The sequence below is a fragment of the Mustela putorius genome, unplaced genomic scaffold, assembly GCF_011764305.1.
Source record: "Mustela putorius furo isolate JIRA1106 unplaced genomic scaffold, ASM1176430v1.1 tig00000056_pilon_pilon_pilon, whole genome shotgun sequence".
NCBI lineage: Eukaryota > Metazoa > Chordata > Mammalia > Carnivora > Mustelidae > Mustela > Mustela putorius.
The window spans coordinates 4,213,110-4,274,057 of record NW_025421263.1 but is presented as its reverse complement, the minus strand read 5'-3'; the positions used below and the strand labels follow the sequence as shown (position 1 = coordinate 4,274,057).

Here is a 60,948-nt window from a genome sequence, read left to right as displayed (position 1 = left end):
AGGGGTGCCTGGGTAGCTCAGTGGGTTAAGCCTCTGCCTTCTGCTCAGGTCATGATCTCAGGGTCCTGGGATCGAGTCCCATATGGGTACTCTGCTCAGCAGGGAGCCTGCTTCCTCCTCTCTCTCTCTGCCTGCCTCTCTGCCTACTTGTGATCTCTCTCTGTCAAATAAATAAATAAAGTCTTTAAAAAATTTTTTTTAAAAGAGTGTATTTATTTATTTATTTAGAAGGAGAGTGAGCAGGCAGGAGGGAGGGGTAGACAGAGAGGGAGAAGTAGACTCCCTGCTGAGTGGGGAAACACCCACTCCCACCCAGAAGAAGCAGGACTCCATCCCAGGACAAATGGTGGTCTTGAGCAACTTGAGTGGACTTGAGTGGAAATCAAGAGTGCAACACTCAGCCTACTGAGCCACCCAGGTGCCCCCACCACAGTCATTTTTTTAAAAGTCCTGCACTCCAACCATAATTCCTATATGAAGTGCAGTATCATTTGCCAAATCTGTTTGCAGTGAGCTGCTGCCAGCCTGCCTCAGCCTCTCTCCATATTGTCCCAAGTACTCAAGCAGAGGTCTGTCTTCCTATGTTTTGCCTTTTCTAAGGTCGTCCTGTTCCTGAAATGTGAGATCGTCCTGGAATTGCTGCTGCCTTTGCAACAGCTTACCGAAAGCAAACAAGCTTGGGAGAATTGAGCAAGAACTTCTGGGACACCAACCTGAAGAAGAAGCAAGGGTTGGAGAGCACATATTGACTGTCTGAACAGGGCAAAGATAATGATTAATCAAACCTCCTTGCAAATTTAAATAGGCTAGGCACTAGGAGTGGAGGTAGTTGTTCTCTCTTTGAGCTGGAGTTCTCAAGAGCCAGCTCCAGCCTTCGAAAAGATGTTTTCTGTGAAGAACTTTTGCCTGGTCCTGAGTGTGGTGGGCACGGTCTGGGTATGGTTGCCTTTATTTTCTCTTCTTGCTTTATCTCTAGTGTTGAGTGAATCTTATCTATGTCCTCACACACTGTGAGGTTTATAAGCTCCGGGCCCCGGAGGCAAGTTCCTAGATGAGCCTGACACCGCACAAGTAAGAGGGATGCTTAGCTGGACAAAAGTATAGAAATTCACAGGGAAAGCTTAGGCATCGGTGTTTCAGCCTTAGAACATTATTTGTTTTGCAGGAAGAAATCTCTGCCATCTTTGTTCCAATAAAGCCTCAGCATAGTTCATGCTAGTTAACGGAACAAAACATTCTTTTGCTAAGAATTTTTAAAATTTCATTATTAATTTATTGCTAGTTGTCCATAATACACAGAACAGTGGCTTAATAGTTTTTCTGGATGGTTGTTTGTGTGTGTGTGTGTTTTGAAGAAAAGCAAATTAGCTGTCTTTAAAACAAACAGCATAGGATATTTTATTACATATTATATAGTCAGAAGAGATTAATCGGGAAGGCAATATTCTTTTGGGAAGTAATCTTTTTTTAAAGATTTTATTTATTTATTTGAGAGAGAGAGTATGAGAGGGGAGATCAGAGGGAGAAGCAGACTCCCCACGAGATGAAGCTGGGAGCCTAATGAGGGACTGGATTCTAGGACTCCGGGATCATGACCTGAGCTGGGAGAGTTGCTTAACCAACTGAGCCACCCAGGCAACCAGGAAGGAATCTTTTAAAATAATTACTAAATATTGCAACAGTTTCTAAAGTCTGACTCCAGAGGCCTATGGAAAGGAGACGGACTTCATTCAACAGGTCTTTGAAACACTAAGATCTTATAAAACATGACAAATATGTTTAAGAAACTCAGTTACTTTCAGGCTGAATTATTATTCCAATTTCTTTCTTTCCCTTCACCACTCGTAAGCCCTACTACCAGAGCAAAAAAAACAAAAAACAAAAACAAAAAAAACTAAAGAGGGTTTCTCACTTAATTTTCTTCTTTAGAATAAACTAATAAGTAAAAAAAAGTTCTGTGGAAAATAAGACTAAAGTTATTTGCTAACGTGATCTTTTGGATAATGCGTAAGTTTTCAGTAAATATTTAACTTTTATCTGTTTTTATTGTTGTGCCATTTTATTCTGAAATATGTTAGAATTCATAATTTTATTTCTTAAAGAAATAATTGTACTTGTTCTTTTAAATAAACTGCCCTTGATTGCTTGAATAATAACTGCCCTTGAAGATTGTTATTATCATTAGGGTACTTTTTAAAAAAAGAGACAGCAAATATTAGCTAATTATAAGAATAAACTATCCAGGGAAGCACCTGGATGGCTCAGTTCGTAAAGCACACGACTCCTGATCTCGAGGTTGTGAGTTTGAGCCCCATACTGGGCACAGAGATTACCTAAAAAAATAATAATAATAAACTATCTGAGATTAAAATAGTCATAGCAAAATCTCTGTAAGTTAGTAGTACAAAATAAAAATAGCTAAAACTTAAAACCCATCTTGATTTATTAGGATACAAAGTCTTGTTGGGAGACTATTTTTTATGTTCTATTTCACTTCCTAGGTCACAATAGAAATTTTAAAAATAATCTGTATTTCTAATTAGAAAGTGTTCAAAAAAGGTTGTCAGTCATGGATCATTATTTTTGCTCTCTACTCTTTTGCATTGTAAATAAGAGGACATTATTATGTGAGTCAGTAACCTCAAAAACATTTCCCAGTCTGATCGGGCCATATTTGTGCCCTTGATGTACTTGCTCAAATTATGGACCCATCAGATCAAATTAGAAGCTTTAAGGAGGGAGAAATTAAGCTAACATAGTATAGGTTTTTTCCTACTAAAACAGAAATTATAAGAGAAAGAACTCTGACTTTTGTAATTACCTTTCTGTCTCCAGACATTACTGAAAATGAAAAGGTAAATTTTAAAATGTGTATACCTTATCTCCTTTAACTAGTACAACTCCATAAAATACCTATTAGGATTTTCAATCAAAATGTCAGAAAGCAGAAGCTTGCAGAGGCCCCAAAGCTGGGGCTCTTAATCTCTGTGAGAGCTCTCCTTTTCCTTGGGGTTTGCAGGTAGGCCTGTATCTTTTTATCTGCCTAATGTTGTCCTGTTTTTTGTGTTAAAATGAATCATAAAGACCACCAATGTCAAGGAAAGTGAATTTATAGCCGAAGGAGCAGTTGCACGTGGCCCAAGAATTGTGGAAAGACAACAATCTACCTGCAAGGAGACAGACTGGCCCTTCTGTGCTGATGAAGACTGGGTGAGCAGCGGGAGGAGGGGCAGAGGGAATGGGAGAATCCTTCCCCGTGGTGCTAGAATTGTGCAAGGGCTGACCCAGTAGGTCAAGAAAACTCTTCCAATAGGAATAATCTAATAACTCATTACATGTCAAAATCAAGAAGACAAATGGAAAGCAACCTCACCCTGAGAGCACTGTTTAAATTACCTCCCAAACTCTGGGTCATTAGTGAGATTAATAGTTTAGATTTTAGTTGCATGTTCAGATAAATCCCAGAAACCTGAGTGTTATGGCCTCAAGATTTGGTAGGGGCTTAATTTATGGTTAAGTGGACCACGTTACAAAATTTCTCTATGACTTCTAACTGGTCCTCTCAAACTACTCTTAAGTCAATAGATGATCTGAAGATATTGGGGGAGGGAGGGACAGTGGTGACTGTATGGAAACCTTCAAAATTGTACTATATCCAAGATATAGACTTTTAATATACTTTTTCCTCTTCACTTCCAGAACTACAGATGCCCTTCTGGCTGCAGGATGAAAGGGTTAATCGATGAAGTCAATCAAGATTTTACAAACAGAATAAATAAGCTCAAAAATTCACTATTTGATTATCAGAAGAACAATAAGGACTCCAATTCATTGACAGGGAATGTAATGGAACTCGTGAGAGGGGATTTTGCCAGTGCTAACAGTAAGCATTACATATTTGGTACTTTGACTTTATAGCACACAACAACACAGCAATAAAGGCCCTATATAAATATGCTGTCTTCTTATGGCAGCTTCCAATTTTATTCCACAGTACTTAAGATAGAAACACATGCCTTTATGATGTCCCTGAATTTTAAGGAGGGGATTGCTTTTTATAAAAGTAACATTAAAATGTTTGGCTTAGAATTGTTTAATGTCACAAAGTAAGTCAGAATTTTGTATTGAAAACTAGAATTTAAGTGTGTTCTTCTTTTACGAGTGTATACTGAAAAGAAGATGAGCATAAACTTTTGAGGAGGTAGTATTTCTGTCTTACAGAGGAGGGAGGAAACAGAGATCAAGAGACTTACCCAAAGACACAAAGCTATTCATGTGATGGATTAAGATTTCCTTCCAAAGACTCCACCAAGCTGTCTCTGTTTTGTTTTGTTCTGTTTTTCCATTTAAAATATAGAGCTATGTTCTCTATTTCTCATAGGACTATGACTAAGTCTCTAGGACTAGGAAACATCGGATTTACTCTGGGCATGGGAAGCACGTTTAGGGAGGCCCTAGCTCCTGAAGCCTGCTTTGACTCTTTATATCATTAGGAGACACTTAACTAATGTAAAGTCAACAGTACAATAGTAATAGCAAGTGAGTGATCCTGTTTGACAAAAACAAAAAACAAAACAACAACAACAACAACAAAAAAAAAAAAACCCACAAAAAACACCTTAGGAATAATTTCAGAAATATATGTAGGAAAGAAAACTTCACCATATGAAAGTTCAAGAATATGTTTAAGTTTGTTAACACATGGTTTAAATTATGTTTAAGTCCCTTGGTTAAGGAAATGATGAAATAATTGAAATGTGATCGAATTTAATCTCCTAATTATAACTTTAAAATTCCAAAGACATTTCTTCTGCATTTATTTAGATTACTAATAGCTAGTAGAGCATCTTAACTGACAGCTATTGGTGACTAAAAGACATGACATTGTCCAAACATCAAATGCCTAATATATTTGGAACTCATAAATAAAATGTCCAGAGAACAAATTGCTATTAAAAGGAAAAAGATGTTTATAAGTAAATTTCTTTCTTTTGCTGGCTATGGAAGCAAGTCACTTAGCAGCTCCTTCACTCTCGCTTTTTTCAGATAACGATAATACATATAGCCAAGTGACAGAAGATCTGAGAAGCAAAATTGAGATCCTGAGGCGTAGAGTCATAGAACAAGTACAGCAAATCCGCCTTCTACAGAAGAATGTCAGGGATCAGCTGGTAGATATGAAACGACTGGAGGTAAGTGAGTGTTTGACTTTGACTCCAGATTTCCTTGTTTTTGAATAGCAGGGAAAAGGAAGGCAACAGTCATTTACTAAAGACATACTATATGTAGAGCAAAACGTTATATCCATTATCCACCTACAGAGTAGGTATTTTTTACCCCCACTCTACAAATGAAGAAGAAAAGTTCAATGATATTAAGCAAACTTTCCAAGGATACATAGTTAGTAGATTTCAAAAGCAAATATTAAGTTCCTGCTTGTCTTGTTCAAGCTCTGACACCACTGTGCCTCTGGATCTTCAATCTCAGTCTCACTAAGAGTCAATTCATCAGTGTTTCCTTTTGGAGGGAATAGCATCTTACCGATATGTTTTAAGACTAAGATGAATTCAAATAGCTCCTACTTCTTCTCCAGGCTAACCTTACAAACCTCACATCTCTTTCTCTTCCACTGAGGGTACGACATAAATGAAAAATAGAGTACTGGGAGCACCTGGGTGGGGTTAAAGCCTCTGCCTTCGGCTCGGGTCATGGTCTTAGGGTCCTGGTATCGAGCCCGCGTCGGGGGTCTCTGCTCGGCGGGTAGCCTGCTTCCCCCATCTCTCTGCCTGCCTCTCTGCCTGCTTGTGATCTCTGTCTATCCAATAAATAAATAAACACATCTTTTAAAAAATAGAGTATTGGTTGGTAGGTCTCCACCTCAAAGAAATGAATCTAGTTTCCAAAAAATAAATTAACTACTTAGAAATGAACAGTTTCTAATAATTTCTTTTTATCAACCTTTTTTCTTTCTCTTTCTCCCCCTCTTAGGTGGACATTGATATTAAGATCCGATCTTGTCAAGGGTCATGCAGTAGGGCTTTGGAACGTAGGACAGATCTAAAGTACTATGAAGATCAACAGAAGCAACTTGAGCAAGTCATTGCCAAAGACTTACTTCCACCTAAAAACAGACAACAATTACCACAGCTGAAAATGAGCAGAGCTCCAAATACGCTTCCTGGGGACTTCAAGAGCCAACTTAAGAATGTCCCTCCAGAGTGGAGGGCACTCATGGAAACGCAACAGATGAAAATAACATTCGAGGGGTCTGGTAGAGATGGGAATACCCGAGGAGACACTGCATCTCATGGAACAGGATCAGTGCCTGAAAACCCCAGGAACCCTGGGAGCTCCACACCAGGAAGTTCTGGCACTTGGAACCCTGGGAGCACCCGGCCTGACAGTGATGGCAGTTGGAGCTCTGGGAGCACTGGGACGACCAGCAGCAGCTCTTGGAGCTCTGGGAGCTCTGTGAGCACTGGCACTTGGAATGCTGGGAGCACCGGAACTGGCAGTACTGGTCCTTGGAGCCCTGGAAGTTCTGAGTCTGGAAGCTTTAGGCCAGATAGCGTAGGGCATGGGAACTCCAGGCCTATCAACCCAGACTGGGGCAAATTTGAAGAGGTGTCAGGAAGTGTAACTCCAGGGACAAAGAAAGAGTTCCACACAGGTAAACTGGTCACTTCTAAAGGAGATAAAGAACTTGTTATTGGTAATGAGAGGGTCACCTCTGGAAGCGGGACCACCACTCGTCGTTCATGCTCTAAAACTGTTACTAAGACTGTTATAGGTCCTGATGGTCACAAAGAAGTGACCAAAGAAGTGGTAAACTCTGAAGATGGTTCTGACTGTGGTGACTTACCCCATTCTTTTGCTGGTAGCTTAGATGATCTCCATTCTAGGCACCCTGATCTGGAGAGTTTCTTTGGCACTTCCTCAACTAGAAACATATTTCCAGGTGCGCTTTCACCCTCACACAGAGAGTTTGATAGTAGGACCCATGCTTTGGGCTCAGAATCGGACATATTCACACACTTTGGGGCATCTGAGTTCCCTTCCAGTGGTAAAACTTCAAGTCACAGCAAACAATTTTCAAGCAGTAGTACAACGTTCAACAGAGGAGACTCCACATTTGAAAGCAAGAGCTATAAAGTGGCAGGTGAGGCTGGAACTGAAGAGGAACATGAAACCCTCAAGGGAGGATATACCACCAAAAGAGGCCATGCTAAAGTTCGCTCTGCCAGAGGTATCCACACTTCACCTTTGGGGAAGCCTTCCCTAACCCCCTAGACTAAGTTCACTATTCTTGCAATGCTTTCCCTAGCGCCTTGAACTGCTTTCCTAGCCCTCTATTACACTTTCCAGAAATTACACCTTTTGTTTTTTTGTGTTTGGGCACTAGACTGTAAGTTCCATGAGGGCAGGGACTTTGTCTCTCATGTTCATCTCTGTATTCCTAAATGCCTAACAGTGCAGAGAATCATCACTCAATAAACACGTGTTAAATGAATGAATGAATGAATCCCTCTGAAACTCGATTTTCAGTTTGTTTAACCAAATTCTTTCACCACTCAAAATGTGTGCTCTTGGAATTGTCACCCAACTTAGAATCATATTTTTAGTGTGTGTCTCAGTTGACATTTAGATCAGGTTAAAAACAAGTTACATCAGCACTAAGTGATCCTTAGATATCTTTGCGGGTTACTTGCTGTTGTCAGTACACGCAAGTCAAATTTCAGATCCATTGAGGAAAATCCCCTCTGTGATTTGTAGGTATAAATGTCACTCACTTGCATAAGTTTCAACCCAGTGTAAGTGCACCCTTTCCCCATGGAGGGAGGGAAGGAAGGAAGGATGGATGAAAGGAAAAAAGGAAAAGGAAGCCAGTATCTGCCTTCCTTTAACCTGGGCCATGCCTATCTTTGTAAAGTTAAATGAGAATAACTTCTTCCAACCAGCTTAATTTTTTTTTTAGACTGTGATGATGTCCTCCAAATACATCCTTCAGGTGCCCAAAGTGGTATTTTCAATATCAAGCTACCGGGATCCAGTAAGATTTTTTCTGTTTATTGTGATCAAGAGACCAGTTTGGGAGGATGGCTTTTGATCCAGCAAAGAATGGATGGATCACTGAATTTTAACCGGACCTGGCAAGACTACAAGAAAGGTTTCGGCAGCCTGGATGACAAGGGGGAAGGAGAATTCTGGCTAGGCAATGAATACCTCCACTTACTAACTCTGAGGGGCTCTGTCCTTCGGGTTGAATTAGAGGACTGGGCTGGAAACCAGGCTTATGCAGAATATCACTTGAGGGTAGGCTCTGAGGCAGAAGGCTATACCCTGCAGGTCTCTTCCTATGAGGGCACAGCAGGTGATGCTCTGATTGAGGGCTCTGCAGAGGAAGGAACAGAGTATACGTCACATGCGGACATGCAGTTCAGCACCTATGACAGGGACAGAGACCAGTGGGAAGAGAACTGCGCAGAAGTCTACGGAGGAGGCTGGTGGTACAACAGCTGCCAAGCGGCCAATCTCAATGGCATCTACTACCCTGGGGGCTCCTATGATCCAAGGAACAATAGTCCTTATGAGATTGAGAATGGAGTGGTCTGGGTCCCCTTCAGGGGTGCGGATTATTCCCTCAGGGCTGTTCGCATGAAAATCCGGCCCCTGGTGACCCAATAGGACCGGAAGGGAGAGTAATCTGCTTTCTTTGTTTAGTGAAATGGAGGGGGAAATGAGGAAGATAAAGAAGTGAAGATTCTTTACAATCTCCTAAGAAATTCATGGGTGCTATTTTATTATTCTTTGTACTGTATCTTAATGTAACGGAGACATATTACTGCTTTAAAAAATAAAGTTATGTTAGTTTTTTCTGAAAGTAGCTCTCTGGGTTTTCAAATTTCTATAAGGCTACACCGAGGAACATTCAGTACAACCAGGAAGAAGGAGTCCAACTGATGCTCCTCTCTATAATCCTTATGGGTGTTGTTTTGAACACTTCTCTCCCCACACCACTCAAAGTCATAAAGCCATTGTAAAGTAAAAAGTTTTTCATCCATTTTGTTTGAATGGGTTGAAGCCAATTTTTAAAGAGATTTTATTTATTTATTTGACACACAGAGAAAGAGAGAAAGAAGCAGAGAGAGAACACAAACAGGAGAAGTGGAGGAGGGAGAAGCAGGCTTCCCTGAGTAGGGAGCCCGATGCAGGACTCTGGGATCATGACCTGAGCCTAACACAGGTGCTTAATGACTAAGCCACCCAGGTGCCCCTGAAGCAAGTATTTTAAGTTACAGATCACTGAATTGAACAATGGCTAGCCTTCGTAGAGGAACTTAACAAATTACAAGGTACATCCATCTCTTCTGTTAGCAAGCAAATCCAGGAAGGCAGGAGGAGCATTCCTAATAGAAAGAGAAATCTGTTCCTTAAGTTTTTCAGTGAAGACCACAATGCACAATTAATTTTTTCCCCAGTTTGATGAATTTCCTTCAAAAACATATGGCAGGAAAAAATGCATTTAAAATCCTTTAAATATTTTCAAGTATTCAAAAAACACAGCTAGTATGTATTGAATTCATAAATTCTATATATTTACATTGATCAATATTTTATTTGATGTATATTGCATCTCTGACGTTGGCTCCTGCCCCTAATTTTTAACTCATATTTCTGGTTCGTGGGAACTACCTGCTATTTACACTTGAAAACGTATTAAAATAGTCTAACCACACTGGGCTCCTGGTACATTGTTCTCATTTTTGTGATCTTCACTCCAGTTTAACTGCACCCTTTATCCTAGAGAAGAAAAAAAGAAGGAAGCAAGCAGGCAGTCTAGGGATAGAGGCCAGAGCTGGGGGAACAGACAAGAAGATGGACTTGCAAATGAGTCACATAGGAAGCCCCAGCATTCTTGCATTTCCTTATGTGCAACTGAAAATCCTTGATAGGTTTGCCTGGGTGGCTCAATAGATTAAGCCTCTGCCTTTAGCTCAGGTCCTGATCCTGGGGTCCTGGTTGGCAGGGAGCCTGCTTCTCCCTCTCCCTGCTGCTCCCCTTGCTTGTGCTCTCTTTCTCTCACAAATAAATAAATAAATAAAATCTTTTAAAAAAATCAAAATCCTTGAAATAAACACATCTCCAAATCTTTGAATAGCTGGATAAGAACTTCAGAATTAACAGAAGTTTCATTTATTTCAGACCTGGGAATTAATTCCATGTTATCTCTATGCCTGCTCCATTTACTACTCAACATATGCCTCCACAGAATTTGAGTTGGGAGTAGGAATATTTTACTTTCCAGAGTGTCACACCATTAGGGACAGAGTTGGGTCCCCAAATGAAAGTGACTTGGAATGTGAAAGGCCATTCATCTCTCATTTATGTTGAAGACTTTGAGTTTCTTGGCAAAGAATGGGTAACCTCTTTTCATTTAATAAACAGAAGCCAATATTAACAGGATCGTGATCATTGGAGATACAATTTAGTCGCAAGAAGAGACACCAAACATCTCTTTTTTTCCATTTTACCTTTAACCTGTTGATTTATTTCCCTTATTCCTGAAATTAAATATGAATTTAGCTTCTCTGACTCTCATTCCTGATGGAAGCCCACTTTAATTTGAGTTTCATTTGAGACATTTACTACTGTCTTGAAATTTCTCCTTTTAAAGTCAACAAGAACTTCATAGTTCTAAATTTAATGTCCTGCCTTCAGGCCTCCTCCTGCTTGACTGCTTTGGTCCCCACCCTACCTCTTCAATCTGCATTTTTTTCTTGTTTTTTTAGTAGATTATTCTCATTTGTCTCACCTTCTTTGGTCTTTTTAACTGACAGTGCCTTCTTAAACGGCTCCTTAAGTATAGGGGTTTCTCATTATAGTAACATTAGTACTCATTTTTATCAGTTGGGATGAGGTTTGATCCATGTGCCTTAAATAAGATAGAAACTTATTTCTTGTTCACAAGAAGTCTATAGTAATATGTCCTCTTAGTGTCTTCCAGAAACCAGCATCCTAGAAAAAGGCTTTCATCTTCAGATTTACCTCATGTTCTATCAAAGACCACGGCCTGTGGCAATCTGGAAGATGGAGGAAAGACAGAAGGGAAATGCAGTATCTTCTCCCTTTTAAGAAACTTTTTGAAATGTTCCATATAGCATTTTTACTTATGTGTCATCATCCACAGCTTAGTCACATGGATATACCTAGTTTCAGAAGAGGCTATGACACCTTGGCAATACAAAATTAATACAAGTCTCTACTAATTAAATTAGGATTCTATTAATAAGGAGAAGCAGAATGCATGTTGAGGCAGGCAATTAGCAGTCTTAGCCAGACCATCCTTTCTCACTCTATAAGTGAGTATATTTTCTCCTTGGTTGATTTGACAATCACCGTAGCTTCAATGACCATCAATAGGTTGGTGATAGCCTAATCTAAAACTTTGGCCCTGACCTTCATATCAATGTTTTCAATTCATACTGAACACATCCATTTAGGTCTTTCTCATTAGCCTAAGATTGAGCTAATTACCTTCTCATCAAAACCTATTGCATCTTCTATGTTTCTTATCCTAGTCAGAGGTACCATTAGCCTCTAGTTTCCTAATCTAGAAAATTTGGGGTCCTTCTCAGCTTCTACTTTTTTCTTTAATTCTCATGTCCAATCTATCTCTTCTACACTAGAAATGGCCATTCTTGGGGCACCTGGGTGGCTCAATGGGTTAAGCATCTGTCTTCTATTCAGGTCATGATCCCAGAGTCCTGGGATCAAGTCCTGCATCAGGCTCCCTGCTCAGCAGGGGAGACTACTTCTCCTTCTGCCAGCTGTTCTCTTTCTCTCTATTTGTGTCAAATAAATAAAATCTTTTTTTTTTTAATGGCCATTCTGGGGTGCCCAGGTGGCTCAGTGGGTTAAAGCCTCTGCCTTCGGCTCAGGTCATGATCTCAGGGTCCTGGGATTGAGCCCCACATCGGGCTCTCTGCTAGGCAGGGAGCCTGCTTCCTCCTCAGTCTCTGCCTGTCTCTTTGCCTACTTGTGATCTCTGTTTGTCAAATAAATAAATTTAAAAAAATAAAATAAAAATGGTCATTCTTATAGCACTTTTATGTTCTTATGATATCTTGAGTTAATTTTTTCCAATTTCGGCTCTTTAACAGTTTCTTTTTTTTAATTAATTAATTAATTTTTAAAAATAAACATATAACATATTTTTATCCCCAGGGGTACAGGTCTGTGAATCACCAGGTTTAAACATTTCACAGCACTCATCATAGCACATACCCTCCCCAATGTCCATATCCCCACCACCCTCTCCCGTACACCCTCCCCCAGCAACCCTCAGTCTGTTTTTTGAGATTGAGTCTTTTATGGTTTGTCTTTCTCCCAATCCCATCTTCTTTCATTTTTTCTTTTCCTACCCCCAAGCCCCCCACATTGAATCTCCACTTCCTCATATCAGGGAGATCATATGATAGTTGTCATTCTCCAATTGACTTATTTTGCTAAGCATAATACCCTCTAGTTCCATCCACGTCCTCACAAATGGCAAGATTTCATTTCTTTTGATGGCTGCATAGTATTTCATTGTGTATATAGACCATATCTTCTTTATCCATTCATCTATCTTTAACAGTTTCTTAATCTCCCCCCTTTACCACCATTCTTTTGCACATTTATTCTCCAGAAAGTTACCTTTTAAAAGATTAACCAATCATGTCTTTCTCCTACTTAAGGCCTATTTGACATTGAATTAAAACTTCATAGCTTTGCACATAATCTCTTTCACAAATTGGTCCCTTTCCAATATTTACAGTCATTCACTGCCTTTGGATTGCACTGGATTTTCACTAGTATCAGAAAACCAGAGCCTTTAATGAGTTTGTGCCTTTACCTGTACTGACTAGAAGAGTCCCCTTTGTCCTTGAGGATACGACTTCATGGTGTTCCTTCTGTAAACCTTCCCTAATTCCCACCCTAGGACATAGCACCAGGAATTTTTCTCTGGGCTCTCAGAATTCTTGTTTCTTTCCCCAAAATAACAGTGGATCCCTATCTCTAACATAGTTATTTATGTCATTGGGTGTATTCCTGTAGGCCAGAACTCGGTTACATGGTATTTCCTGCCCTACATAAGAATGTCTCACCTACCACAGAATTCTACAGATAAGATTTAAAATTTCTTCAAATATTTTTATTTTTTTCTTTTATTTATTTAACCTATAATTTATTTTAACATGTTACAGAGAAAGCCTACTTTTATTTTCTTGTGGATGCATATCCAGTTAGGATCAGCTATTAAACTATTATTCTTTGTCAGTGTAATCAAAATGCCAATTTTGTTGAATAAAACAGATCTATAAATATGATCTCTCCTGTGCTTATATCATTTTGTTCATCTTTAAAGTATAGCTTTTCAGTGGACTATTCTCCCTTTTACCTTCCATTTTTTTTCTTTTTTTTAAGACACAAAAAAATTTTCCTTTCAGTTTTTACTTCCTTTGTTTGTTCTAGGCGCTTTGGAAAGTTCTTTCTTAATTTTGAATTAGTTAGTTTTGGGGGGGTTTAGGGTGAGTCATCTTTCTTTTTTCTACAACATTGACCTCATGGGGAATTAGTGAGTCATCTTTTAATTAGTAATTTCCAAGTATTTCATTATATAATGTCCTTTCCTTTTTTTAATTTATTTCATGCTTTTGGAAATGAATTTTACCTTGTCAAATATTGATAGTCTCATCACTTCCAATTTCTTTTTCTTTGCGCTTACCTATATATCTTCACATTCACTTTGTTTAGAAGCCTTTCCTGAAATAATAGGTGAATTCTGAAATACATTTTATTTTAAATTTATTTTTTGTTTTATTGTAGTTTCTCCTTTCTTTAACTCTTTTCTTGTAGTTCTTTCACTTTTAAACTATACTTCTTTCTTGATTTAGGAAATGTTCTTATAAATAATAAACTTTTTAAAAACTACTTTATTGTATATTTACCTTTAAATTTTTTTGTTTCTTCTTTCCTTAACTTCTGCTGACATCCTCATGATGCTTTTCTCCATCTAATGCCATGCCCTCTTATTCTTCAAGCTTTAATTGGGTTAGACATCTCAGCATAACCCCTCATTGAATGAATGAATAGGTAAATTAAGTTGTAAAATGGACATGAATCTGAAAGTTTTGCCACAAAAGCACACGGTTCTTAAATATTTCTGCCAGGGAAGCCTGGGTGCCTTAGCCGTGAAGCGTCTGCCTTCAGCTCAGGTTATGATCCCAGGGTGCTGGGATCAAGCCCTGCATTGGGCTCCCTGCTCGGTGGGAAGCCTGCTTCTCCCTCTCCCACTCACCCTATTTTTGTTCCCTCTCTCACATCTCTATCAGACAAATAAATAAAATCTTTAACAAATAAATAAATATTTCTTATTTCTGCCAGAGAGGAAAATGATAAATTTGGGATTTTGATCCTGGGTAAGAAGTAAAATAAATGTCCAACTGCATTTTAATTTGACATCGAGATGGATGGTTCTTCATCATTTGGCCCATAACTGTCCTTGATGCTGTCCTTCAGGGTGCCATGGTACATGAAGAAAACATGAGGAACTTAATTGCTCTTTTCTTAACTGAAATTACTGTATTTTATTTCTACCACTTCATACAGGGTCTAACACAAAGTAATGACCCAATAAGACGTTTGTGAATTAAGGAATGTAAGTGTTTAGTGGAACTTTAAAGGTCATCCAGTTCAACCTCCTCCTACTCAATGCATAAATCTCTTCTATATCTGTTGATATCATGTTCCATTTTTATTAGAAGAGATTATTCACATTTCAATTCATGTACTCTGTTTACATGTTTACTTTCAGTTTCTGGAAACCCTTTAGAATAAAGTATTACATTTCCAGGAAAAATTATTAGAATACTTTTGATCCATGAGTACTAGAGTTTGTTAAATAAAGACGAGAACATTTTACAGGTTGATTTTTCTAGTGAGAAAATAGTTTAGGAAGGTTAAATAATGAGATAATAAAGAGCACATCTGAGGATGAAGCTCACAAATCTTATATTCTTAGAGGCTCAAGCCCTGTGAGTTCCACACATCATTTATTATGAGTTCTAGGATGATGATACCATAGTTTTAGATGAATGGAAGAGTACAGTTGACTCCTGAACAATACTGATTTGGACTAAGCAGGTCCACTTATATGCAGATCTTTTACAGTACTGTAAATGTATTTTCTTTTTTTTTTATTATATTCTTGGTAATATTTTCTTCAGCTTATTTTATTGTAAAAATACAGCATATAACAATATAATATATCAAATATGTGCTAATTGACTGTTTATACTGTCAGTAAGGGTTTTGGTGAGCGGTAGGCTGTTAGTAATTAATTTTTTAGGGAGTCAGAAGTTAAACTAGATTTTTCTATTGTGTGGGGGTCTGAACTACTAACCTCTGCATTGTTCAAGAGTCAACTGTATTACACATAACATTTAATTTTAATTATTTTCCCAGTGTTATTGTTAACCTAATTATACTCTGTCATGGGTTCTCCCTAGAACCAATAAAACACATTTCCAGTTTAGTTAGCAGACACTAGGGGCATACATGGTAACTCAGAACAAGGCCCATCCAGGGAACTTCACTAACCTCAAATAGTATCTGGAAAAGTCTGAAAGAATAAGTACATGCAGAAGGCGAATATCATAAACTAAATATTTTTTATACTTGAGTCAAGTAGTATAACATTTACTGTTTGCTGAAACAGCTTGAGAAGTAGCAAAATCTAGATTTTTGTAGCCATAAATATTATAAAGCTCATCTGTAGGTAACAAAATTTACACAGAAACCCCTTTGGGGATATCATATTTTATCTCTTTGTTCCTATGGGGTTTTTTTGTTCATATGTTTGTTAATCTATATCCTGTTTTTAATTGAATTTCAAGTGCTCTGTAAATCTTGTTTATGGAGAACAATCCTTCATTAACTGGAGATGGGGATGGCAGGGGCCTTAAACATCACAGAAGGGAATAATATGGTGAGGAATTTGCACCTGGGGAAGAGATTCAAATAAATTCTTATACAAAAGCTGGACATTATGTCCTCCATTCTCACATAGAAAAAGCAACTCTTCGTCACCATGGAGGCAATAAACGTTAAGATAACACGCCAGGTTTGAGCTAAGACATACTCTGTTACTAAACGATGGTAAGCCTATTCTTCACCTTTTTGCCGAAGGTGGCTTTGTGCTGGTTGCAACATAGGACTCTGAAAAATATTTGCTAAATTCACCTTTGATTCTGTCTACAATAGGTCTATGACCTCAAGGTCAGAGACCTACATAAGCTCTTACAAAACTGCTTAAAATATCTCCTTTTGAGAGATAAAGCAAAGGTAGCAAACAATTGGTGAATCTAGGTGAAGGACATAGAGGTATTCATTAAACTGTTCTGGCAATTTCTCGGTTAGACTGGAACTTTTCAAACTAAAAAAATTTGAGGGGAAATGACTATAATTCAGTCAAAAAAAAAAAAAAAACGAAAAACTTACTGCCTATTGGCCACAGCTTGGTTGGGAGGAGAGAAAAGGGTATAATGGTTAGTACTGGCTCCAGTATAAGCATATGTATAAATATTTGTATAAGCATATGACTCTTTGAGTCTAATCACTTAGGAAATAAAATATTTGAATAAATAGAGGGTAATATCATGTTCCTGATTGCTATCCTACATATGTAAAGGATGGTTAAGAATTCATATAAAAGATTATTTATGCTAATAGAAAAGTAGCAGTAGGAGAGGACATGAAAAGTAACTCTCAAAAGAAGATAGACAAATGGTCATTAAACATTTTAAAAATCTCTTACTTGCACCAGTAATTAAGATGTGACAGTTAAAGCAGCTGTCAAAATTTTAATTACAATATTTAGCATTAGTGAGGGAGAAGATAAATAAAAACAAACAGCTATAATTCTGTCTGTCAAAGGTAAATCGATACCATTTTTTCTGGAGAGTTACTTGGCAATATACATATTTTTAAAATCTTCAGAATGCCAACCCCTTTGTCTCCTCCAGATATTCTGCTTCTAAAAATTTACTCTAGAAATAGTAGATAACGATATATATTATACATAATTCAGATTATTTATATATACAAAAAAAGGTTATGTAGAAGGATACTAACTTCAGTATGATCTTTATTAGAAAAATACCAGAAAAATCTAAATTTTAAAAAGTGACAGGGACTTGCTCAAAAATTAGAGTACATTCACATGATGGAAAATTATATAGCCGTTAAAAAGAATATTATAGAAAATAATATTAAAGAAAAATATTAAGTAACGTGGAAACATTCCCATGACACCATGTAAAAAATTCAAGTGCTAACACATGTACAGAATCACAAAAAAACCCATAAATGGGGATGGGAGCTGCTCTCCTGTTAGTGTTGAAATTATAAGCTTTTCCATATTTTTCCCAAAATGTCTGCAAATAATGTTTACCACTTTAATTACTTAAAACCACAATTAATGTTGTTAAAATGAACAGATATTATTCCATTTGCTAGTTTGGCTGTAATTATGCACCAACTCATTGTCTCTTAGAGCTGAGTTGAGCAACAGTGGAAGGCCAAGCAGGTAGTATCAAGCCACATGACTCAGTATGGGGAGGGATGAGATACAGAACTCAATTTCAGCTCAATGGAAAAATGGTAGGTAGCCTTTTTAAGGTGTTTCTACATGGAAAAACACTAAAAGTCCAACCTTGAGACTCACATGAGCTCAGACACAACAGAGTAGAAATAATAGTTCCAGCTCTTGGAGACTGTGTTGTTTAAACCCAGGTTAAATTTTAAGCTCAAGAGGTTGGTCCCTATGAAATCACAGTCGTTTCAAAGATGAGCACTTGCCCTCAATCTTGCCTTATGGTCACCAATGGAGTGAAAGAAAGGTTATATGAGAACAAGGGAAGTCTCAGCCAAATGCAAATGTAGCTTGTATTAGTCATTCTAAATCCTAGCTTCTTGGACCTAGTGAATCAGAACAAGACCAATCCGGGGAACCTCACTATCTTCAAATCGGATCAGAATGTTTTGGGAACAGATCAGAGTTTCTTGGGGATATCTATTTAAAAATGCAGATTCTGAGGCTTTTCCCATGTAGAGCCTCTGATGTAATAAATCTGGGTTAATACTGAGATATCTGAATTGGAAATAAACTCTTCAGTTTTATACAGTCAACATGCATGTTGTCTGATGTGCAATGGTTAAACCACAATGTCAGCTAAGCTACTGCAGTTGGTGGTATGTCACATACTCTACATTTCTGTCCCATGTGGAAAATTCTGTGTTCAGTTTAAAAGACAATTCTTTAGTCACATTGGTTAGCTGGTTTCCTTGGTTCCTAAATGCAGAGGAACTGGAAGATTACATCCCAAGTACATATATCCTTTCTAGTTTCTTTTTTTTTTTAACACAGTCTTAATCATATAATAAAATATATTGTGATTTTCATGCCATAGTGTGGGATAAATAGTTTCCAATTAATCTTTTTATTATCTTCATAATAGTCATGAGTTAAGGGTTTTTTTTTTATTGTTTTATGTATTCTAATTCAGGGACACTACCTTTATATTATATTCAAAATTATGGTGCTTGAATGGGCCAAATCAGATATGTAGGATTTCTTACCAAATGATAACTTAAGAAGGTTTGCTTCTTTCTAGACAGACTTAGATTACACACCATCCAGGAATGGTCTCTGTGTTTCTGCAATTTGCACATTAACCATCAGATTGACTACTTTAACATTTTTTTTGTTGTTGTTATCTGTGGCTTTATTTTAAGCTCATTAGATCTTCTATGAGTCCCTAAGGGGTTGAGCAAGGTCTGAGGGATACTGCCCTTGGATTGGGTTCCTGCTCTCTTCCCATTCTTGATTCCATGGGCTTTTGCTATAGTCAGTCTTTTTTCTTTCTCTTTTTAAAAAGATTTTATTTTATTTTAGAAAGAGCAAAAGTAAGAGAAATCACAGAAGGAGAGGAGGAAGCAGACTCACTGCTGAGCGGAAAGCCCCGATATGGGGCTCCATCCCAGGATCCTAAGATTATGACGTGAGCCAAATGCAGAGGCTTAACCATCTGAGCCACCCCAGGTGACTCTGCTATACTCAGTCTTGCTGCATATGTTCTACTTACAGGTATTTTGTGTGTTAAGTTTCCATGTGTGACTTTATTGGAAAATGGGTTCTACACAAAAGAAGGGGGGTGTCTCTAAGATGTTGATAATCACTGGATTTAGTCATCCAATATTTATCAACTTATGAAAAACACATTTACTGACAGACTGATAATTCTGGAATCAAAGATGAGTAAGAGCTCATCAGTACTAAAGGAGAAAGGTATGTAAAACAGAGAAATTGCCTTTAAACTGAGGCTTAAAAATGAACAGTAATTTGTCAAATAGTGTTGGGGGAAAGATGCTATTAACAATGGAAGTATCATATAAAAGGGCCTAACCTTCTCCAGAATGGTGGAAAATTTACTGTGACAAGAATGTAGATATATAGTGAAGGGGGTAGGAGACATTGTTGGGACCAGCTAGCAAATCATTTCACTCCCAGTTAAGGAAGTTGGAGTTTAGGATTTAGGTAACAAAAGTTACCATTAAACAGGAAGCTAACTAACTCGGTCAGAATGTCCGGTTTTTAGGACCATACATGTGATGGCAGATTATCAGAGTATAGGTAAGGGTGAGACAGAAATTATGGCAGGGAAACCAGGTAAAAATTGAAGTTGGATTTAATGAGGAATTAAGAGAGTGACAGCATTTCTATGATAGAAATTAATAACCTCTGCACAGATGCAAGGGTAAGAGAATGAGTTTTGAGACAATAAGTTTCTATGAAAATCAGTGGCAATGATGCTACATTAGGGAGGGAGAGTCTGGGGGTATAGGGTTGCCCAGGGGAGTAGGAGTGAAATGATGGGAGAACAGAAGAGAAAGGAAATATTGAATTGATATACACATTACTTGGGGCAAAGTAGGAAGAACAGAAAACCCACTTTTACTTTAGTAAAAGTACTAAAAGTACTTTAGTTTTGGTGTTATCATGGAAAAGATAAAAATCCAATTGAAGTCAATAGGCTTAACTTCCAGGGGCAATAGGCAACTGCTGTTTTCTACCCCACTCTTCCTCTCAAAAAAACAAATGATGAAGACTGGACCCTCATTGTCCTACTGAGATTTCTGATCCCAAAGTCTAGCTAAATGGCAGAGTAGTGGTTTTCCCATGGTGCAGAGTGAGATTTTGAATCTTCATATGTCCAGTGCTACTTTATTAGTTACTTAAAAGTTGTGATCATTCCTCTTTTCTCACAAGTTCAAAGCTTAACTCGTTGGTCATATGGGTTACAAAATAAGAATACGTTAATTTATTGTAATAGAGACTGGTTTAATTAATAAACTTTTTCGAAAGATTTGTGTGTGTGTGAGAGATCTTACATAAATAAACAACCTTTAAAGCAGACTTTTGAACAAGGACAGAAAATTCCTCTTCCTAATTTGAAACTTTCTAAAATCAACTGAAACTGAAATGATGAAACTGTCTACAATTATTGTTTCAGTTAGTTCTCAATGAGATAATACAAATGAATAATACAAAAGAAACTCATGTGCCATTTTTAATATCGTTTAGCCTAAACTCTTCCCAAAAAGTCACACTCACAACCTTTTGATAGTTTTAGAGGGATATAATGTGTGAAAGAATATTCCAATGACATAATATACAAAAATGTGTTATATATAGAAGAATAAAAATTTATGTTTTGGGGGTTATTGCCGTGGGAAGAAGGGTCTGATCTTCATAGACATCTTCTTCATTGAATACCAGGACCCCTTCCAATTCATCCATACCACTCCATCATCTGTGCCATGTTTCGCCATGTCCCAGCTGTAATGTCCACCCCAGTAGTATCTGCCATTTGGATTGGCTGCATGACATCTATTATACCACCATCCACCACCATCTTCTTTAGAACACTGTTTTCTGGGATCTGCAGTTATCCTGAAAGGAAATGTTTGGGGTTAGAACTGCAGTACTGTTGAGTTTATTCTTTTGCAAAATACCCACAGAAGAGTGCTGGGCGCACAGTATTCTTTCACTCTGGTTTTCTAAGTAAAATCAAATTAAAACACAAAAGGCCTTCTCTGCCCTATAGCAAGAAAGAGAGAGAACTGGGCCTGGTGACGAGTTCATCTGCATTTGTTTCTTTAAACCGTCATGTTGTCATGTTACATTTTAGCTCCCTTAGTGTTAGAGAACCCTGGAAAACAAAATTAAGGTCCCAATATACACATAATGATATAGAGCTAGAGAAACTTATCTAAATGCTCACTACTCAGAAGGTAACCGTGCTCTAGTTCCAGGTCCATCTTTTATCGTTGTTATGACTTTGAGTAAGTTACTTTGTCTCTTTAAACTTCATCTGTCAAGTGAGGATAATAATGACAACCTTATAGAAGAAATGGTTTAGAATAACACATGAGAAGCTTAGTATGGTGGCTAAGGCCCAGGAAGCACCTAAGAAATGATAGTTATCAATAACATGAGCCACCATTAAGGATCCCAATCACAACATTAGTGGTGGCTTTTAAAGCAGGGGAAAAGACATCTTACATACCAGCCATCATTATCCCTGTCGTATGTGCTGAAGTACATGCTGTTGTGAATGGTCATAGTTTGATTCTCTCCAACCAGTTGAGAAGCTCCTTCTATGAGTGCATTGCCAGCTGTTCCCTTATATTTGCTCACGGAGAGTTGGTATTTGTTGGCCTCATTCTGTACAGTGAATCCTCCATAAAGGGCCTTCACCTTGTCGCCTTTCCAGTCTTCCATTTCGATCAAAAGTTCTGTGGGTCCCATGTTGGTAAGCTGGCTAATTTTATCATTTCCAAGCCAATACTCCCCTAAAGGAAAAATAAAATAAAACCTCATCAAAAGTAGCACCTTTGGAAATAAAAAACAGTCTTCCTTCCATTATCTTTCATTTTTACAATCTTTTTATTTTTATTTTTTTTAAAGATTTTATTTATTTATTTGACAGAGAGAAATCACAAGTAGACGGAGAGGCAGGCAGAGAGAGAGAGAGGGAAGCAGGCTCCCCGCTGAGCGGAAAGCCCAATGCAGGACTCGATCCCAGGACTCTGAGATCATGACCTGAGCCGAAGGCAGCGGCTTAACCCACTGAGCTACCCAGGCGCCCCTCATTTTTACAATCTTTTTATAAACTCTTCTTAGCCTCCTAAAAGCACACTCCCAGCACTATGGTTTTTAAAGGGAAATTTAAAAAATTTTTCAACATGATGATTTATTTTGTACTCCCAGTTTTTACCTGGTAGACCACAGTATTTTTTCCCATCAGCATTGGTTGCAATATTTCCAAATCCTTGTTTATACGGATCCCATTTCCTGCCAAAGTCAACACTACCATCTTGACGGTTCTGAATTACTGTCCATCCTTTGGTTGAAAGGAAAAAAAAAAAAGGCACATATAAACAACAAATAATCTAACTTTGGAAAGAATGTATGAATTTCTCACCTATTTAATTTATTTTATGCTCTAAATAATTTATTTGGTGCTTCAAAATGGATACAATAAGGAAATAAATATGAAAGGAAAACTTAAAATCTTTAGAGACCTCAAGTGCTTTATCTTACCCCAAACTGTGAATCACAGATATTTTATAACTTTTTAAATATCAGGTTAAGTTCCAAGTCAAATGGCTCATTGTTGGTATGTTAAAGCTGGGTCTTATTTCTTGGCATTCTATGGTATCAAAATAATTACAGCATAATAGGTGAACAACTATCAAATACTTACCTCCACTCTCTGTGGTCATATCACAGTATACTCTGTATGGTGTGATAGAACTGAGAGGCTGAATGAGATACATTTCAGATGTTTCACCTCCCTTCCTGATAATTTCCTCACATTCTGCAAACATAAGATAACATATATTCAGGGAACTACAATATAACTCTTTGGTCTTTAGTCATCAATTTTATAACACAGGTTACTGAGGAATGTTTTATTCTAGACATTTGAGAATAAATTATAGAAACTGAATCATCTTTTTACTGAAAATCAGACTCAGCTTTGAGTTCTATTTCCCGAGGGGATGAAACAAGCCCTTCTTCACCTTTTATGTCCTAAGATATATATAACCTGCCAGAACACAAGGGATGGAGAAACTCCTATTCCCCCCACCCCCGCCGTGCTTCTGCCACCTATCCAAGCAAATAAGTGCATTAGCTAGGTGGAGCTATCACCATCATTACATTATATCCTATTCATCAAAAACTGGCAAATACATTAGACTAAGTCAGAACACAGCAAGCTAGGGATATCTTCATGATGTGCTCTTTTGGTCATTAGGGTTGGTTGGGGAGGAGCCACTAAGCTTTTTGAAGTTCTCTTATTTTTAGAGACTATTTATTCTGGAACCCTCTAGAAATATGTTTATTAACTACTTACCTTTGCCAGACACCACAGGAATATTGCAACTGACTGTGCATGGGGTGCGGCAGTATTCCATCTGAGCGGACACATCTGATTCTAATTTTTGTATTTTGCTTCTCAAGTTTTCCAGGATTGAACGGAGCACACGAAGGTTAGTTGGGACATTACTATTCACAGTTTCATCTATATATAATTGGTGCTTTTCCAGCTCTGAGGAGTACTCATTTATTGCATTTTCATTATCTGGAAAATTAAATTATGAAGGAATGGTAAGCATTTTCTCCAATTAAAAAACTATAGGTATTCAACCATACAGTTGTGACTTTGATTTTCTGAGAATAAGTTAATAGACACAGAGCTACTGTCAGGCAATCATGATATGTAATTGTACGAGAGAAAATCATTTCACCCTTGACATCTACAAGTTAACATAAAGTCTAGCTACTATACTAGTAATTTACCTTAGGTGTAAGCCAAAATTATGCCTAATAATAAAAACAAAATGTTCTTTATTTCTCTGGTGAGGAAAAGAGGAGAAAGCAGTGTTTAGGCCTTCCATCTCAGAATTTCAACATGTATGGATTGGATACACTTGATTTACTTACTCCTTACTCATCTCATAAGAGTACAGTAGAGCCTTGAAATTTGCAAGAAGAGTGTCATAATACCTTTAAAAATATCCAAATTAGGATAAGCTACTCACTGAGATGTCTATGCCACGCTTACTCACTAGCTGATTCCTAACCACCCAGCCAATAACACTCAACATTCAGATTTCAAGATTCAGAGATCTGGTAGTGGTATTTGCAACACAATTGAGTACATCATAGATTATCCTCTTATATTCAAAACCAGAAGTATTAAATCTATAAATGCTAAATTTGACTCTAAATATTGTCTTCTGATTCACAAATTTCTTATAGAATGAAAACAAGGGCTTATGGTAAATATTTGATCGAAAATGATTCTAGCTGAGAAGTGCTGAATAGTGTTTATATGGCAAACTGCAGGTAAAGGTGGCTAAGTGAGAGCCTTAGGGTAATCAGGCTCATACTGAAAGCAGTAGGATGCTATTAAGGTTAATCTAAAAATGCTGATCCTCCCAGAATTACGCATTCCCATGGCAGTTCAAGACATTCTAATTTTATAGTAGTAGCAAACATAAAACACAGGATATCTACCTCGTATTTGTTTCTGCCTGTTTTTCCACATCTCTTTTAGCAGAGTTATATACTGAAAGGTGCTAGAAGAGGACTGGGACACAGACTCCACATTGTTATTTAACTCTTCTATACTTTTTCTGATTGGCCTTTCCTGTTTTACCAAAGTATCTTGCAACTGACATCCTGTAGGACACAACACTCCCTGCAAACAAAGAAGAGAGCAGGCATTAGATAAAGGATTCAGATTATGGGTATTTGTGAAAATAGTACAACAGTGAAGATTAAAATTAGTCCTTACCATAGAATAAATATAACTGGACTATGAAAATTTTACCACCTGAACAATTGAGGAGGGCAAAATACAAAATTAAGAACAATTTTTACAATCCTAGGCTCAGACTAAAGGAGACTAGGAAGGAACTCTTAACCCAAGCCCCAACAAGTTTTGTAGTTATTTCCAAAAAAAAAAAAAGAAGCAAAATAATGATGATGATGTGATTCAAGGAAACATTAGGAGGCCATGAGGAAGATAGGCATTCTCTGCATGGGAGACCCATCATCACGAGAAACATCAGTGTATACCCACCAGGTCTGGGTCAGCATGAAGACAGCCCCCAGCATCAGGGGCCTTTCTTTCTACTTTCTTTTGGCCTGCTGCTTTTTTGATTGGTCGAGGCTGATAGCCACCTCCACTGATGGGAGGTGGAGCAGGTCTCAGGCTGGGAGCCTCTTCCCTCTTCTTGTCACGTGGCCGGTGACCACGTGCACCCACAGTGGCCTTCAGGGAACCAGGCAGAAATAAAACGTAAAGTGTTAGCAGAGATTTGACATGTAAATATTCCAATACACTCAATTTACAATTTAGGTTATCACACGATTAATGGTTTCCTTAAGGTCCATCAAATGGCTAGTCATTGTTGGTATATCAATAGGCTGCTTAGGTCTCTTCGGTAACAACAGACAGAAAAACTGCATGAAAAGCTATAGTCCCAGAGGGAGTTGTTTTGTTTTGTTGTCTTTGTTTTGTTTTTACAAAAAGCTTTAAAATAAAGCTGCACCAGATTGTGAATAGTAAGGACCTTAGATTCCTGATACCTATTCAATGGAATACATCAAATAGTAAGGCATCTACACTGTCAGGATGAATAAATATTCTCAAGCCACCCAGATTACTAATTTCCTGTAACCACTGGTCCTTATTTTCCCACTTTCAGTTTTTATGAATTGATTATTTTGCCTAACTCCTATATAACAATATTTGAGAGGCAATACAGATTTATTCAAAGTGAAACTTACTTGGGATTTATTTGTAATAAGACAATCTTTGACTCTAGCATGTTTGAAGAGGAATAAGGTACTCTGGAGCCAGGCTGCTTGGATTCAAATCTTGACCCTACCACTTACTAGTTAGTTACAAGATCATGTACAAGTTCTGATATCTGTGCTCCAGTTTCCTTATCTGTAAAATAGGGATAATAACTGTATCTGTTGTATAAAATGATTGTAAGGTAAGGGCTAAACGACTTTGCATGTGATGCCCCCTGAAGAGCAGCTGGTATACAGTAAATACTCACTATTTCTATTACACTAAAACATAATAGATACTACAGTTCAAAAGGCTTCTCTGCTACTAATTCCAATATTATTCTTTTTTAAAATATTTTTATTTATTTATTTGACAGACAGAGATCACAAATAGGCAGAAAGGCAGGCAGAGAGAGAAGGGGAAGCAGGCTCCCTGCTGAGCAGAGAGCCCAATGCGAGGTTCAATGTGGGGCTCAATCCCAGGACCCTGAGATCAAGACCTGAGCAGAAGACAGAGGCTTGACCCACTGAGCCATCCAGGCACCCCTGCAATCTTATTCTTATTTTATACCCACAAAATTATTTTTTAAACCATTCTCCTGAAATTTCCTACATGATTTCCTTATCAAACAGCATAATTTTCTCCTATCTAAAATAATTCTCAAGGTACGTGGTTAAAATTATTTGTTAAATTTAAAAGTACTACATTAAAAGATACTGAAGTAGAAAATATGCGGTGCAATACAAAAATGTTGGCTGGGATTAAATGCATTGTCATTTGGCCTTGGTCAGCAGTCACACTTTTAAAAAATTATACTAGTTACAAATTAACAAATAACTAGATGTGAGGCAGAGGCTAAACTCTCCAGCCATTCTGAGAGCCCAGGAGTCATACAATGACTCTGTTTTGAATTTTAATGTCATGTATTCATTATGTTATAATAATATTTAACATTTAGTGACAATGTTAGTCTTTCAATCAGGCAATTTGGCTCCTGATCTCCCCACTTAAACACTATAGTATTGGGGTATGTGTGAGGATTTGGGGGGAGGGATATATATATATATTTTATGTGGTCCTGGTCTATTCTACCAGAAATTTTATGAAATGTGGCTTTCCTTTTATTGCAAATCAAATTATAATAGAAGAAAATATTTTCTTTCTATTTCATTAGAGTGCCTTTAGAGAGGTGGCATTGATGGTCTAGCTTTACCAGAGAAAGGGAAATTTAAAATATGTAAAGAAATTCTATGGATATTTAGGTTCGTGAAGATCACTTAGGGAAATTAAAAAAAAAAACAAAAACTAGAAAATCTATTTGGGAGCTAAACTAGTAAACTATCTCTGTAAGGATTAGCTGGTAAGTAGAAATGTAAAAGTGCTTAGCCAAGTGTTTACAAAAGTTTACTCTTACACATTCTTTACATTCTTCTTACCTAATGCAATTAGCCAGACAATCATCTTTTTATCTGTATGGTTTGATAATTAAAACAACTTAGGTTCCCTTCAAATTCAACAAATGATCTGAACAAATCACTTCCTTTAAGTATTATTATATACTCTAATTTCTATGTGACAGACTATGTTACAGACAAGAAATTTGATCATGATTCATTTGAGAATAAAATCAAAATCCTCTAAGTATTTATCTCCCTAAATGCAATTCTGTATTTTTGTTATCTTCAAACCAAGACAAATAAATCAGCAAAGATAGTAGTTGAGGTAAAACTGTTCCACAAATGAATAAATTATACTGAGCTATGTGTTTCATAACTATTAATAATAACAATAAATACTACTTATGATTTAGATTTTCTCACTTGAAGAAACCCAATTATTTCATTTTCTATCACTGTACTTGGTCTATTCTGCTTTTAGATTGGTTTAGAATTTTCATTCATAAGTCACCAGTAATTTCAGGAGCTATATATTACTCTTCTTCACCAAAGAGTAATCCATCACAGTTTTTCTCTTAAAATACTGCTTTTTCATTATTTTATAGTCTGCAAAATTCTCAGATTTGTCCTCATAATTGTAATAACATATTGCTAGAATTAAATAAAAATCGCAGTACTTAGGATAACAAGTGAGAAAAACAATCTTACCACAGCTCTGTCTCCTTCATCCTGGGAAAACAAAGGTAAGAAACAAGAAAATAAGAAATTATTATTTTGTTTTTCTGCAAGAAATACTATGTAACATCTTTAAATAAATGGGTCCCTGAGATTAACAATTCAATTTCATAACTAAAATCAAGGTTAACATCATTAAAATATTCATATGATTACATTGTTATATTTTATATTAATAATATTAGTAATAATATAATAAGTTTAAAATAATCACCAAATCGTCATAAAGTTGATCTTGCGACTTAACAATAACAACACACAACAGTAGCAATAACAGATTCTTCATGATTTTAAGTTTTTGGAGGTTCCAAGAGACCATCCTTTGCTTATGGACTTCACTGAGATATCTTCAATCCTATATATAGCTGAGTCCTTTGTTACGTATCACTTTAGAAACAGTACCTTCCTTTGTTAATATTTAATCTTTTGGCTCACTTGTTGGCTGAACCATTTCATCACTTAAGCAACATATTCCCAGCAAGACTTATTTACTTGTCATACAACTATTCTGTGTTGGCTGAATTTAGAAACACCACAGTTCTTAATTGGATAATATGAGGGAAAACTAGGACATTCCTCAAGGAAATGTGTATCACTTTTCCAGTAAATTAGTGTAGATGCTGCTCAGGCTCACAGGGAATGTGTGAAGAAATAAACATTTCTCATCTAAGCACAAAATTCTGGACCTACTCACAAAGAATCCACTAAAACTGTGTATTCACAAAAAGTATAGCACAAATGTTTATGCTTTAAGGCAATCATATAATTGAGCTTTAGGAGGCCTATATATTAAGAATAATGTTATATCACCGTGTATTTATCCTTTCTTTTAGACCTTAATCAGAACAGGAAATTTACAACTCATGCCTTATACTCTGATAGACAAATATCAAAAGAAAAATGTCAACTTCTCATTTCTTTCCACAGTTTGTCCTTCAGTAATATGTGTTCAAAAAAATTCTAAATACTGTTAAAATAAGACAGCACAGATTCCTAAATCAAAATCATTATTATTGTGATTGGACACATAATTAACATTTTATTTTTATATTACATTATATATTATATTGTATATTATATTGCTTATAAAGACAATGTTATTTCACCATGAGTGAAGCCTTCATACATCTATTTCAAATAGAGGCTCAGACACTACTTGGTCCATTTCCTATCATTATTTCCTGTAAACCACAAAATCCCTGCCTCATCTTTTTATCTATTTGTTGCAATCAGGATTACCAACTCCTACAAGAACCAATGGGGAACTCAAAGCCAACAACACAAATCCCAGAAAGTGTGCTGCTTTATAGCATTTTCTGTGTGTGCATGTGTATGTGTGTGTGTGTTTAGTACAGAAAGTAAAACATTCTTGTGACATTTAAAAATAATTCTTTGCAAGATACCAGGTTATTCAGGTTTAAATCAGGAGAGTATGTTTTTAATTGAAATAGAGTTGATATACAATATTATATTAGTTTCAGGTGTACAACATAGTGATTCTACATTTACATATATGTTAGGAAATGCTCACTGAGGAAACCCCTTGTCACCATACAGTCATTACAATATTATCGACTCGATTCCCTACACTGTAATTTTCATCCTCATGGTTTAGTTTATAATGCAAATTTGTACATCTTAATCCCTTCTTCTATAAATCATGCTTGGAAGCAGACTCTTGATAATGGTATGAGACCCACTAAATTTCTTTCTTCTCTGAGCAGCAGAGATCGAATCCCCAAATTCTTTTAACTCAAATTTAGAGAAGCAAAGTATTGAGTTTAAATTAAGTAAAATACCTGACTGGATTTTTTCAAATTTGTATACCTTTTATCAGTACTGAGTATTTTAAGAGTAACTTAGTTTTAATTTTTCTTAGAAGAATACACATCTGACCATAAAAGCAAATATATGTGTGTATTAATTTAAAAAAAGATGCAAGAACATTTATCTTTGAAATGTGACTAAGGTAAAGCTCATTTTAGTAATCTGGACAGGATCTTGTGTTAATGATGTCAGATTCTTGCTGATTTGAAAAAACTATCTGATAAGAAGACTAAAACTTTTTTTTTCTTTTAAGGTAACATTATCAGACTACTACTTCATTTTCAAGCACTGAAACTAACAATAGAACCGTTATTTGATTTTCAGAAGTTTGTTGATTTTCAAGTTTCTTCTGGTATTTAAAAGAATCTTGTACAACATTAAAATGAAAATGCCTTTAAATTCTCACCTTTTTCTATCTAACTGGCATTCCTGCCATCATCAGTAGGAAGATGGAGGACAGAAACTACTAGAATGTTATGTTCCATAGGAGCAGAGACTTAATGTTCATTTCACAAATAGTTCTTGAAAGCCTCCTATGTGATCAGTAGTATGCTTAGACGCCGGGGACACATTTGAGAGCAAGACTAACATAGCAGGCATTCAATAAAAACTTGGAGAGTGAATGAGTGAACTACGTTTCCCTGAAACATGCCTCACAAGCCAATTCCTGATGATCATTTATTGCACTTAATTCTTAAAACCACTAAGTTCCTTGATGATGAAATTGAGGCTCTGAGAGGTTAAGCAAACTACCCAAGGCATTCACGTAGTAAACACAGGAACCAGGACTCAACCCAGGACTGTCTGAGCCTATAGTCCATGCTCTCTGCCCATTATGCCATACTGCCCCACAAAATATAAACATAAAGAATTTACCAGTATTTTTGTTGTTGTTGTTATTTTGGCCAGCCCATGTCTTGGGGCTATACGGTCTCAGACCAGCTCACTCATTCTTAGCCTTTATTTGCTAAGAATATATGGGTGTGGGTGTGACTATTCTTATTCATGGGAAAGGCATGACTAATCCAGTAATAATAACTGCCAGTTTTTAAAATTCCAGTTCTTGTTAGGTATTTTTTCCTACTGAGTTACATACAGCTACACTAACATTCTAAAGTACCTGATATTACAAAGTAAACTACCATTATTTTCAAAGAGAAAAAATATATTTGCAGATATTCTGATTATAAAAATACTTAAATTTTAAAAAATGTTGATGTTATTGGTGGAGGAGGAAGGGAGTACTATTTGTTCAGTTATATTTTCAGGTCAATAGTGCAGTGTTCTTCCCATTCTGATACTGTTACATAAGTCAAGGGCAGTAAATCAGTGACAGAGATTACAGATGATCTGTCCCGCCCAGCAGCTCTCTGGCATGAGGGGCAGCCGTGTGGGCGCTGATTGTCAATGCACTTGTTGATACCTCTACAATTCATGTCAGGCCTGGTCTATAGAACACAAGGCAATTTGTGTTCATTGAATATTTATAAAGCACTTACTATGTGGGAAGTAGTACACTAGGAGCCCAAGATATTTTGGTGATGTTACAAGATACACATGTGCCCTCTAATCATGAAGCTTTATGTCTACAGTGGAAGACAGAAAATAAGAACTACTTGTAATAACATGCAATGAGCCTAAGTCATGGAAAGGTGATGCTTTGGGAATAGTTACTTAGGGACCTAACCCTCCTCAGAGGGAAAATGGACTCGAAAGGACAAGGCTTTTGGGCTTGAAACTTATTGAAACTTATTCAGTTATTCTTTGAATAGCTATATGGTTTATGTGACATACTTGGCACATGGTAGGTATTTTATAAATATCTGTGGAACAAGTTTATGAATGTATGAAAGAGTAAATGATTAAATGAATAAAATAATTCTCTTTGTCTACACAGCCATAGCATTTGAGAAACTATACTAAATCATTGTTAGTGTCTATTTTTCTTGTCTTATTCTGAGCTACAGTTTGAGAACCACTATCCAAAAGGAAATTAATACTCAAGAGCTGCAGGCTAACTTGGACCAGAGCTTTGATGGGCAAGCCTGAGACCAATATTGCAATGACACTTGTAATTGGTTAGTCATTTGCAATAGGAAAGCATATTGCAGGGAAGAAGAGTGGGAGCCCACACTGTATCTTGTACAAAGTTATATATTTTATATATATAATAACATATATATAATTGTAGAATCACTATGTTGTACACCTGAAACTAATATAATATTGTATATCAACTCTATTGACTTGAAATTTATCAGTTTGCTTTCCTGGAGGAAGCTGGTATACAGCATGGCTGAATAGGGGGAAAACCAGCACATTTTCTTCACCCCATGCCAATCATAAGAGCCAGAGAAAAGACAGAGATGCTCTTCTGCTCCTATCACATTGATACTCAGAACCACAAGGCTATAATGGATACCCTTTAGAGTGCTGATCCCTTCGCCTAGAACAACTCTTGAAACATAGGGATCCAGTGGTCCTATTAGCATAGTGATACCCTGACCCTCTAGCTAGACACTTGAGCTGGTGGTAGACTTCTTCCCTAAACTAGACCTATCAGCTTCTCTCCCCCAATTTAATGTTTTCAAAGGAAATAAGCAAGGAATTGGGTTGACTGACCCGATGTCACATTTGTCGCAGCATTCCAGAGAGAGAGCCTACCAACCTTGGCAACAGAAGTAATCAAAACCTCTAAACTTGACCATCTTTTGGTAAGTTCAGCTGAAATGGCTTCTGGAGTTTGCTGAATTAAAATTAAATTAAAATCAAATTTTTAGGAATCAAACTATTTTTTAAGCATACATTTCACATTAGAAGGAAAAGCTGTGTTCAAACAATGCAATAAATTACTATAGGTTTTTATGCCTAAAGTATATAATACCAGCAGTAAAATCTGTAGAAAATAAAAAGTTAAATTTTACTTTGGAATGTTTTAGTAACATTTATTTAAAAAATCTTTCATTATTTAATAACTATTTCTTGAATTAAAAGTATTTTCCATAAAATGTCCTCGGGATTAGATTAATGACATAGCAGACATTTATAATTTTGACTTTTCCAATGCAAGAATAACTGTCCATTTTCCTTGATTCAAATCTTTTTAGGGTGGTGTGTCCCTTAAATATTTATCTAGGTCTTGCACATTTTCATTTATTGCTGTTATAAATAAGATTATTTCCCCCATTACATTCTAACTGTATATATATGAAAGCTATTGATTTTTTGACTACTACTTTGTACTCTGGTCTCAGTGAATTCTCTTGTTGTTTCCAACAGCTTTTCCAGTTGACTTCTTGTTTGTTTGTTTAGGTATACGATCATACCATTTGCAAATACAGATAGTTTTACTTCATTATTTCCCATATTACACATACATTTCCTTTTTTGTCTAACTACGTGACTAATATTTTCAGGAAAAAAATAAGTGTGGATAATAATAGCAATAGCAGGAATTTTTGTTTTGTGATGAAGGTAAGTTTTTAAAGTTTATCCATAAAAATAATGCTAGTTTTTGATAGTTTACTTTTAAAAGAAAGCTTTAAAATGCCTAAATTATAGTAAGAAAATATTGAAACAACCAAAAATGCATTATCTTCTTCATTATTGATGTAAAGAAGTTTTTCTGCCAACTAAACCCATTTTTGAAAAAGAATATATTTTTACAAATAAATCAATACCTTTTAGTTTAATGTCAGAACTATATAAACTAGATAATATTTTATACTAACTTACCTAAATATAGTGGAGAATAATTCATTTTCATAAAACTTAAAATGATCAGAAAGACTGTCCTCATACAAGCAGTTCTCTGCCTTTCATACAGAAAAGGTTAAGATTAAATTGTTGAAATAGTGCATCTTTTCAGGAGTAAGCACATAATATACACATGCAATGATAAACAATACTTGATACCTGCAACCCCACATCAAAATTAAGGTCTCAGTGCCTTCCATCCCCACATTTAAGTGTCTAAAACTTAATACCTTACTTATTCAATCATTCAACAAACACTGCAAGTCTTACCAGTTGCAAGTTATCCAAATACTGGGTGTGTGATAATGAGTATCACACCATCACCCCTATGTCTATTGGGGAACACAGATAATTAAATAAATATTACCATCAAACATGTTAACATATGAACTCAGCTGAGAAATCTGGAAATGTCACATTGCTATTTTTTTTTCGCTATAAGCAATGACACTCACACATTTTTGCAAAATAGAAGCATAAGAAAAAAAATATGAGTCGTGATCATATTCAATTTGGCACTTGTTTTTGTGACATTAGATAGGACTTCACACAGTAGGAACAAAAACTGTGATAAGCAGCACTTCCCTTCTTTCTCTGTCACACATATACACCCCTTGCTAAGATATTTATAACTGACAGTGCAGCTTAATTAGGTACCAGGCCTTTCCAGGCATTGATCAGAATAACTCCCTCACTGTTTCCGATGATCCCAGAAGCTTTCCTCTTAACTCTGTTACTAGAAATCACTTGCTAACACTCCCTCAGCGCTTGGGCCCATTCTCAGTATTGTAATAAACGAAAACTGAACTCCGGGAAGAAACGTCCAAGTATTCGTTTTAACTGGTTCTGACCTTATAAATTAAACAAGAACTGGTAACCACCTTATCCACCTTATCTCCCTTTTGAATTAGTGAAGAAATACAAATCTGAAATTCACAGGAAAAGGACCTATTGCGTCAAATGAGTCTAAAGAATATTGTATGTAAAGAGAGTAGTGTCTACAGAGATTATATATTTAAACTTCTAAACTGAGAGAAACAAGAAGAAATAATATCCACCTTTTTATGAGTATAAAATCAGAAAACATTTCCAATAAAAAATCTGATGAAGAGATGAAAAGGACACTGAAATCTATACTCCTGTGTCCTTTCAGTATTTCAGGGCAAAGGACAAAAGTATCTGAAGAGAAGGAAGGGATCTCATATACTGGTGAGTTAGAAAACTAGATTAAGTAATATAGAGAAGAGCTTCCTTAAAATTTGTACTATTGGTTTTGCAGAGACTTCATATTTACATTAATAAATTATTCATCATAATTTAGGTGGTGAACTCTTATCCTTATAATGACTAGAGAAAAGCCTTAGGAGGGTAAATCCTCCGGTCATTATAAAGAGCAGCAGTGACCCCTACTGCTCAAATAAGGCATCCCTGGGTGTCCACCAGGATAGAGATTCTATCTAGACCTTTCCTGGGTCCTACTACATCTTTTCATGAATCCAAAGAAATCTATGGTTTGTTTTGAAAAGAACACAAAACCCAGGTTCTGATATAAATATAAAATTTGCATGCAACATAGGTAATTCATAGATCCATGAACTACATAAGTGGGTCACTGAGCTCTATTTGTCTATATAAAACTTTAAGGTGGGTAATATAATTCTATAGATTCAACAGAGCTTTTTAAAAGAAGGATAATCTAGTGCAATTTACCTTAGCTATTACAATTTATTATGAGCCTGGGTTTATAAAACTTTTCCAGGATGACTAACATGTAAATAGGCCCAACTAGGCAGTTATTACATTGCCATAGATATATCAGAATATTGCATACATTTCCATAATTTTATTGCCTTTTAAAATCATATTTTTGTATACCTATTACTAGCTATGGGAATGATATCTCTTACCTCGTATATATTTTTACAATTACACAATTTCTTTGCAAGTTCTACCACCAGTGGCCACTGTTACAGAAGATTAATTCATAGACCAAACTCACACTCAAATTCAAAGATGATTGTATTTTCAAGTAGAAACATGACCTTAATGTTTGATTAATTAAAAACCAATGAATTTCTAATGAGATTATCAATTCATATTGCTATACTTTTGGTAAGATATTTTTCCCCTTTCAAAGAATGGGCTGTATGCTTTGGGTAGATCAGTGGAATTGATTAGGTTAAGGAACAAGCAAGGCCAGTGAAATGTTTATCAAGTTTACAAGTGTCCATCTCCATCAATCTTTCTTTTTACATAGAAAAGTAATGGAGCAGGATTGACAGAAAACTGCATTTTACCTGAGGAAAAAAACAAGATAAAATACCGAAATTTAGGCACCAAGATGTAAATAAATAAAAATGGCTCAACTCTGCAGTCGCGTCTTTCTTCCACCAGCTTTGAAAAGCTGTACCCTGGCATTGTTGGCGCCACATTAATTACCAGACAACTAGGAGATGAGCAAAAATTATGCAGTTTTGAAATATTAAAAAAAAATCTACAAAGCGTAAAATAAATATGGGGACTTGCTATATAATGCTAAACCAAAAATCTATGCCAACTTTCTCAAACTTTGCAATATTCGACAATATTCCCTCAACAAGTGTTAACTGAACAGCCTAAGTGGAATTGCTTTTAGGAGCTAAGGCTACAAAGGCGTCAAAATGCTTCCAGACAAGTTTGGCCAAGTAGTGGAAGCAGGCGGCGTAAATCACAGAGATGAGCCCCAAAAGGACAGGACCATTTAAGTTTTAGGGAGGACCGCGATTCACTCGCTCCAGACCCTTCCTAGAACTGGTTCCTTAGGTTCGCTGGAAAAAAAAAAAAAAAAAATTAAACTTCTGGAAATACAGCGCAAACAACCATATCGCTAAATCAAACTACTGAAGTCTTACAATAAGGCAGAAAATGCCATTTCAAGACTTCTACGGAGATGCGAGTGAGACCCTTACGTTACGAGGTACTAAGAGCCTCCGACCTCGGGGCCAAGGCCACGCCCCCGAAGGAAAAGGCCCGCTCCTGGGTCCCAGAAGGCCGTCGGGCGACCAGTACGCATGCGCGGATTGCGTCACATCCGGCGCCAGGGCGGTCGATTCCGGAAGGGACTGCACAGTTGTGGCAGCGGTTTCTGTGTTGCGAACTAGCGTTTCTTGTCTTTTGGAGCGGCGCGTTGTACGGCAGCATCATGGTCGAGGTAAAGTGACACTTGGGCCCTGAGGGGTCGTTCACATCTGGAATGTGTTTCTTTGGCGGCTGACGCGGGAGAACGAGGGTGTTTGGCGTTTGGGGAGAGGAGAGCCTGCGAAGGGAGGCTCTCTGGCCGAGGCCGGGTAGTCTCGTAAGCTTTTCTGGGCTAGAGAGAGGCCGGATGGGAGCGCTAGCTGGAAGTTACTCCCGGGAGAGACGCCTGAGAGAATTTCTCAGTTCTTATTTACCCTGGAACTCGGCAGTGCTTCTGGATGCGTTGAATTCACCGTCTGCAGAATAGCGCCCATGGTTGTGTGCCCTAAAAGACTGGCAGCCCTCTCTGGTGTTAACTTTGTGCCTTCCTTCAGCTCTTCCCCAGGACAACCTGCCATTGTGAAGTTTTGCATCAGTTCTGTTAGCCAGCCTTGTCCATTGTATCTCAGGAATATTTCTTGATTCTTGTCCATATCCACTGTCTTCCCCTTAATTCAGACGAGCATCATCTTTTGTCTGGACCAGTGCATTAGCTTCCTTCTGGTGTTCTCGCTTCCATTTTAGTTACACTCTCCCCCCTCCGCAGTTTCTTCGGCTTAAAAGCCTTTTTTGACCCGATGTTATTAGAGCAAAGTGTAGACTACTGCAGAGATTTTTTAAAAAATTCTTAATCTGATGACTTTGTCTACCTTTGGAACCTCATTTCAGCATCACAGTCCACCTTCCTACGGAGCATACACAGTTCTCTTGGAGCTCCTGCTTCATTGTTCTGTGTACCTGGCATTTTCTCTCTGCCTGGATTGTTCTTCCCCTCCTGTGCACAAGGCTACCTCTCTTCTTAACTAATACCTCAGAGAGATCTTTCTTAACTATCCTAAATTCTTTCTCTGCCCCAGCCCCTTGCTTGTTTTCTTCCTAGCACTTACTAAAATGTGTTGCCTATTTTTGTTTTCTCTTGAGCACTGGGACCATGGCTGCCTTTTCATCATTCTTTTGCTAGCTTCTAGTCCAGTACCTGCCAGACACGTAGTGGGAGCTCAGTAAATATTTACTGAATAAATGACTAAGCTCAGGCATCCCTTACTGGTATACCGGGAGCTCTGGCCAATGTGGAGTTTCCTCTACTTCTCTGAACTTGACTCCTATAGCTTGCTACAAATAGCTGTGGTGAGTGGTACAGAGCTTTTTACATATTTAAACATGTAAAGTGTATAACTAATTTGACTTTAATTTGGGTTATGATACGTGTAGTTTGTAGCTAGGTATGTGATTCTGTTCTTTCTTTCTAGGAGGTACAGAAACATTCTGTGCACACACTTGTGTTCAGGTCATTGAAGAGAACGCATGACATGTTTGTAGCTGATAATGGAAAACCTGTGCCTTTGGATGAAGAGAGGTAGGTATTGTTCCTTTTCAGTTGCTAGAATATTTAAACTTCTGATGTTGGGGGAAGAGAGCAAGGAGAGGGGAACTTTTAAAGATTAGTGAGTGGTACTAACATAGGATATCTATTCAATAATGAATGGTGTTTGGGCATGATTTAAGCTGATTTAACTTTTTTTTGGCCTTGTCTTTCACAGTAAAAAACCCATTAATTAATTGCATTTATAAATACCCAGTAATTAGGACAGTCCCTTTTAGGTGTTTTATTTTATAATCAATCACTTTGTATGTGCTTTCAGCTTCCCGCTGCTCTCAGAGCCTTGCTGAGCTGAAATTGTACCTGGCCAGTACCTCTACTCCCATCTTTTCTCGTTAGTATGATGAAGATTTTTGAGTGGTGGCATATTTTTGGTTCTACATCTCCAGCTCCAGTCTGGGATTGCATTATGTGCAGTGTTCCTCCTTTGTCCTTTACCCTTTTAAACTATATTTAATTCCTAAGACAAGCATTTATATTTAATTTATAAAGTGAGCTACTCTTAAAATTAATATACTAAGTGCATTTCTTTTAAAAAATATTGGACTAATTAAGTACGTTGATTAGTTCTAATTAATCTTTTTAGATACATCCAGTAAAGATTATGATAGAAGATTTTACTATAGTTTTATATTTATACATTTGAATGAAAGTATTTTGACTTTGAGGTTTTTACAAGGATATACTAGTTTCTATATATTTTTAAGTCAGACCCTTGATAATTTATCATGAAAGGTTTTATATTTATTAGTTAACAAACTAAAATGTTACTTAGACTTAATGGATGCTATGTGGTGGATTGTGAACAAAAGTGTGGAAATGCACTTCAAGCTTTTTAAAATACTGTTTAACTTTAAAAACTTCATAGAACTTTTTTCTACATGATTAGGCAAACCTAGCTGTTTAAGTACTTGTGTTTCTTGGCTGAGTATATTTCCATAGGTTAATATATTTAAAGAACTCAGAGATACATTCTTATGTTCATAATTTTTAAATAGTCACAAACGGAAAATGGCAATCAAGCTGCGTAATGAGTATGGTCCTGTGTTGCATATGCCTACTTCAAAAGAAAATTTTAAAGAGAAAGGTCCTCAGAATGCATCGGATTCATATGGTCATAAACAGTATCCTGCCAATCAAGGTGAGTATGCATTATCAAAAATATCAGGACTTTTATTTTAAAAATGGAAAAATGAAATGTTTTACTGCCTGTCCCAAAAGGACAGATTAGAGCCGTATCCTATTGAACAACTGTATTGGTATTATAATGGAAGTCTTGATTTCCTCATTGGAGTAGTGAGTGAGATTTTACAATTATTACAATTATTATTTTACAATTATTACAATTTTTGTAATAATCATCACTTGGAGATAATCACATGTTTTCTTCCAGTATTTTATTTTAAACCCCTGGAAGTGAAATCAAAGATAGCTACTAAAAGGAATTGATTTTTTTTTTTTTTAAACAAAAAAAAATTTTTTTCTTATAGGAAATAAAAAAGTGGTAGAATAATAATGACAGAGATTCTTAGGATATAGAGAAGGTCGCAGTGGAGACTAAAGGAAAAACTTCTAACCCGTAGGAAGACCATCTGTCTATTTTGGCTATCATTCATAAAGGTGATATTAAGCACTGAAATTGCAGTGAATAAAGATAATCTAAGGTTCCAGAGAAGTCATTTGCTTAGAAGAAAAACCAGAGTTGGTTGTTACTTGATGGGATGATTTCTCTACAAGCCACTAGAATTATACAGCTTTTTTAACATCATATTAGCAAATAGTCAAGGAAATTTCCTATGTACATGTTCCTCAGAAGTCAAAACAAAAATCAGTATATCTTGGTTCTGAACTTTGGGTTTAGTTGGGGAAATTTGAGCATTTTAGTTGTTAATTTAATATGCATTAAAAGAGATGATGCTTGTATATATGATAAATTTGCCACTGATGATGATGATGATTCCTCTTCCTTTTTTAAGGACAAGAAGTCGAATATTTGGTGACAGGTACACATCCATATCCACCAGGACCTGGTAAGTGAGCTGTTACATACTGGAAATATCTTACAGACATTTCCATGAATGAACCAGTAATGTGATTCTAATTGCCTATAAAATATAAGATAAGCTCAGTAGCCAGGCATCCAGGCATAGGTTTTTAGATGATAGTTAACTAATACTCAGTTTCATATATTTCATTCAGCAAACATTCTTAAAAATCTAGGTTTTTTTTCAGGTGCTATGCTAGGAATTCAAAGACAGTAAGACTGCTCCAGGCTAAAAGATGCTTATATGGAGAGTTAAACAGACATGTTATTATCACTAAACTTAAAAGAGTGATAGAAGTGTTAGTGTAGAAGCAGGTGTGATAAAATGTCCACTAGGTATTTGTGTGTGTAGACAGCTGGCACATAAATGGAGTGGCTAGTATAATGGTGTGGAGGACAAAAAGTTTCCAGTTCTAGGTTCTAGTAATTTTAGAAGATGGAATTACCACATTGAAAGTACAGGCAAATTGTTGCTTCTTGTTTAGTAATTTACATTTATTCTTGAAAACATTCTGTTAGTATTTGGGAACTGCTTAATTTTTATATCTTAAGGTAATGTCTCAAGACAATAGAAATTTAACTTTACTATCTTGGATATGTTAATACCAGGTTGCTTGTGGTTAAATCCAATTTGAGTTATCTGATTTTAAATTTATTATAAAAAAAAAGAAAAGATAAAACATCAGAGAAATTTTTGTAATAATCATCACTTGGAGATAATCACGTGTTTTCTTCCAGTATTTTATTTTAAACCCCTGTAAGTGAAATCAAAGATAGCTACTAAAAGGAATTGATTTTTTTTTTTTTAAACAGGAGTTGCTTTGACAGCAGATACTAAGATCCAGAGAATGCCAAGTGAATCAGCCGCACAGTCCTTAGCTGTGGCATTACCATCTTCTCAGACCAGGTATGAAGTATTACGCTTACAATTATACAGATTTTGAAAGCATAATTCTGTGTGTACATTTTTTCTCATTTTAAGATTTCTTTATAATTATGTGTTATATGACATGTTCCTTTATCAATGCTTACAAAATTTGAAGAGTTGGTTCTGCACAACACATGACTGAAGACAATTACTTAGAATATGACATTTCTTTTGCCTCAGGGTTGATGCGAATCGTAATGCACCTGCTGGAGGTGAATACCGACATCCAGGGGCTTCTGACCGTTCACAGCCTGCAGGGATGACTCCAGTAAGTTTTTCTGTGTCAAATCATGCTGCAGATTTCCAACTTTTGGAACTTGTTGCCTTATTTCCTTTTATCCCAAGAGTCTTAGGTTAAATATTAAGTAAATGAAAAAATTCCTTGCTACTCATTAGATAACAGCTGACTGAGCCAATTAATATTTCATAGCCCTAAAATTTAAGTTGCTAGTGATTTTGCATATCGTTTAGAATTTAAAAACTCAAATTCTGTGTCTGTTGCACATTGTATCTAATACTTAACGTTGATATAGTGTATGATACTCTTTGTTGTACACTATTAAAAATATAAGGAAGGCTATTCTGAAATGTGTATTAGTATGTGTTAGATAGGAAAGTCTCTTTTTTTAAAACTCTTAAGTTGGTTTACATAATTTGAGTTGAGTGCTGTTAGTAATGTAATATTCACAGGCTGTGCAGGTAGTATCTTATAAATGAATACTTAGAAATATGGAAGTTTATTTATTTGTAAGTTAAATGGCAGCTAATGTTACTGGTGAAAGTAATTATAAAAAGAATAACTGTGAAAATATCTAGTTTATTTTATCAGCTGTCACTTGAGTAACTGCAGGCTAAATGAATGAATTTGTGGTCTTTCCACCACATTTCTTCTTTTGCCTCCATTCATAGATCTCTGCCCAGGCTTTCTGTCTCCTAAGGAGGAGGTAATATAAGCTTCTTGATGGTAGGAACTTACGGACTTAAGTATTTTTTGGGTGGATGGTTGGATGTTAGTAGTAGATGGTACATCAGCTAGAATACCTTTTAAAATATTAAACTTCTCCAAAGACAAGGGAAACAAAGGCAAAAATGAGCTATTGGGACTTCATTAAGATAAAAAATTTTTTTTTTTTTTAAGATTTTATTTGTTTATTTGACAGACAGAGATCACAAGTAGACAGAGAGGCAGGTAGAGAGAGAGGAGGAAGCAGGCTCCCTGCTGTGCAGAGAGCCCGATATGGGGCTCAGTCCCAGGACCCTGGGATCATGACCTGAGCCGAAGGCAGAGGCTTTAACCCACTGAGCCACCCAGGTGCCCCAGTAAAAAGCTTTGGACAGCAAAGGAAATAGTTGACAAAACCAAAAGACAATCTACAAAATGGGAGAAGATATTTGCAAAAGTTTTATCAGATAAAGGGTTAGGATCCAAGATCTATAAAGAACCTATCAAACTCAACACCCAAAGAACAATCCAGTCAAAAAAATGGTCAGAAGACATCAATGGACATTTCTTCAAAGAAGACATACAAATGGCCAATAGACACATGAAAAAATGCTTAATATTACTCGGCAGCAGGGAAATACAAATCAAAACCACAGTGAGATACCATTTCATGCCAGTCAGAATGGCTAAGATAAACCACTCAGGAAACAACAAATGTTGGAGAGCATGTGGAAAAAGAGGAACCCTGTTGGTGGGAATGTAGGCTGGTGCAGCCACTCGGGAAAACAGTATGGAGGTTTCTCAAAAGGTTGAAAATAGAGCTACCTATGACCCAGCATTTGCAATACCAGGTATTTGCCCTTAAGATACAATGTAGTGACCAAAGGGGCACCTGCACCCCAGTGTTTATAGCAGCAATGTCCATAGTAGCCAAACTCTGGAAGAGCCCAGATGTCCATCAACAGATGAATGGATGAAGAGTGGTATATATACAGTGGAATATTACTCAGCCATCAAAAAACAAAAGAACTCTTGCCATTTACAAGGACGTGGATGGAGCTAGAGAGTATTATATTAAGAGAAATATCTTGGAGAAAGTTACCTAATTTTATTCATGGAATTTAAGAAACAGAAGAACATTGAGGAAGAGAGGGAAAAATAAAACAAGATGAAATCAGAGAGGCAAACATAGGAGACTCTCAACCACAGGAAACAAACTGAGAGTTGTTGGAGGAGAGGGGGAATGGGGTTGAGTGATGGGCATTAAGGGGGACACGTGATGTAATCAGCACTGGGTGTTATATACAATTGATAAATCACTGAACTCTACCTCTGCAGCTAGTAATACACTGTATGTTAATTAATTGAATTTAAATTAAAAAAAAAATACTACCTAAATTTTTTTTTAATAAATAGTTTCTCCTTTTCCTATAAAGTCCATAATGTGAAAATACAACAATGAAAGGCAGTGGCATTAAACCACTTACAATTATTCAAATAATAATAGAAGCTTACACAGAGCATTTAGAGTAGTTAACACTATTTTCATGGTAACTGTTTGAGGTAGGCACTGTTATTTCCATGTTACAAAGCAGGCACAGAGGCTATATAATTTTTACTTAAAACCAGTCAGCTAGTAATTAGCAGAGCAGGGTTTATGAACCCACATACAGTGATACGTGCTCTTAAGTCTAATGTTCTGCCTCTGAGATTTTTTAATTGATTCTTAAAATTAACATGGAAAATATAGTTCTGAATCGAAGTCTCACTTATGCCAACATTTTCTATTTATGCCATATTTTGTCTTTTCCTCTTCAATTAAGAGAAAAAAAACCTCATAAATCCCCTTTCTGAATTTTTCTTCTTTGAATGAATGTGAAATATTAGGTACGATGTCTTTTTAACAATAGTGTAATCTGTTCTGTATCTAGGCCGTTATGGAGGCTGGCAATGCCAAGAACTCTGCACTGATGGCTAAAAAAGCCCCCACAATGCCGAAACCCCAGTGGCACCCACCATGGAAACTCTACAGGGTGAGTGAATATGTATATTACTCCACTGTAGGAATGATTATTGCTTTCCATTTACTAAGAGCTCAGGAATAGAATATGGAAGAAAAGGAGTGAATATGAGAACTGATAAAGTGATCTGAGATGGGATGTGGGAAGGGTTTTAGGCACAATCTTAAAAGACATCTTAGAAGGAGACTTCTTTAAGTAAAAGCCATGTACATATTTCCTGTAAAATAGAGTATAAAAGGTTGACAAAACCATTAAAACATGGAGAACAGATGAAATAAATTTTGTAAGCATTTGAAGTGTTTAATGTGAAGGCCAGGAGGAAGAACAACATATGATGATATTTCTTTGATTATTCTATTGATTATCTTTTCAGTTGTAGTAAATTTAAATGATTCAAGGGTCACCTGGGTGGCTCAGTTGTTAAGCTCTGCCTTTGGCGCAGGTCAGGGTCCCGTGTTCCTGGGATTGAGCCCCTCATTGGTTTCCCTACTCAACTGGGAACCTGCTTTTTCCTCTCCCTCTGCCTGCTGCTCCCCCTGCTTGGGCTCTCTCTCTCTGGCAAATAACTAAAATCTTTAAAAAAATAATAATAATTCAAAATGTACTAGATCTGAAATGAAACATATATAGTAGGAAAACCATAGCTACACAAAATATATATGCTGAATTTTAGTTCTCTAGTTATATACTAAATGGACTTTCTTTTGGTGTACATACCAAGTAAATTTTAAGAGACGTATAAATTTGGGTAATCACTGCCACAGTCAGTGTATAGAAGTTCCAACACAAAAAAAACAGTCCTGTGCTATTATTTTTTTTTAAATATTTTATTTATTTATTTGACAGACAGAGATCATAGATAGGCAGAGAGACAGGCTTAGAGAGAAGGGGGAAGCAGGCTCCCTGCTGAGCAGAGAGCCCGACGTGGGGCTTGATCCCAGGACCCTGAGATCATGACCTGAGTGAAGGCAGAGGCTTAACCCACTGAGCCACCCAGGGACCCCACCCTGTGCTATTATTTTATAGTCATACCATTCCGTACCCCTGGCAGCTGTTCATCTGTTATCCATACTATAGTGGTGTTTTTTCAATTTTGTTATATAATGGAATTACACAGTATGTACCTTTTGAGACTTCCTTCCTTCTTTCTTTCAGCTTAATGCCTTTGAGAGTCCTCCAAATTGTGGCATGTATTAATATATTCCTCTTTATTGCTGAGTGGTATTCCATTGTATAGCTATGTCATAGTTTGTATCTGTTTACTGATTGAAGGTAATTTAGTATTTATAATTCTAAAATCTATTTGTTAAATAATTGTATAATGTATTTGAAGATACAAGGAGGGGCTGTTCAAACTTGACTTGTGTGTCATGAGTTGATTTGAATAAACTTTAACTTAACCTCTAATGAGTCTGCCCATTCTACGTTTTGTTTTATACAGGTAATTAGTGGGCATCTTGGCTGGGTTCGCTGTATTGCTGTAGAACCTGGAAATCAGTGGTTCGTAACTGGATCTGCTGACAGAACTATAAAGGTAATAGGAGGAAGAAAAAGAACTTATGACTTTGTATTTGCTACATAAATTTAGTCTTTTATTATTACTGGAATTGCTTTTGGAGTTCCTCTGATTTCTTAGACCTTAGTATGGAATAAAATTTATTATCTTTATCAGTTCAGTGTTTCAAGTATGTTTGGAAAGTGGTATTTAAATAACAGGTTTTTTTCCAAACAGTACATACTCTCTATCTACCACTAATACTTTGATATTTAACATTTTTTCAACTCTGGTTATAGAATTCAAGCATGCTTATACATAAAAAGTGTAGAAAATACAGAAAAGTATTAAAGAACACAGACCTATACATAATCCAACACTGTCAGATAATCTGAACAAATTTCTTTTTAAGTATTTATTTCTGTGTCTATGTGTCATTACATTTCCTTCTGAGCTTTTTTTTATGTGTATAAATATGTTTCTTTAAAAAATCATGATGGGGGGCGCTGGGGTGGCTCAGTGTGTTAAAGCCTCTGCCTTATGATCTCGGGGTCCTGGGATCGAGCCCCGCATCGGGCTCTCCGCTCAGCAGGGAGCCTGCTTCCTCCTCTCTCTCTCTCTGCCTGCCTCTCTGCCTGCTTGTGATCTCTGTCTGTCAAATGAATAAATATAATCTTTAAAAAAAAAAAAAAAAATCATGATGGGGGCATCTGGGTTGCTCAGTCAGTTAAGCGACTGACTCTTGGTTTCAGGGTTGGTCCTGATCTCAGGGTTGTGAGATCGGGCCCTGCATCAGGCTCTGCACTCAACATGGAATCTGCTTGAGGCACTCTCTGTTCCCTTTGCTCCACCCACCCTTCCCCTATATGCACATGCTGTCTCTCAAATATTAAAAAATATACATAAATTTAAAAAATGACAATCAATATGTAATTTTGTACTCTGCTTTTTTTCTACTTAATATATCAGATGCATATTTTTGTATAAAAATGAACATTTTTTAAATGGTTTCGTGATGTATCATTTAAATAATCTATACTCTTCCTATTTTTAGACATCAGAGTTTTTAGTGTCTTGATTTTCACTATCACAAGTACTGCTGTAATTTTTGTGCGTAAAGTTATTTGCTGTATTTTAAGTTATTTTGTTATGATAGATTCCCAGAAATGGAATTAATGGGTCAAACATTTTTGAAGTTGATACCCAAAGTACAAATTACTTTCCAAAATGGGTGATTTGTTACTTGCAGTGTATGAGAGGATCCTTTTCAACACACTGTGTGTCTTTAAAAATATCTACTAACATGTTAAGCAGAAGTGGTTATCTAATCTTTTAAAAACTGTCCATAAAAAATTCTAGTGGGGTTGAAACTTTTGATACCCAATAAAGCTGTTCAGCATGTATATATTTTTTTATTGAAGTGTAATTGATGTACAATATTATGTTAGTTTTGGGTGTTCAACATAATGATACTGTATTTGTGTATATTGTGAAATCACCACAACAAATCTAGTTAACATCTGTCACCATACATAGTTACAGAACTTTTTTTCCTTATAGTGAGAACTTTTAACATCTACTCTCTTAGCAACTTTTAAATATGCAGTGCAGTATTATTAACTATAATTGCCAGGCTGAACATTATATCCCCATGACTTACCTATTTTATAACTGGAAGTTTGTACATTTGACTCTTGACCCATTTCACCCACTCCCCACCCTCATCACTGGCAACCACTAATCTGTTCTCTGTATCTGTGAGCTTGGTTTTTGTTTGTTTGTTTGTTTTTAGAGTTCACATATCAGTGAAATCACATAATATTTGTCTTTCTTGGTCTGACTTACTTCACATAGCATAACACACTTGAGGTTCATCCATATTGTAAATGGCAAGATTTCATTCTTTTTCATGCCTGAATGACCGTCCATTGTGTGCTTGTGTGTGTGTGAGCACGTGCACGTGTGCGCACACACACATTTTAAAAATCCATCCATTGATGGACATTTAGGTTGTTTCTATAGGGTTTTGTTGTCTTTTTTTTCTAAGTCGTTGCCATCCTTGCTTGTTAATATGGTATTCATACTTTCATCATCTGTGATACCCTTTTATATGTTAAGATTTTGTCACTTACTGCAAATAATTTCCCAGCTTGAAAGTGTTTTTTAATTCTGTTTTCCCCTGCTTAAGGAAAGAGGAGATTAGTGGGAGATTATTTTGAATATTTTTGAAGTTTTGTATGTTTATACTTTTAGGTTCTGAAGATTTAATTTAAATCTTAAGAATCATAAAAATTTGCTTTGAAATAATTAAGAAAAATTAAATATTCTTTCATTGCAGATTTGGGACTTGGCTAGTGGCAAATTAAAACTGTCATTAACTGGGCATATTAGCACAGTGCGTGGTGTGATAGTAAGCACACGGAGCCCTTACCTCTTCTCCTGTGGAGAAGACAAACAAGTCAAATGCTGGGATCTCGAATATAATAAGGTAGGTTTGGAGTTAAGGATTTAAAACATTAAGAACCACTGGTTTTCTTTATAGATATTTTAATTCTCTTGCTTTATTTTTAGGTTATAAGGCACTATCATGGACATCTGAGTGCAGTGTATGGTTTGGATTTGCACCCAACAATTGATGTGCTGGTGACCTGTAGTCGGGATTCCACTGCACGGGTAAATGAAATAGAGCTTTGTGTTTCTTTGTAAACATATTGCATCTTACAATATGCATATTTGGTCAGGGAGTCGTATATTATTTGTTGGAGTATTAAAGATAGTTGTCTCCACCAGCAATAGCCCAGTCCCTCAGTTTCTTGGCATGTATGTTTTTCTACCTTCATTTTCAGTGCTGTGGCTTCATCATGTTTATTATTGGGAGTGCCCTGCCTCTGAAGTGGGACACTCACACATTCTATTCCATCACTGCAACAGTTTCCATTAGCTCTTTCCTTCAGTAGTCCCATTATGCCCATTTGTAACACTTTCAGTACCCTGATCTTTTAGTTGTTTTTTGTTTTTTTGTTTTTTCCTGTCAGCTGCCTCCAGTCTACATTTCCCATCCAGCTTACATATCATTATCTTTTCTTTGAAATGATTTTTCATTCCATTCAGGCATGGTTGTTTGGAAAATTCCCAGGCTTGAATTGGTCCAGTTATCTGCCTAAGATATGAATACCTGTTCACTCTGATGGTATGTCTCTTGTGTTTTTACAGATTTGGGATGTAAGAACTAAAGCCAGTGTACATACATTATCTGGACATACCAATGCAGTTGCTACAGTGAGGTGTCAAGCTGCAGAACCACAGATTATTACTGGTATGATTGATGCTAAGTTTACAGTTTTATCAGAATGCATTATGATTATACATTACACTTTTCATATTCACTGATTCTTGCTTTGTTACAGAGGTACATTGTATTTGATTGTTTTTTATCTCATATTCTTTACATTTCAAAGGATATATTTACCTATCATAGACTATGTCATACACAGTGTCATGTAATGTCTGACTAGAAAATGGTGCTGTGAGATACATTCAGACATTGTTTCATAGTATCAGAATTACTAGTCTAGGAAACTGAAACTAAAAGACAAAATACCCAGAGACCAATAACCTTTAGAGCTGGTTTGAGTCTTGTTTTGCCAATGGTAAGGTTAGTAATAAGACCTTTACTCTAAGAGTAGAAAATAATTTCTTCACTTGATGTATTTTGTTAATTAAAAATCATTTGTTTTAGGGATACCTGGGTGGCTCAGTTGGTTAAGCAGCTGCCTTCGGCTCGGTCATGATCCCAGTGTCCTGGGATGGAGTCCCTCATCGGGCTCCTTGCTCGGCAGGGAGCCCACTTCTCCCTCTGCCTCTGCCTGCCATTCTGTCTTCCTGTGCTCGCTCGCTCTCCCTCTCTCTCTCTGATAAATAAATATAATCTTTAAAATAAAAAAATCATTTGTTTTTTTTCCTTCCCCTATCATTAGGGGAACTACTGGTGTTTGTTCTAGCTGTTCAGTTGATAGTGTTTTAAGCACTTACTGCATTTTTTTTAAGCATTAAATTTAAAACCAACCTATAAGTTTGGAACTGTAAAGTAATGAGTGAGGAGTTGGTATGACTTTCATGTAGTATGTATGTGTCTTTGGAAAACTGATTCATATGTTATGTTTAATTTTTGCATAATTTTTCTTGGTCTATATTTTATGGATGTGTGTTTTCATTATAGGAAGCCATGATACAACAATACGATTATGGGATTTGGTGGCTGGAAAAACAAGAGTCACATTAACAAATCACAAAAAATCAGTCAGGGCTGTGGTTTTACACCCAAGACAGTAAGTACATTTTCTTAATTAGCTTGTCTTTTTTCTTCCATTTTTAGAATAAGTATAGAAATACCAACATCAGTGCTACTTTGGTAGCTGTTTAGCCATTGTCATTTCCAGGCCTGTGCCACTTACGAACATGGATTTCTTTCATTTTTCTTGTGTAGTATTTTGCTTCATGACCTATATATAATGAGGAAAATTTTCCACAAGGTGAAAAATGAGAGTGTCAGATGAGGCCATATAAATAAATCATGGCTAAAACTGCATGTCAGAGTAGAGACTAAATAGAAAATGGATTTAGTGTTTGACAGAAATGTTATTGGATACTGAGATATACATAGAATAGCTTAATTCTTAAGGAGGAAGTTAGTATACATAGAAAAAAAGTAGAAACCCTGAACAATATAATCAGGGTGTCCATAGGTACAGCATAAGATCTCAGTCTGTTCCTTGTATATCACCCTGACACTTTTCTGGCCACATTGATTTTTTTTTCTGTCCTCTCCCTCTTATCCATTATTCCCTTCCTCCCTTTCTATCTTCCTCGCTCCCTTTCTTCTTCTGGTTCACTTCCTTTTTCTCTCTCTTCCTCTTGCTATCTGTTTCTTCCATTCATTTCCTTTCTTCATAGAGCCCCCTCTTGCTCTGTCCAGAATAGTTTCATAACCCCTTGCCCTTAATGTGAATCTAGAGGTTTGTACATTCGTTGCTTTAGCTCAGTGGAGAGCATTGGAGAAAGGAGAAAGATTAATCTAGAACTTAAAATACATTAAAAATAATTTGAAGATCTGATTTAACTTGGAACAAATGTCTTCGTATTTTACCTCTTGGTATGACAATAATATTTTGATACAACTATATAGATCCATAACTACACATGTAGAATATAACCATAAAAAGCTTTCTGAATTCACCATTTTACTTAACTCGGTTTACTTAGTTGTGAATTCTTTTTCATCTTATTTCAGTTATACATTTGCATCTGGCTCTCCCGATAATATAAAACAGTGGAAATTCCCTGATGGAAGTTTTATTCAAAATCTTTCCGGTCATAATGCTATTATTAACACATTGACAGTGAATTCTGATGGAGTGCTTGTTTCTGGAGGTAAAGTAAGATTTTAATAATAAATGTGTTTTAGTCTGTCATTTTTTCTTTTAGTAAATGAGTAAACATTTATAAAATTTCTAAGCCATCCCACCTAAGTATTATAGCATAACTTGCCTGATTAAATGTGTATTTGGATGTTCCTATGTGTGTTCATGCTTATTTGTCATACATGCATCATATTTCATAGTTTAGTCGTCTTTGAGTTCCCACGTGATAAATCTAATCTATTCACGCTGAGAATTACCTAAATTTTGGTTACGTATTCCAGAACTAGATAGCATTTTCTGGTGCTTTTTGAGCTCTATAATAAATTCTGGGTTAGTCACAAATGAACATAGACAAACCAATATCAAGAGAAGCTGGATTTCCTGTGTCTTATAACTCTATTTAGTCTTTATGGTCATGGTGCCTGACTCATGGATGGTGCTTAAATGCTTGCCAAGCTGAATTGTTCAAAGGATACCACGTTTAATTAGATTTTTTCCTTTAAGCTGACAATGGCACAATGCATCTTTGGGACTGGAGAACTGGCTACAATTTCCAGAGAGTTCATGCAGCTGTGCAGCCTGGATCTTTGGACAGTGAATCAGGAATATTTGCTTGTGCTTTTGATCAGTCTGAAAGTCGGTTACTAACAGCTGAAGCTGATAAAACCATTAAAGTGTATAAAGAAGATGATACAGCGGTAAGTTTACTATTACATTTTGATGTAAAGTAAGTCAACCATACCAATTTTGCAAGTACTTTCTCATTTTAAAGTTATTGAAATTATCAGAAAGGAAAATGATCTTCATAGTATTAAGGTATTTGTCATCTTGAATAATGTCTGCTCATAGATTTCTGTATTGGTTTTGTTGATGCCAGTGAATCCATAGATTGTTTTAGTTTATCTTTACTACAATTACTAGGGAAAATCTTACATCAAGAATAACCACAAACAAATAAATTGCTCTGCAAATTAACTTTAAAATCATAAGCATTGGTATTACTAAAATACCTAAATACTAATTTTATTAGACTTGAAAAATCATGAACTGAATTTGTAGTGAACTCATTCATTCTTTATTAGGTTCAGATGATGCAAAAGTCTGTCAGCTATTCCTAAAATTGTTAAAGAACTACTAAATATGTAATGCCAATCAATATAATATGTAAACCAATACAATAATATAAGAATAGATGCCTTATTTTTGTTAGGAAGAGAGTTCTTAATATATAGCAAATTAATAATACTTTGTTTTAACTTCTTTAATTTTCTGTTTCCAGACAGAAGAAACTCATCCAGTCAGCTGGAAGCCAGAAATTATCAAGAGAAAGAGATTTTAATATGGCATTATCTTCATGGTGGCTCCTTTTTTTTTTTTCCCTTAAAAAAAAAAAAAAATAGCTTGGTGTTGATGAGAATATCCAGTCATTTTGTGTTCTGGTTAGGAATATAAAGCAGAAACTCACATGCTTAAATGATTCCTGTTTCATATTTTATAATAAACTGCCCCCCATGTTGTTATTTCCAAAATAAATAGAGATCCTAGGAAGTAAGATGCAGATATCAAGCCTATGTAGTTTTGTTGAACATGACTGTTCTAAAAGTAGAATTGTCAGTTTTATTAAAAGACTTTTTTAAAAAAAACTTAAACTGCTTACCATAATAAGGACTTGTTTCAAGGGGAGCAGTTGCATTTTGGCGGGGGGGCCTTTATTTTTGTTTTTGCTTTAGTCCTTTAAGAATTAGTATCCGACTAATAATTGGGGACTAAAGGATTAGAAGTCTTACTTATGTATGTTTATTCCACAAACAGTTTTTTGAGCGCATGTTCTACAAAGTTCTGCACTGGATGCTGTTCAGGAGATAGCCAAGTAAGATATATGTCCTCCATCACCCTAGTTAGCTTATTACAGAAGTGCTATAATAGAGATAGAGGCAAAAAGCTGGAGTAGTGCAGGAAAAGACCATCACTTTTTCCCAGAGAGCATTGTGGAAGACTTCGTAGAGTCCAGGTATTTGAGCTGTCTTGAGAGGGCAGAGAGGGAAACTAGTATCCTAGGATGAGGCATACAGTGAATGAAACCACACCTGTGAAATGGGATGTGTTCTAGAAGCAAAGAATTGTTTGCTGCTGTTGAGTAATGAGTACAGCTGGTTGGTGGTAGAGAAAGCACGTTTGGAGTTTGGATTTTATTCTACAAGCAATAGGATACCAATATAGGTATCAAAACCTGAACGGATTAATGAGATACCAGTGGAGGTATTGGAAGCTGTGGCAAGCAAGGGCTGCAGTCTTTTTGAAGACTTTCTGGAAAAGTGTTATTTAAGTTGCTAATACCTATTCCTTATGGTAAATAGGAGTTTTCAAAACCCTGCCCTTAGGATCCTAATTCCCCATCAGTCAAGAAACTGTGTCCACCTTCACTTTCTGTAGTTAGAAAACACAGTTACAAGAACAACTGATACAGATTTTTATTCAGATTTTAAAATGCACCATAATTTTGAACAAGCATTTCTAAATTCTACATACCCCATCTTGCATGCTGTAGGTGGGAGTATTATTTTATAATCTGTAGGAGGGTTGTTTTTCAGAGTATATTGAAAATGCTCAAAGCGTTTGGCTAATTCTTCATTAAAGATATTAGGAAACTGCCCAATATGAATAATCTGACAAGTGTACACAAGCAAGTTTACTGCACCTTTATTCTTTAATTATTAAAACTAGCTCAGATGTCCTATCAGTAAGGGATAGTTTAATAGATTATGGTACATTCATGCAATTTATTTCTATCCATTAAAAGTGATGAATGTCTCTGGACTTATAATAAGGTGTCCAAACTTTACTCTTAGGTAAAAGTTGTGGAAACATTTTTTTGTAGATTAACTTGTTAATGCTTTAAAAAATAATGGGATAGTAATACCACATTGTTAACAGTGGCTTTGTGAGGGAGTAAAATTGTGGGAGAACTTTCATGATTGGCTTTATATATTTCTATAATGTTTTAATTTTCTATAAGCATGTATTTTGTAAGCTTAAATAAAGAAATCCACTACACTTGCATCCCTGAAAAATTCTCATATGCCTTCTAACAGGAGAAAAATAGAGCTGAATAGGGTCCCATCCCTAAAGGCCAAAAAGAAATTTACCGCTAGTACAAGGAGGTGAAAAAGATAGCTTTTACTATCCTGCCTAGCAAAGCTTCAACTGTTGTTTATTATGCACTAGTATCAGATTTTGAATAGCATTTAAGAAATCCATTTCCCTGCTTCATACTATCTTGAATTACGGTGTTCTCAGATTCTCTTGCAAAAATTGCATCTACCATCTGTTCATGAACCCTGTGGAATTTTAGGCAGAATTTCATGCTTGTGCTCCCCCCCACACTTGATAGAACCCCAACTCAGGATAAGCCCAAGTCTCTTACTGTGCCTCTCTTATGTATACCTAAGCTGTAGAATGTTACCAGAGGAAACCAGCTGTGCTAACTGGACTCATTGTATATGACCACATACCTCAAGTGGGCCATTAACAGTGACCACACAGGCATTTGTATAATTCGTGTCTTCTGCCTCCTGTTGCAAAGGATGAACTCTACCCACCTAAAAACAAATTCCAAATGTATATCACTAGACTTAGCATTCTATTCTAAGTATGCACTTACTCTATTCCCTTTTATAGCCAAACTCCCTGAATTTTCTTAACTTCCTATGTTCCTCACTTCCCATTCTCTAAACTGACTCCAGTCCAAAAATCGTCAAATGTGTTTAAACATTGTTCTTAGAGAAATGGAAGAAATTTAAGTAGTATGAAGTTGATAGGAAGTAATGAAATAGAAAAGGTAGAGAGTAAGCCTGAATGGTGATTTTTTGGGGATAGGGGGTACAAAAAGTAGAAATTAGATAAACCAATCAAGAAACAAATATAAGAATCATAAATACCCTAACAAAAACAAAAGGGGAAGAGATAATTGTGTCCAATTCCATGCCATACTTAAAAAGCAAAATAAAGTGGTAAATTTTAAAGAAAAAATATATGGGAGATTCCAGAAGATACAGAAAACCTAAATAGGTTAAGTATCCTAGATTAAATAGTTCATAGAGGAATTAACTCCTACCACCGACCCACATCACTAAGTGCATTCAACTTTGAAATGGAATTCTAATTTCAATGCACTGTAAGATTTTATAGGATCTAGATAAAGCTTTTATGTGTGTTAAAATGTGAGTATATAAAAAATATCCAGGTCCATTGATGCACAAATGAAATGATCTTATCTTGTGTGTGAATATTGATGGGAAAATCCTTACTAAAGGCAAAGAATCAAGTATCACTCATCTAAGTGAAGTTTGAAAGTGCAAGGAAGTTTCATTATTAGCAAGTAATACAATTCATATTGTGAATATAGAAAAACATCTTTGATGATACAGGGGCATTTCAGTATAATTTGAATCCATATTTCATTAAATAGAAACAAAACCTATTACTGTTAGGAACAGATGGGTATTTTTAAAAACTTGATTAAATACAACTATGCTACAATAGGTTGTTGATTGGGAAATACTTGGGATATTCCTATTAATACCAGAAACAAGACAGGGATGTGCATATCAGTGTCTAGCTTTTTAGAGAAGATTTCTGGACTTCTCTAACTTTTCTGGAAGTCTTTGAGATGATGTAGAGGTATAATAATTGGAAAGCAGGGAAATAACATGATCATTGTTGGCAGATAATTTATACACTTGGAAAACTTAATAAGAGAACTGAAAGACTTAAAAAGAATAGGCATATTGAGTAAGAGCTTGGTACAGAACTGAGAACTCAGAAATCAATAAGCAGTAAGAGCTAATGAAAAAATAAAAAACCCTCATATGAAATGACCAAAAGACTTGGAATAAAATTGAAGTGCGCAAGTCCTGTCTGAAGAGACTTTCAAAATCCTCCTTTAGGGATAGAAAAGAAGCCTTGGTTAAATAAAAAGCATATTACAGTCCTGGGTTAGAAACTTCATGCTGTCATTTCCCTTGAAATTCTATTAACTCAATCCCAGTAAAATTACCTATTGTATTTTTTTAGAATTGGATAAGCTGATTTTTAGTTCTAACAGAAAATTTTTAAAAAGCGGCAACACCAAAAATAATCTTGAAAACACAAAAAGGGGGGAGCGAACTAATTCGGTATTGCTACATGATCAATGGAATGGAGTAGGGTCCAGAAATAGCCCCAAATACAAATGATAATTATGTGTATGAGTAAGGTAGCCTAACATAAGATGCTCAATCATACTTAAACCCAAATTTAAAACTACAGTAAAAGCTACAGTATTCACCAATAAGGATGTCAAAGTTTTTTAAAAAAAAAAGTGATAATAATATACATAGAGGTGATGTAGGAAATAATTTTTTCTATTGTGCTGGTCCAGAAAATGCATAGGTGAGATTTTGTATTAGCAATACTTCTTTAAAATCACACATTCTAACCCAGAAATTCTAGTTCTAATGTGCTTGAGTTAGTGAGAAATGTGTATTCATTGTTTACAATAGAAAAACATTGAAAGACACATGATAACAGACTTCAAGCTAAAGAAGAGATATAGATCTGAGAAAGCTATAGTCTTATGTTAATGATGCCTTGCATGTTTACATTTTACACGGAGCTGTCTTGTCTGTGATTATGTATAATCCCTTAAGACTTTGAGAAGTAAGTTGGACTAATATTTCCATTTTACAGTTGCAGAATCAGCTTGGTGGGCTCAAAGCAATATAACAGGGGGAGCCAATGTGAGAGCCCAGGGTTTTTGTTTTAACTCTCTGTTCCATTTCTCTTGCTAGGAAATGACACTGTCTTATAATTTCTTATTAATTTCCATAAGAGTTGACTTTCCATTGATTTAAAGGGCACTTTAGGGGAAGAGTAAAACAAATATTTATGTTTCTCCTGAACTGACAGCATTCTTAGCTAAAAGCAACATTGGTTCTAGCAATGGCCTCAGTGCATATACCTTTCTGGCAATTCAGTGCTTAATACATATATTGTTAAATCTATGTATCTACCTATTCATCTACCACCCATTTTTCTATCCATCATCTGTCTAAATTTACCTTGAAGTTAAGGAAATGCATATTTGTGGATTAATATTTATTACTTGGATTCTTATAAATTAGTAAAGTCTTTAACAATTTGGAGATTTGGGAGATTTTAGGGGAGAGGATTACTGATTTGAGGATGCTTGTGCATTTGTTGAACATTTTTTTTTTTAGTTCATACACACTTAATAGGTGTTATAGAAATTGCCAAAATTATAGGCACATCCTCAATCACACTGGTTTCTATTAGGTAGGCTGGGCTGGTTCAGTCAGAAGAGCATGCTACTCTTGATCTCGCGGTCATGAGTTTGAGCCCCACGCTGGGTGTAGAGATTACTTAAATAAATACACTTTCTTTAAAAAAAAGGGTTTCTTTAAAAAAGGGTTTCTGTTAGCTTGGACAAGATAATTTTAATAAGACACCATTTATCATGAGAAGGATTTGAATAATAGATCCCCACCAGAAATGAGGACCAGTCAGAGTTAAAGAAGCTTGAGAAGCGCTGGGAGCTTCACCACACCTCACTGCAGAACTAGCCTCTTAAACTCAGGGATAGCTCAAGCAGTGACAGCCATTCCCTCTAGTCTGTGGGGGCTCACATCTTGCCCACATACCCAGAGTCAATGCCAGACTAGCACAGTGTCAGTGAAATCTTGAGACCTGTGTGAAAGGGAAGCAAGATACGTGGAAACTTCAGATTATTTGGCTGTAAAGAACTAGGAAAAAAATAAGACTCACCTAGCATGACTCCATTTCCAGCAATGCAGCAGTGGTTAAATGATAGGCAACATTTTATTGCAAATGATTCAGATACACAAGATCATCATGCTAATTATATGCAGAAAGACCATTTGACAAAATTCAAGAAAAATGTCAGGTAGGACTTCTGAGAGAATGGGGGATATATGTCAATAATTTCTTGCAGAATAATTATTAGGAAGAAACACTAAATCATTCTTCACAGTGGAGCATAGGGGCAGAAACAGGAATAATTAAAGTCAGGAATAATAAAAGGATGTCTGCACTGATTTTAAAAATTCAGTGTGCTTCTGGGAACTAATTGAACTAATGGATAAGAAAAAAATAAATAAGGAAAATAAAACAATAATGATTAGTAGATCAGGCATATAAAGCAAACAACAGAGAAACTGTTGACACAAATGAAAGTACCCTGTAAGATGATTCCACACAAGATGGATGTAGTACATGAAAATTAATAGTTATCTTTGGTCAGAGCAGTGAGCTGTTGCCTATTGTCTAAAAAAAAAACCAATCACTTTCACACTATAAACACAACCTATAACACAAACAGGAAATGTGGAAACTCTATAAAAAGGAACAAAATAAATAAAATTCCAACCAAATTCTTATTCAATGAAAAGACACACTGTGCCCCTGGAAGAAGAAAACCACAAAATTTTAAACATGCCATTTCCATAGAAATTAATATCTAAGTTTAATGTGATCTTAAACTTTCAGTGACTTTTGTTGGAAGAACTTTACAAATTGATGATTAAATTTATGTGACAAAATATATCAAAATGTTTAAGAAATTTTTGAAAGCAGAATCTTGAGAGGTGGGAGTATCTGTCCTACCAGGTATAAAATACATGTGGAAATAAAAAGTTAAGTCAGAACAGAATAGACAGATCAGAAACAGATATGATTGTATGTGGAAATTTAGTATGGGTGCTGTTATGGGAAAACCTCAGTATTATATTGAAATAAAAAAGGTGTGTGCTAATCTAAGTGCAAGATTTATTTAGACTCATTTAAATGTGTATTTACCAATATAAGCACCATTGAATGGATATATGTTGAAGAATATAAGAAATAACATTGCTACCTCTTTGAAATGGGATAGGGTCTTGGGTAATGATAGACCATTTTATTTTATTTTATTGATTTAATTTATTTATTCATTAATTAAATCCCATGGCTAACTTTATTAAGGAAAACACACCAGATTTTACAGAGAATGAATTTAACCACTACTTAGGAAAGATTCTTTGGTCCCTATACACAATTCTTTAGGGCTAACTACGATTTAATGATTTTGGTAAAGAAAGCCCTTATAGAGTCTGATTTCTTTGTTCTAGACAATTTACCATGTAGCTTCTATCAGATAAATTCTAGTACTTCACTGAGAGATTATATTATTGAACAAAAGAGCAAATGCTATTTGGTATGTAATTAGAGTTTATCTGTCATAAAAATTTAGGTTGCCATAGGATTTTTATGAAGAAAGCAAAAGTCACTCCCTTGGTATAGGTTAAAATTTTTATATTAGGCTGTGACTACAGAAAACCAACCAACCAACCAGTAGAAACAACTGAAATAAGTGACTACAAAATGTTACCAGGGCTAAACATTTCTGAGACTATAGTAGTTGGCTGTTTGTGTGTCAAAAACCACTTCAGAAAATTATTGAGCTAATAGTTCTTTTCATTCTGCATAAAAATTGGCTCTATAAGAGAGGTAGTACTGCCTATTGGTTAGGGGACAGTCCCTGGGTTACCAGTGACAGCTGCTATATGACTGTGCAAATTATTTGCCCCATATATAAGGTACTTGTGAGAATTAAGAGACATAGTCTATGCAAAAAGGCTTACTCCAATGTCCAACTAATATTAAGCACTTCCTATGTATAAGCTATCATCATCATCATCATCATCATCATCATCATCATACCAGATGATAGACACTTTTATTGTACACCTTTTGATACAAAAGCATCTGCCCACGAATAGAAGACTGGCTAATACATGTTTTTCAGTAAAAATATATGATATGTTTCTCTGAAAAGAATATAGTAGATACTTCATTAATGTAGAAAGATAGCCACAGAATACTGGGGAAAATACTCAGAATATATAGCATTGCCTTAATTAAAAAATCCACCTTAATATAGATCTAGAAGGATATTGATTAAAGTATAAAGGTAGAGACTTAAGTAACTCTTTTACTTTTCGTTTCAGTGGGAACTAGTAACTACTTGTGGTCCTGGCTACTCACATCTATTAGTTCTTTCACCCATACATCACTGTTCCACATCCAGACACATTCATGGAGAAAAAGCTGGCCTTTATCTTCCAGTTCTCAAACTCTGACAACAATTTATAATTCATTTAATAAAAATTAGTTTAGTAATAAGTTATGGTGCAAGAATACTGTGGCACAGGGAATAATATGCTGCCATTAAAAAACAACCAGTAAATTTGAACATGCTGATGTAGAAAAATGGCCAAAACAGGGGAAAAAAAAAAGTTCACAGGAACATATTTAATGAGTAGACTTCTTTAAAGGTCGGTTGATTGAACATAGACATCTGCTTTTGCTCCTTCTCAAAATCTCATTAAAATGACAGTAGGATTGTTTTTGGTTGTTTTAGCCATAAAAACACAGGGACAGGAACAAACAAAGAAAAAACAGCAACAAAATTTTGGAAACAAGTACACCTGAAACTGGTATTACATTATATGTTAACTGACTGGCATTTAAATAAAAACTTAAAAAAAAAAAAAAGCCTCTGGCAAGTGGAGAAAGCTGATTCCTAAGCTGCTAATGAGAGAAGTAAAAAAGCAACTTAATTTATACAGCTGAATCCTCAAAGACTCAGAACTGGGCACTATTCAGCAGAAACTGGCATAAGTAATTAGTATAATTAATATATACTTGTAATTAGTATAAAATACAGGACACCCAGTTAAATGTGAATTTAG

The 60,948-nt window shown here is 36.0% G+C and overlaps 3 protein-coding genes across 4 annotated transcripts; 2 read left to right on the top strand and 1 right to left on the bottom strand.

Moving 5' to 3' along the window:
* The first annotated feature begins 803 nt into the window (after nucleotides 1-803).
* FGA (fibrinogen alpha chain) lies at nucleotides 804-8,881 on the top strand. Its single transcript, XM_004772011.1, has 6 exons — nucleotides 804-936; nucleotides 3,085-3,210; nucleotides 3,700-3,883; nucleotides 5,047-5,192; nucleotides 5,989-7,246; nucleotides 7,976-8,881. The coding sequence occupies exons 1-6, from the start codon at nucleotides 883-885 to the stop codon at nucleotides 8,683-8,685; spliced, it is 2,478 nt and encodes an 825-aa protein (XP_004772068.1). The 5' UTR covers nucleotides 804-882; the 3' UTR covers nucleotides 8,686-8,881.
* Nucleotides 8,882-20,422: 11,541 nt separating this feature from the next.
* On the bottom strand, nucleotides 20,423-28,472 carry FGB (fibrinogen beta chain). The gene is made up of 9 exons (XM_004772008.2): nucleotides 28,326-28,472; nucleotides 28,085-28,105; nucleotides 25,260-25,451; nucleotides 24,692-24,875; nucleotides 23,526-23,753; nucleotides 22,872-22,985; nucleotides 22,383-22,508; nucleotides 21,672-21,957; nucleotides 20,423-21,055 (listed from the first exon to the last, which is right to left on the bottom strand). Exons 1-9 carry the CDS (start codon nucleotides 28,428-28,430, stop codon nucleotides 20,824-20,826), a joined length of 1,488 nt encoding a protein of 495 aa, XP_004772065.1. The 5' UTR covers nucleotides 28,431-28,472; the 3' UTR covers nucleotides 20,423-20,823.
* Nucleotides 28,473-36,763: 8,291 nt separating this feature from the next.
* On the top strand, nucleotides 36,764-54,202 carry PLRG1 (pleiotropic regulator 1). Of its 2 annotated transcripts, none has more exons than XM_004772004.3 (15): nucleotides 36,764-36,884; nucleotides 38,161-38,267; nucleotides 39,290-39,432; nucleotides 40,268-40,321; nucleotides 41,149-41,242; nucleotides 41,444-41,531; nucleotides 44,138-44,239; nucleotides 45,669-45,761; nucleotides 48,061-48,210; nucleotides 48,294-48,395; nucleotides 48,936-49,038; nucleotides 49,942-50,050; nucleotides 51,013-51,152; nucleotides 51,647-51,840; nucleotides 52,422-54,202. In XM_004772004.3, exons 1-15 carry the CDS (start codon nucleotides 36,876-36,878, stop codon nucleotides 52,479-52,481), a joined length of 1,548 nt encoding a protein of 515 aa, XP_004772061.1. In that variant the 5' UTR covers nucleotides 36,764-36,875; the 3' UTR covers nucleotides 52,482-54,202. The 2 variants fall into 2 exon arrangements, with proteins under 2 accessions (XP_004772061.1, XP_012901079.1); XM_013045625.2 differs by lacking the exon at nucleotides 36,764-36,884 and adding an exon at nucleotides 38,554-38,625.
* Nucleotides 54,203-60,948: the final 6,746 nt, after the last annotated feature.

Coding starts and splice junctions, on each gene's coding strand:
- FGA (XM_004772011.1), top strand. CDS start 883: ATGTTTTCTGTGAAGAACTTTTGCCTGGTCCTGAGTGTGGTGGGCACG. Junction 937..3,084: donor GTGTGGTGGGCACGGTCTGG/GTATGGTTGCCT, acceptor TGAATCATAAAG/ACCACCAATGTCAAGGAAAG. Junction 3,884..5,046: donor GGATTTTGCCAGTGCTAACA/GTAAGCATTACA, acceptor CGCTTTTTTCAG/ATAACGATAATACATATAGC.
- PLRG1 (XM_004772004.3), top strand. Junction 38,268..39,289: donor GTGCCTTTGGATGAAGAGAG/GTAGGTATTGTT, acceptor ATTTTTAAATAG/TCACAAACGGAAAATGGCAA. Junction 51,153..51,646: donor TGGAGTGCTTGTTTCTGGAG/GTAAAGTAAGAT, acceptor TTTTCCTTTAAG/CTGACAATGGCACAATGCAT.
- FGB (XM_004772008.2), bottom strand. CDS start 28,430: ATGGTCTCTTGGAACCTCCAAAAACTTAAAATCATGAAGAATCTGTTA. Junction 25,452..28,084: donor ATGAAGGAGACAGAGCTGTG/GTAAGATTGTTT, acceptor GGTTCCCTGAAG/GCCACTGTGGGTGCACGTGG. Junction 23,754..24,691: donor CAGGCAGAAACAAATACGAG/GTAGATATCCTG, acceptor TTAATTTTCCAG/ATAATGAAAATGCAATAAAT.